The sequence below is a fragment of the Rhinolophus hipposideros genome (assembly GCF_964194185.1).
Source record: "Rhinolophus hipposideros genome assembly, chromosome: 20".
NCBI classification, from domain to species: domain Eukaryota; kingdom Metazoa; phylum Chordata; class Mammalia; order Chiroptera; family Rhinolophidae; genus Rhinolophus; species Rhinolophus hipposideros.
This window is the reverse complement of record NC_138066.1, coordinates 9,714,446-9,785,844: the sequence shown is the minus strand read 5'-3', so window position 1 is coordinate 9,785,844 and position 71,399 is coordinate 9,714,446. Positions and strand designations below refer to the sequence as shown.

The following is a 71,399-nucleotide window of genomic DNA, read 5'->3' as shown; positions in this document are numbered from 1 at the left end:
GGAGAGGCATATCATTCATGCTTTGATAATGCCACCCTCCTTCTCCACCTGTTCTCACCTCCCTTTCTCAGTCTTTCCCTGACCTCTCCCTCCTCGTGTCCCTCCCTTTCTCTTAATTCCATTTCATTCTTTATCCTTGAATTCCTTTTATGGGCCTGACTCTGTCTTGGGTGCTGGGGCAAGGGAGAGGGCAGCAGAAGGAACAAATGCAAGAATCCTGCTCTGGTTTGGGCACAGACTAGTTAAATAACAATGCAAGACATTATATGCCAAAATTCATTCCCATTAGTGCTTTAGAAAATTGTGGGGAGAGAAAGGCTGCAAAGTCTTTCCTAGATGAGGTGGGAACAGAGTTGAGCTAATAATAAATAATTATAACAGCGACTATTTATTGAACACTAATTATGTGCTTGGCATTTTGCATTCCTTCCTCATTTAATCCTGACAACTCTGGGAGGTAGGTATTATCTCCATTTTACAGATGAGGGAACTGAGGCTCAAGGCTTAAGTTAAGTAATTTGCTCAAAGCCACACTGCTGGTACAGGGCAGACGCAGGATAGGCAGCCCAGCTATGAATTGCTGCCTCTCGTGAGGGGTCGGATATGCCTCCATAGAGGGCCTTCCAGACTTGGTTCAAGGAGTAGATGAAGAATCGAGAGCAAGATGGCAGAACAGGAGGTCCCAGCCCTGATACCGCTACAGAAACACTGATTTAACAAGCATCCGTGGGTGAAAATACCTCAAGAGAGCTCCAGAATTCAGTTGTATACGTTGTATATGTACAGCTTTTTGTATGACATACTTTAGTAACGTGGTTAAGAAAAAAACACCAGATGAAGAAGCATTGATGGAAAAGTAACTGCCCAAACTTTCCTCCTCAGAGTTCTCGAAACAGAACTGCCATTCCAGCTACCTGTGAGGCCACGGAGAACAAGGGCTGGCCCAAGGGAGGTGACCTCTGAAACCCCAGTTCCCAGCCTCACCCACAGCAGCAGCCCATTGTGAGGACTGGTTGGGGCTGTCACCAGCCCAGGCGATCCCCTGCCTCCCCATCTTGGGATAGTGAGCCTGTGAGGCAGCAGTCCTAAAACTTCAGCTGTGACCACTTCCCCACCCCAAGAGACCACACACACACACACACACACACACACACACACACACACACACTCACACTGCCACACCTCTGTATCACTCCAGCTTCAGTCCAAACCTTGCCAACTTAGCTTGGATCCCTCCTGCTCCTTCCCCACCCCCAGCCAGGGCCCCCAGACTCACTTTGGCTGGGGCCAGGAAGAGCAGCATCCACCTCTCCACTTGGGTCCTCCGCAGGGCAGATCTGAGCCACCCAGAGGTGTTGGGCAGGCAGCACGTCCTTCTGTTGCTGTCACTGTGACAGCTGCCGCTGAGGCATTTCCTAATGACTGAGCAGGTCAGGAGGACAGTGCCAGGAAGTGAATGTCGCTCAACCCGTTTACGGCCAGGCGGCTCTTGGCATTGCCCAGGGGTTTGGCAGCTGCTGGAGTCACGTGATCTTGATGAGGATGCTAGGAGAGGAGCCCCTGGCCTGAAGAGGAGCCCAGGGATGGGTACTCAGGGCAGGCAGTGGGTCTCACACGGAGGCAGTGACCCAGAGCCCCTTTGACTGAAGCTCCGTAGAGATGGGTCTCCCCATCCCAACACTAAGAAAGTCACGTTCACAATCTTGCACCCTCCTGGACCCATTTCAGTGATACTCCCACACGCCTGCCATGCGCAGGGTGAAAGGGTCAGATCAGCCTCGGAAAGATTATGACACCCAAAGTCGTATACAGACTGGGGCTGTGCTATGTGTACTTGTCATTCAGCAAACACTCAAAGGGGCTCAGAGACTCAAAAAACCAAACACCACTGGGAGAAAGACTGGGGCAGAATAAAACCAATGAGTTAGAAATGCACACCTGAATGGAAACAAGTCCCTGATATCATGTGAAATAGAAGTACATTTCAGAAGAGTCTGTATAATATGATGCTATTTATAGAAATGATAACAACCTATGATCATTTTTATAGAGAAAAATCTGGAAGAAGACACACTAAATTTGACAGTAATCATTTCTGGAGGGACTTTCTAATTTAAATATTCGTGTGATATTTGAATTTCACCGTGAGTGTGTTTCTTTCATGATCAGAAAAAAATAATTAAGAATAAGGTAGGAACAAAGCCAGGATTAAAAATCATTTTGGGGAATTCCCTCCCAGATCTCAAGAAATTGGTTTTCTTCTGAGAAAAAAAGAGATTTCTGGATCCAAGGCACAGCCCAGCATGAGTGTGACCTCATACGGGGACTCAGGATGGCCCCCGACCAACTCTGGCCACCTTGAGGGTGGTGGGGGAGGACAGTCAGGGCAGTGCACCTTGCACCTCGTCCAGGACGTGGAGGTGGCTGGGTACTAACTGTGGTGACAGTCTCTCACTTTCTTCCCCAGGAAGTCCCAGACAGTCCCAGATTTAGCAAATAGAAATGCAGACTACCCACATAAATTTGTATTTCACATAAACAAATAATTTTTTAGTATAAGTATGCTCAACGCAGTATTTGGGACCTAATCATGCTAAAAATTATTCATTGTTTATCTAAAACTCAAATTTCACTGGGCATCCCATTTTATTTTGCCACTCTACTCCCAGAGGGTTCCCCAAATTTCTCTCCTTCCGTTAGCACCAGGTCCCTTTGGCAGTGTGCTTCATGACTCTGCCTAGGGCTTCCTGAAAACGAGTCCCAAATACTCAGCATCAATGCCTTGTGTGTCCCTCGGGTAGGGGACTGAGCCAGGATGGACTGTTTTTAGACTCGGACTAATGTGACATGATTACGGAGTAATATGAAATTCTAGAGGCCCCCAACTCTTTTCCACAGGCTCTGCTATGAAGCTTAATTTTGAAGATTACCTTGAATATGTAAATATTTATCATCATAGCTTGTCATAGTTTTATGTTCCAAAATAAGAATTCCACTTTAAAAATTATATATACATGTGTATGTATATATGTGTCTATGTATTTGTACATATACGCACACAGACAAACTTACCTGAAAGAGTAAATATATCAGCTGTAGAAACTTTAGCTTGACTTTATCAGGTTGGCTCTAGCCAGGTCTTGAGAGAGACATAGGGCCAAGTTTTGACAGTCAGAAGGGAATTAGCAATCAGGAAAAACTGAGAGCACAGGTATATTAGCCAGAAGGTGATACACTACAGGATTTGATAGTAGGGATCTTTGGGAAATTGAGATCAGTACATGAGCGTTCGAAAGTGCTCTGTGTGTGTTTATATGAAGAGAAAATGCCTGTACCTTTGGGTAAGTTACTTAACCCCTTTGTGCTTCAGTTGCTTCAATCAGAAAAATGGGGATAATAATGGAGACCTTTTTGGCCCCATAAAATAAGGCTCTATAGGATTGTGATGATTAAATGACTGGATGCAATAATGTGCCTGGAACCCTGTCTAATTCATTAAGGTCCCCATCAACTTTTTCTTTCTTTCTTTCTTTCCTTCCTTCCTTCCTTCCTTCCTTCCTTCCTTCCTTCCTTCCTTCCTTCTTTCTTTCTTTCTTTCTATTTTTCTTTCCTTCCTTCCTTCCTTCCTTCCTTCCTTCCTTCCTTCCTTCCTTCCTTCCTTCCTTCCTTCCTTCCTTCCTTCCTTCTTATCTCTCTATCTTCATCATCATCATGGCAAAAAGAGAAGGCTAAAGACGGGTAAGAGGACTTGAATACCTCCTCCTTTAAAGGGTCTGGCCAATCTGGTCTTAGCTTAGTGAATAAAGTATCTGTTGCAAATCCTACCACCCATTTTATAGTGTCCTACTATTCTCAGCAGAGGGGATAAATGCAGTCTGATTGGTGGAAGACGAGTTTTCAGCTCAGGGAAGGATGGAATGAGTGGCCGCTGTTCTGGTCAGGCTGCATCAGAGAGTTGTGTCCTGTTCTGGGGCCACATTAGGGGTGGTATAGTTGAGGCACTGAAGCGTGTTCTGGGGAAGAGGACAGCCAGGATGGGTATGGGTCTGGAGACCATTTTGGACCAGTAAGATAAGATTTTCTTTGGAGAGACCTCTCTAAGGGAAGGAGTTTCTTGACGAGGGGAGAACCCAGGCTGAGGCTGGCTCCTGCATGGAATGACTAGCTGGACCAGGATAGAAATCCCCAAATACCAGAACCCTTGGAGAATTGATTAAAGCTACAGATTTTCAGGCCTTGTCTCAGGGCTTAACAGGTCTTGGGAGGGGCCTAGGAAACTACATTCTATATTCATTTTTTCAATTGGATGGATCGATGACTGGATTGATGTGATAATCCAAAAATAGTGCACGCTAATGAGAGAATGTAATTTTTGGATATATGGGTTCTCACCGTAAAATTCTTTTAACTTTTCTGAATGTTTGGGAATTGTCATAAAAAATGCTGAAATAAAATTTTATTTCTTGAATAATACATTCAGATGATTAAAAAATGAAAAAGTGGTAAAAACGTGCAGTGAGGATTACCTCCCCTCCCTGTTCCATATCTGCCCATTTCCTATGAATCCCAACTCACACCCGTCAGAATGGCTACTCTAAAACAAACAAACAAAAAAACAAACACACACAGAAAATGAGTGTTGGTGAGAATGTGCAGAAACCTGAGCTCTTGTGCACTGCTGGTGGTAATGTAAAATGGTGCAACCACTATGGAAAACATCATGATAGCTTCTCAAATAATTAAAAATAGAACTACCATATGAGCCAGCAATTTCCCATGTGGGTACCTACCCAATAGAATTGAAAGCAGGGACTCCAACAGGTATTTGTACACCCATGTTCATAGCAGTACTACTCAAAATAGCCAAAAGGTGAAAGCAATTTGTGTCTATCGACAGATAAATGGATAAAAAAAGTGTGATTTATACATATAATATAATATTATTCAGCCTTAAAAAAGAAGGAAATTCTAACAGATGCTACAATAGGGATGAACTTTGAGGACATTATGCTTCATATAATAAGCCAGTTACAAAAGGACAATTACTATATGGATCCACATATATGACGTACCTAGAGTAGTCAGATTCATAGAGAGAAAAAATGGTGGTTGCGAGGGCGAACAGGGAGTTATTGTTTAATGGTTACAAAGTTTCAGTTTGGGAAAAAGAAAAACGTTCTGGAGATGATGGATGGTAGTGATGGCTATACAATGTGAATGTACTTAACGCCACTGAACTGTACACTTAAAAACGGATAAGATGGTAAATTTTTATCACAATTTTTAAAAAAGGTAACCATTGTCATTAGTGGGTATTCTTGTGAATCTTATTTATCTACAGGGGTGAATACAGACATAGATTCATATTCCCTCTTTGTTTTACCAAAAGGTAGCAGACCACACACTGCGTCTTGCTCATCTTACTTGACACTATATCTAGGAGCTTTCTCATTTATCAGCTTGGTAGATGGTATAAGTGCTGCTCTTCATTCCCAACTCGCATCCCCTGCCCCAGCCCTCCTGCACCAACCTGCCCCACAAAACCCAGCAGCCAGAGTATCTTTACAGGTTTCATCTCATCCTCTCCTCTGAAGACTTTCATGGCTCCCCACTGCCCACACTCCTCAGGCAGCACATGGGGCTCTCACTGCCTTTCCAAAACTTGCTCCAGATATTCCCTTTCCCCTGGTTGTCTCATGCTATGCAGTGTGGTCCCAGTGGTGGCTTTTAGTTCAGATCCCTTGAAGGCCTCAACTTTTGGGCTCTGTGATTTTTTTCCCCTCCATGTTTTTTCTCCCCTTGGATGGAATGCTTTTCCACCTTATCATTCTCTCCCCCCAACATTTCCATCTTTTAAGACCTTAAAGGAGAGAATCCTAACTCTTCTCTGTAACCTCTAGCACAAGGGCCTGGCATCATCAGAGTTCAATAAATCAATGTTTGTTAAATGAATAAGTCTACCTTCTCAAGCCTCGCTTAAGTGTACAAGGCCTGGGGCAAAGGGTGGTACGCAATGGAAGTTTGGGGAACATGGCCATTCTACTTTCTATTCTAAATTCCTTTGGAATGTACATCAAATTTCCTCTTCAAAGTCATAGCGGACTGAGAACTTCTGGTCTGGCTGGAGACAGGAGAATGAGCCCACCACTGGGTTAGAGTCTTACTTGAGGTACTATTATACGTACTAATATTGTCTTTAAAATCGCCAACTCCAGGTGCAGAGATGCTCTGGGACAGGTAGGGGAGGGAAACTAAAGAAGAGAGCACAGAGGTTTGTTCTCAGGGTGGTATATGGAAGGGAAACCTCTCCCCCTTCCTGAAATAAGCCTGTGAAGGATTTACTGACTCTTCATCCCAGAACCGAAAGCCTCTCTGACAGCTGAGTCCTCAATGCTTGGGACAGGTAGGCCAGGGTCAGGGAAAGAGTCAGGAATGAAAAAAGATTTATATTGTTGCTGATATAAAAATAGGACTGCCGTTGAAAAAAACATGGAAAAATTCATAAACGCATAGGCAAAAAATAAAAACATAAGTTCTACACCACCCTACAGATAAGTATCATAAATATTTTGGTGTTTAATCTTACAGCCTCTCTCTCTATAATAATGTATATACTATATATGCTTATGTTAAAATAATTATATAATGCATAATTATAATATATAATTATTTTAAGATAAATGGGATAACATTGTATAAATACTTTTAGGACCTGATTTTTTTTCAGTTGTCATCTTGTGATTCCCCAATAAACATTCTTTTACACCCTGATTTTTAATGGATGTAGTCATTTATTTAATTAATCTATTGGTTGATATTTAAGTTGTTTCCAATTTCTCTATTACAAAAAAATCTGCAATAAGTGTTTTTATTGCAAAATCTTGGTGTTTGTCCTTAAAATAATTATTTGAAATGTAATTGATGAGTCAAAGTATAATATAATTTTAAAGACTCATGATAAATATTATCAAATTTCCTTTCATAACACCTGTACTAATTTAGACTCCTTCTAAGCGGCATATGAAATTACCTCTTATCACCCTTATTTACCTTGCCTGAGTATTATTATAATTTTATTTCCACACACACACAACACAAACAAACTTAAAACCTTCCACTTCCTACTGTCATCACTGTCAATATCCTAGCTCAAGATAACATGAGAATCTTGTTTGGAATGCTAACTTAGCCTTTTAACTTCTCTTCCTCTTTCCACTTTTCTTCCTTTCCCCTGCCCCCCATGGTATGTTTTCCACAGAATAGTCAATTATCTTTTTTAAAAAATGTACATTAGTTTACCTTTGCTTCTGGTCATAACAGAGTGGCTTGTATCAGACTAGGACACATACACACACACGCACACAAACATACACACCTGGTTTAAGGCTTCAGAGAGTAGCCAAAGTGGGCAGAACTTGAGTAAACATGATCCTGTATAAGAAAGAAAACACACTGAGGTGGGGGGGGGGTCTTCTCCACTGCTTTTTCTTAAGGAAATTCCTTTAAGGAATTTGCCGATTTGCTTGGGAGGCATTGAAGCTGAACAGAAAATGGTGGCCTAAAGTTTTGATAATAATCGTAAGGCTCAAAAATTGGAGTTTAGGATCTGACAAGAAAGGGAGATCTGGTCAATATTCTAGGGTTTCACTTGAGACATCTGAGGGACTATGATTTATGAGTAAGGGTAATCCAGAAATAGACTAGCCCACACAAAGCCTGGGACATCTCACTTTCTGATCGGATCAAATTATTTGACCCTACTCTAACTGCCTGAGGAAAAAAATCCCCCAAAACAAAAGCCCCAGAAATTTACACCTCTCCTGGAGAAATAACATTATCTAGAGCCTCTAAAACTTTTAAATTTACCCAGCATCCAGCAATGAACAAAAATTAACAGATATATTAGGAGACACATCCTAAACAGCAAAAACCAAGAGAAAAAAAAACAGACGATAGCCTCAGATCCAAAGGAGGAAAAGATATTGATATTATTATACATGGTCTCTCATACATTCAAGAAAGTAGATGGAGAACTAGTAACAATTTTAAAAAGAACCAAATGGAAATCCTAGAATTGAAAAATACAATTACTGAAATAAAAAAACTCTATAGATAGGTTTAACAGCAGGTTAGTATAATAGGAGAGAAGGTTAGTAAACTGCTAGGTCAGTAGAAAATATTCAGTCTGAAGTATGAAGTGGGGGAAAAATGAAAAATACAGAAAAGAACATAAGAGAATACAGCATGTGGTGTAAAGATCTAAATTACACTTAATTGGAGTCACTTAAGGAAATAGTAAATGGTTCAGAAGCAATAGTTGAAGAGTTACTGATTACAGATTTTATAATATTAATGATATACGTTAATCTACAGATTCAAGAAACTCTACAAGTCTTAAACCAAATAAATAGAAAAAATCCCCACCTAGGCACATTGTTGTAAAGCTTCTAAAAATCAAAGACAAACAGAATTTTTAAAATTTGGCCTAGGGAAAAAACATTACCTTCAGAGGAGTAGTAATAGTAACAGCTCATTTTCAAGATAAATGATGGAATCCGGGAGACAGTGGAAGTCAAGGGTACATGTTTTAATCTTTAAATGACTGAAAGAATATAGCTGCCAATGCAGAATTTTGTACAGAGAAAAATATTCTTCAAAAATGAAGGTGGAACAAATGAAAACAGAGAGAATTCATTGCTAAGAGAGCTGCACTGAAAGAAATACTAAAGGACATTTTTTACACAGAATGAAAATGATCCCAATGGAAGCAAAAAAATGCAGGAATAAATAAATGATAAGAGGTAAATGTGTGAGAAAATACATGAATATTGACAGTATAGAACAAAAATAATATCTTAAGAGTTTAAAAATTAAAATATTTAACAATCACAACCAAAAGACAGAAGAGGGATAAGTGGCGTTGAATTGTAAGATTCTTTCATTATCTGGGAAGTGGTAAATGTATAAATTGTAGTAGACAGATAATTCAAGGATGTATGTTGTAATTTCTTGATAACCATTAAAAGAATAATAAAATAATGTATCATTAAGAAGCTAATGGAAGAAATAGAATAATTTCAAAAATCTAAAAAAAGGTTTTAAATAGGGATATTTCTTAAAAATGTCTTTTACTATTTGCATTTCTTCTGCTATGAACTTATCTGTATCTTTTGCCCAATTTTATACTTAGATTGCTTCCTTTTCTTATTGATTTTAGATGGATAGTAATATACATACATAGAAATATGTGCATGTGAATGAATGTCGCAAGTACTTTCTTGGAGGGATCAGTTTTAAATCTTTATGCCTTGGTCAGAACCCTAAGGGCCTGGTTTGATAACTTGATTTGACGTTAACGAGAAGAGGTCGGTTGAGTCTTATGTTTTGCACCTAGTAGGTAGGAGCTCAACAAATGCCTAATGAACTGAATTGAGGAGGTCAAGGGGCTAAGCAAATATTGGGTGCTACATTATTGTCATTTAGGGAGTACGGAGTTATCTGAACCTGTGACAAGAGTAGCAAATGGTGAGTGTTTAAGGCCAAAGAATGAGCAGAAACAAACTGGACTGGGAAGAACTACAGGAATCTCCAGGAGAAGTTTCAGCCAGCCGCAGACTCGTGTGCTACCTGCGGCTCTGAGTGAGGAGGATGCCTGAAACAGAAATGTGTGATGCAAACCTAATCAAGACCAGCAGGTGGCACTCTAATGACCTCCTATTGCTATCCAGACTCCCAGGGCCAAAACCGGTTTTGAGCGAGATGAGGTGGAGACTGACCAGGGCATGGGGAGCCTCCAAGCCCTAACTTGTAGGCTCTGTGCTTCCTCCAGAGGTGAAATCCCAAAGATCAAGAATCCTGTGGGTTTGTTTTTATTTTTCTATGCTTGTTTTGCCCATGGGTGCCTGTATAGCACCATCTGTTCAGTTCAACTTAGACCAGTATGGCTCAAACTTTGATGAGCAAACAAATTGCCTGAATCTCTTGAGAAAATGTAAATTATGATTCACTAGGACTGGGGTGGGGTCTGAGGTTCTGCATTTCTAACAAGCTCCCTGGTGATGACTCACACTTAGTCATTCTAACATTTAGAACATGCTGCCTGTAAGGTCCCCCATCTCTGTGCAACATGGGAGGTGGGAGAGAAGCCAACCAGGACTCTGCCCTCAAAGAGTTTATAGCTTCCTAGAGTAAACTCCCACTGTAATGTGTACAATACAAGTTAGAGTGTGTCTACTTACTGTGTGACCTTGGGCAAGTTGCATGACTTCTTTGGGTCTCAGTTTCCTCATCTGTAAAACGGGAATAGTAACAGCCTCTACCTTATTTGAAGGTTAAAGCAGGATATTGTATGTAAAGCACTTAGCACAGTACCTGGCACATAGTAAGCCTCAACAAGGCTTGGGGTACACTAAGAAAGTATGGAGCAAGGCAGGGAGCCCTAGCAGGGTGGTAAACTGGTGGGAACAAGAAGTGAGGGGGAATCTTCACGAAGTTGCCATCGTTGGAAAAGAAGGGGGTCAGGGAGGTGAGGACAGAGCCAGGAGGAGGGCGTGTCTCCAGATAAGGTGACAGACCTAAGGGTTGCTTTTGAGGGAGAGTTAATGATGTTGCGGGCTAAGCAGGCTTCCTTCTGGAAACGGATGGGGTGCACAGGAGCAGATTTTCAGGCAGATCAAGCTCTGGCTTTCAGCACACTCCCCCGTTTCACATCTGTAGGTGTTTTAGGGCATTGTGGGAGGAGCTAAGCGGAGCCAAGGATCACCCTGGCCCTGCCCTCATGCAAGGCTTTGCCATAGCCGGCCCAACGTCAGCCTCACTGCTATGGGTTCTCAGCCCTGGTACCTGACTTTACCTGTGTGCTTTAAGAAGGGCGGTGTTTCCATAGCATCTTGAAGGTCTACAAACACTTATTGACTAACTTCCAGTGCTCTGCTGAATGCTCCTGGGGATACAGAGACAAATCCACACAGCCCCTACCCTCACTGGGTGATCCTGAGGAAATAAAACATCACTGTGGGAAAGGAATCATCAATGATGGGCCTCAGTAGCAGTTCTTACAAACAGTGCTTTTCCTATATGGTGAGACTAAATGACACAGGAGACCTGTAGCCTCTGTGGATGTGACAGGTGTTCAGGGTAACTCTTCAGACCAAGTGGTCTGACCTGATACAGCCTGAAGCAGTGGGTCAGAGTTGGAGAGGCAGAAAGGAGGAGAAACACTGCCAACTGCTAAAGTACACACTGGACCGTGTGAAGCCAATTACACATTATCTCGTTTAAGCCTAAACAATATTGTGAGGTCAGTACGGTTTTACCTCCATTTTATACACGGGGAAAATGAGACTCGGAGACGCAAAGCAGCTCGTTCAAGGTTTCACAGCTGGAAGTGGTAGGTGGAGGCTATTTGACTTGGTTTATTCTCTTAAGTACTCCGTATGTGCTGTGCATCTCCTCCCCTTAATAAGTGACAGCTTTCCCCCTTGCCCTTCCCCTCCAAATACAGGGATAGTCATACACGCCTGCAGTGGAAATGGGGACTTTTGAAGGCCTGACTAAAGAGTTAGGACTTAAATTTCTTTTTTCACTTCCCCAGCAGTGAAGTCTTGCTCAACTCCAGCTAAGCAATGAGGCTGGCAGGGTTGCCTCACTTCTAGAAGGCAGGCCCAAGCCTTCTTGGCCCAAACCCACTTCCTGTCCTTGTACCTCGTTTGTCAGAAGATGATTCTCACGCTTCCTGTTGACTTCTACTTTGTTTCAGCCGGTTCAGTGACGTCCCCCCGAGGGCTGCTGTTGATCTGATCAGTGAAGCCTGGGACACAGGACCAGGTACATTGGGACAGTGGGGTTCTGCTCAGAGAGGGTCTGGGGAGGGCCGCCCTGAGACACACCAGAATGGGGGACTCCTGGTGGTCTGAGGACCCTCTCAGACCCCCATGTGACGAGGGACTGTCAAAGACTAAGGTTAGTTTGTGAGGTTGGTTATGCTCCGGTGGGGGTGACACCAGGGGTTTGCTTTGGTGGCTTCCTAAAATCACATTGTCTGCCCATATCCCTCTGAGATTTCATCACCTTGATGTGGTTTTCTATTTCCTGGGCTGCCCAGGTAGCATTGTTCTGGGTTGTAGCAAGTGCTTCTTGGGTTCAGACAGGTTTATCTGGGACTGACTGAGACATAGTTGGTTTGAGGCTTGAAATTGTGCTGAGCTGACCAAGTTAGGGGTTTGTGATTAAGTCCTGACTCCTTGTTTTTCTTGTAGGCAAGTCACTTCCCTTCCCTCTGAACCTGTTTCCTCGTCCACAGGAATGTCAAAATATCTCTGTGTTGTGGGATTTTTGTAATGCTTAAACAGGACAATGCTTGTGAAAGTGTTTTGTAAACTGTAAGATGGTATTCTTCCAGGTTTTATTTCATTTTCTAAATGGAATTAGACTTTTTAAAAATGATAACATCATAGTTGAAAAAAATCCAAACAAGGCAGTGAAACTTTTAACATAATTCCATCCCTGAAGATTATTAGTATTGACACCTTGGTGTATAGACTTCTAGAATTAAACAATTAAAAACAGTTTTTACTGTGGTAAAATACACATAACGAAAAATTTACCATTGTTAAATGTATAGTTCGTCACTGCCATCCATCTCCAGGACTTTTTCATCTTCCCAAAGAGAAATTGTACCTTATTGAACGATAACTTCCCATTCCACTGTCCCCCTGGAACCTGGCAACCACCATTCTACTTTTCTGTCTCTATGAATTTGACTACTCTAGGTACCTCATATATAAGTGGAATTATATAGTACTTGTCTTTTTGTGACTACCTTATTTCACTTAGCATGATGTCGTCAAGGTTGATCTGTGGTATACCATGTGTCAGAATTTCCTTTCTTTTGAAGGCTGAATAACATTTCATTGTATGTAGAGACCACGTTTTGTTTATCCATTCTTCTGTTGATGGACATTTGGGTTGTTTCTACCTTTTGGCTATTATGAATAATGCAGCTATGAACATGGGTGTACAAACATCCGTTTGAATCCTTCGAATTCTTTTGGTTATATACTCACAAGTGGATTTGCTGTATCATATAGTAGTTCTATTTTTAATTTTTTGAGGAGCCTTTATACTGTTTTCCACAGTGGCTGCACCATTTTACATTCTTACTAGCAGCGCACGAATGTTCCCATTTCTCCACATTCTCACCAACACTTGTTATTTTCTCTTCTTTTTTGATAGTTACCATCCTTTGGGTATGCAGTGGTAGCTCATTGTAGTTTTGATTTGCATTTTCCTAATGATTAGTGATGTGGAGCATCTTTTCATGTACTTGTTAGCCATTTGTATATCTTCATTGGCAAAATGGTCTATTTAAGTCCTTTGCCCATTGTTTAATTCACATTGTTTGGGTTTTTCTTGTTGAGTTATAGGAGTTCTTCATATATTCTGGAAATTAACTAGACTTCTAGACTTTTAAATATTTTTATGTCAAACTCTACTTGCTCTCCTGTAACCTTTTTCACTTGATATCTCTTGAGTATCATCTCATGTTAATTTATAAATATCTACCTTGTCTTTCTTAACAGCTGTGTAGTATTCCAGTACATGGGTGTACTATGGTTTATTAAACCAGTCTCCTACCGATGGGTGTTTATGTTGTTGCCAATTTATTGCTATAATTATAAACAATGCTGCAGTAACATCACTGAACATACATTTTTGCATACAATCATTATTTTGTTAGGATAAATCCTTACAAGTTGATTTCTGGGTGAAAAGTCATACATATATTTACAGTTTTAATTCCTTTTTCCAGATTCCTCTAATAAATGTCTTACCACTTTATTATTTTCAATTTCATATCCACTTTTATTAAAACAACACAAAGCTAACAATAAAAATAGTGATTCCCTGGCCCACCTTCCACTTTCTAGTTCTCCCTGTCAGAGACAAACATTTTCAATTATCTTAGTTGTTTCTATTTCCAAATGAAGTACCTAATGTGAGTGTGTTTTTCTATTTTAGTCATTATCTATTGACTTCTTATTATGAAAGGTAAGATATAGCACTCTGGTATCATTCTATCAACATTATTGCTCCCTATCTTCTTCATATGGTTATATCACAAATTTTGGTTAAATCAATATTCATGTTTATGTTATATAAGTAAGTGATGCTATGACTATGTAAGCATTGTTCTCTGAGCTACGTAATATATTATTATTATTACTATTGTTATTGCCTTTCTTTTACCTATTTTCCCCTCTTTGAGTTGATAGTTGCCTGGGTTTTTCATTTCCCTGATTTTTATATACATATCACTGATTCCTTTCCAACAGAGATATTAAAGTTCTCTCAATATGAACAGACATATCAGATAATTTCTCAGTTTCCATCTTCCTTTCTTTCATTTATTCCTCGGACACATCTCCCTGCAGCCTTATCCTACTGCTCCAGTCTGGGCTGGTTGTTCTCTTTTCCTACTGCTCAGTGTTGTCCTGGCATATCCCTACCGTCATCTTAGGAATTCCCTTTTCACTCTCTTATGTAGGCCCTTTCTCTTTTTGATCGCACTTTTTTGTTTGTTTGTTTATACATTTTTTTAAATTGTGGTAAAATATACCTAACAAAGTTTATCATTTTAACCCTTTTTTTAAAGTGCTCAGCTCATTGGCATTGATACATTCATATTGCTGTGCCACCATCACCGCCATCCATCTCTAGAACTTCTTTATCTTCCCAAATGGACCTTTGGACCCATTAAACACTAACTCTGCAGCCCCTGCCTGGCAACACCATTCTACTTTCTGTCTTTATGATTTTGAAGAGAATCATATAGTATCTATCCTTTTGTGGATTCCCACATTTTCTTCTTCATTTACTTCCTTATTTTGGTGGCATACATTTTCTAATACATAGGAAGTAAGTTTTTTGAGTTTTTGACTGTCTGAAAAAAGGGCTGTATTTTATCCTTATACTTATTTAAGGGACTGGCTAGATTTAGAATATTGGATTGGAAATAATTTTCCCTCCTAATTTTAAAGACAATGCTTCATTGTCTTCAAGCTTCTAATTTATTGTTGAGGAGTCCTATGCTATTCGATTCTTGATTTTTGTGACCTGGTTTTATATATATAGAAGATTTTAGGATTCTCTCTTCATCCCCGGGGTTCTGAAATTTCATTGGTAGGTATTTTTTCATTCATGATGCTGTATACTGAGGAGACTCTTTCCATCAGAGTACTCATGTTATTCAATTCTGAAAAAAATTCTTGAATTATTATCTTAAAAATAATTTCTCCCTCTTCATGTTTTCTTGTCTCTGTTTCTGGAACTCCTCTCATTTGGATGTCGGATTTTAGGGTTTATCCTTTCATTTTCTTGTTTTTCATCTCCAATTTGGGAAATCTGTTTTTTATTTTCCTATTGGGGAGATTTTCTCAATTTTATGGTCCTACCCTTCAACTGCTTATTTTTATTTCAACCCTCATTATAAAAAAGATTCTTATTCTTGCTTTTTTTGTAGCCCTATGTTCTTGTTTCATGGATGTAATATCGTTATTTCTCTGAAAATATTAAAGCTTTTTTTTCCAGTTTACTTCTGCTCCCTGCATTATATCTATTATTTTTGAATTTCTTTTGTGTTATTTTGTTCTATCTTTCAAAGTGGAGGCTTTCACAAATGTTTGGAGATTCCTTGTTGAATGTTCATGTTTATGATCAAGGAACCAGATGCTGATTGGAGGGTGTGTGTGTGTGTGTGTGTGTGTGTGTGTGTGTGTGTGTGTGTGTGTTGGCTATTGGGGTAATCAAGTAGGCAGACCAGACCCTGTGGTTGGAGATCTGTCTAGATCAGACGAGTTCTACTGAGAAAAACTCTCTGATCTCCTGCCTAGAGGCTATAAGCCAGGCTGCCAGCATCCTGGAAGGCTATGAGGGGAAGGAAGGTAGGGTCTCATCATTCAACATGTAGCCTTTGAAGAATTCCCCCTTTCCTCTATCCTGCTTCCCTTTCCTTTATAGTGTAGTGACTTAGTTTTGCCCTCTGTGTGCCCAGTGTCCCCAGGTCTGAAGCTTCTCTGTTTTAGTTTCTCCAGAAAAGAAACCTCCTCCTCCTCCTGCTGGAGTGAGAGAGAGGGCTTGTCAATTGCTTGGGCTGTAAAGGTTATGTCTAAGTGCTTTGTAAATACACCATACTTCCTGTTTTCAGCCCCACCCCACCCTGTCTTCTGATGTAGCTGGCGCCTCCAATTCCTGAACCTTTCTGGGGTTCAGAGGCACAACACTGATTGCTTCTGGCTGGCATTGAGTTTCCAGCCTTCTCTGATCCACCCGACCAGCTACCACTTACTTTCCAACTTCCAAGATTCTGTTGACATCTTTTGCCCACTGTTGCCTCCTCTTTTGTACTCTGTCTTAGTGGGTTTCTCCCTTTGAAAATTCTTGTCCTGTCTTTTTTTGTGGTGTTTCAAGAGGAAGTAAAGGTACCTGTATTCAATCCATCATGGTAACTGAGATGGTTATAGTAGCATTTTCATTTCAACCAGCATAGTCTGAGAGCATTGGTTTCCTCACATTTTTATTAGCACTGGGTGTTATTTGTTTTAAACTTTGCTAATTTGATAAGCAAAAAGTGATATCTCTGTCATTTTAATTTACATTTTTAAAAGTTATTAATGATGTGATTGAAGATCTTCTTATGTTTATTAGTCATTTGTATGCCTTCCATTTATTTATATCCATTGCTCATTTTTCTACTGGGGTGGATAATTGTTAAATTTTTGATGTATGTTCTGCTCTGTAAAGAGGTTTAGGCTCAATCCCTTATTTCTTGTATGTGCAGTCTCAGAGCCCAGGCTTCAGAAAATAGCAATTCTTAATAATTGTGTCTAAAATTCTTGGTGATTTTTTTTCCTTCCTTGGATTACAAAAACAATCTGTAGAAATTTGCTGCAGAAAATTTGGAAAAAACAGATCAACACATACACACAAAAGAAAATGTAGATCACCCAGAGATAGTCACCAGTTATAAATATATTCTTACAGACATTTTTTCTGTGTGTTTACTTATAAAAATAAAAGCAGTCATTTTATTTTGTATTCATGCTTTTTACTAAATCATAATTTGTTTTCATATTATTATACATTTGTCCTATGACATCATCATTAGTGGCTACATGCTATTCCATTGTGTGGATATACGATCATTTATTTAGTCAATATCCTATTGATGGATTTTTAGGTCCTTATTGGTTTAAAGTTTTAATTCAAAGTCTTTTGATCATGAACTCATTTAACCTTGTTTCAACCGCATATCTGCTTAGCAATCTTTTTTTTGGAGGGGGAAGGATAAAGGTGAACTTTAATGCTTTTCCGGTTAAATTATTACTAATTCCAAATTAATGAATACAGACTCATGGAGATTTTCTAGCACTGTCTGTCTTTTTTTCTGTGGGAGAGGGGGAGAAGGGTCACTCTTAGATTCTCATTATTTTCCTCCACAACTTTTGATTAGAGTGAACATGATGAGGGGCAAAAGCACCAGGAGGACTCAGGTTTGGAATGATGAGAAAAAAGAAGCAGATCAGGCAGGCATCTGAAGAAATCATCCAAGAAATAGTCGCTTAAAAGAGAGGAAATCTGAAAGAACAAACTGGTCTAAGAGTTGAAGATCTGAATTCTGTCCCGGAGTCTGCCACTGTAGCCTTGGGCGGGTTGCTCAACCTCTCTGGTTTCCTCGTTGTCATTCCTCATCTCAGGTGGATTTCTAAATTCTCTTGTATCTTCTGAGGTTCTATGAATATAGATTTTTTCACACCAACTATGTGATCCTGGACGCGTTTCTTAACCTCTCTGAGACTTGCTTTCCTCATCTGTAAAGTGGGAACACTAATAGCTCCTTCATAATATTGTTGTGACTGGATGTGTGTAAAGTGCTTGTCATAGGGCCTGTCCCATATTAAGTATCCAATAAATGAAAGCTATTTCAATTGCATGCCAATTGTTACGCAAAAAGAAGACAATTATATCATCCCACACTCTGTGTAGGAACTTTGCCTTCTCAAAAGTTGTTTTGAAAGTTCAATCTGCAGCTGGGACAGAAGCCAAGGGACATAGTACACAATCACCAGTAGCCGCAGACCTCCCTCTTCAGTTCATTCTTCTCCAGGGCTTGGACACTGTCCAGATGTCGGTCAAGTAAACAAGCAACTGTTTAACACAGATAAGTAGGATGTATGAATGTTGGTTGACAGGGGAAGCAATAAACCCCACTTTTCATATATAAAATATCCATGAGTGTAACAGAGTAGAACTGACCCCTAGATCATATGAATCACCAATGTAGGGATACTATTAAGAAAAAGCTGACATACTTTCAAGTTGTGATTAATAAGCATGGAGATGGGAGGAAGAAGTTGTGTATATAGCTGAAATTTTGCTCTTAGCTGCCATGCATTTTTGGACAAATTACCCTTTTCTGTAAAAACAGCAGGCTGGTTCTATTTTTGTTCCCCAAAAGATGGTCTGTGTACTATTGGTGGAATGGAAAGTGATGCTACATGGCACAGAGATGAACAGTTGACATTTTAATAGTCATGCATTTATTTTATGGAATACTAGGGGAAAATAACTAGCAATTAATTCCATGATTTCATAGATATGGTTGTTTAGGATAAGGCTAATGTAGGATTGAAGTTCATTTTTTAAAAAGTGAGTCAGTTAAAATAAAAATTGAAAGATGATATGCAGAAATGGAAAATATTGTAAAGGGGTAAATTGGAACATCCGATGTGGTAGGCAGCATAACAGCTCTCCAAAGATGTTTGTGTCCAAATCTGTATCTGTCCAAATCTGTCCAGAACCTGTGTATGTTACCTTTATATAGCTAAAAGGACATTGCAGATGTGATTAAGTATTTTGAGATGGGGAGATTATTCTATCAAGAAAAACTCTCTAATCTCCTGCCTGAAAGACACAAGTCAGACTGTCAGCATTCTGGGAAGCTATCAGGGGAAGGAATCTGGGGTCTCACCACTTAATATGTAGCCTTTGAAGAATTCCCACTCCCTCTATCCTGCTTCCCTTTGTAATTTAGTGCCAGTCTTTTCCTGTGGTGTGCCCAGTGTCCCCAGGTCTGGAGCTTTTCTGGTTTAGTTTTTCCAGAGAATAAACCTATTCCTTCCAGCCTGCTGGGCTGGATTACATGGGTCAGCCCAGTGTAATCAAAAGGGTCTTTATAGGAGGGAGACGGGAGGATCAAAATCTGAGAAGGCAGTGTGATAACATCAGCAGCTCTTGGAATGATGATGCAGCTCTGAGCAAAGGAATGCTGTAGACTCTAGAAGCTGGAAGTGGCTAGAAACTGATTTTTCCCTAAGAGCTTCCAGAAGGAACCAGCCTTGCCAGCACCTTGAGTTTAGCCCTGTCTTATTTTGGACATCTGATCTGTAAGAGAATAAATTTGTGTTGTTTTAAGTCACTAAGCTTGTATTAGGTTAGTGCAAAAGTAATTGCGTTTTTTGCAATTATTTTTAACCTTTTAAACCGTAATGACTTTTGCACCAACCTAATAGTAATTTGTTATGGCAGCCCACAGGAAATGAATACACCAGACCTTACGTGCACTTGACGTTGGTTCATTCTGCAAATTCAGCAATTCCCCATTGTATAGCAAACGAATGTTGGCATGAATAAGATGGTCTTTGGTCACCTACCTCCCACTATCTAGGAGAGGATTGACCCTGCCAAGACATTGGCCAGCAAACTGGCCAAGGAGAGGCAGGGCTTTCAGTGCCTCCAGAAGGGTGTTTTGCATCTAGATGACAAGAAATGAGTAGGTTCAACCTACTCATTTTACAGATGAAGAAACTGAGGATCAGAGAAGAGAAGGAACAAGCAAAATTACCTGTGATGGGGCTGATTCCACAGAGAAGAATAAACTAAGGCAGTGGGAGGGAACAGCAGCAGGCAGAAGCTGACTGGGTTCTCACACCAGGGTGCGGAGCCCTGAGAAGGGGTGGGGAGCCCTGAGAAGGGTGTGGAGCCCTGAGAAGGGGTGGGGCCTGCACCTTTCCTGGGGTGGAGGGTGGATCTTGCCACCTTTGATCACCTTCTCTATCACTGGGCCTCTTGCTTTCACACTGCTTCCTCTAATATCTCTTATCAGGCTTTTAATAACCATCCTGTCAACACACGACTTTAGAAAATCGTTGAAACAGCAACATGCTTGGAGAAAGGGCTCCCTTGCTGTCCCCTGTCCTGACTTCAGCACTTAAGTTAATATCTTCTCTTCTGCCTGGCCTGCTCCCCTCCAAAGGGATGCTTATTTTCTTTTCACAGGAGGGATGTTTCTACTGTGATTATCAGCAAACTTGGATGTTTCATTTCTGCATATCATAATTTATGAGTCAAAATTGGTCTCTGTGGAATGGACATTCCTGAATAAAACCCAGTCTCCTAATTTTGAGCAGAAAATATTTTCCCTATAAAGACCACAAGACCTCCTGGTTGTAATTTTCAAAGTGGATCTCAAGACCTGTGTTGTATTAGATAGGAATTGATGAAAACTAGTGTGAAATTTCCTCCGAGATCCCATGGATTGTCATTTACCATGTTAGGTTGAAATTATAAACGATTAGAGTCTTGTCCCCCTTATTTAGACAATTGTCACCAGACAAGTGACCCCCAGAGAAGCAATCCTTACATTCCGGTTTACCTATGGTTGACATTCCAGGTAGTTCTACCATGCAAAGTCCCAAATATCATGTTGTCAGTTAATAGGTGTTTAGAAGATGTGAAGTTGAAAAAAATTGTAGGGTGGAAACTTTCCATCTGTAGAACCAGCGTATACTATATGTTTACAGGATGGGATACCATCAAATTGGGCTAATTAGGGAGTGACTGCAGAAGGAATTAATTGTGTTTTTTTTTTTAAATGTGCAAGGACCTTATTTAGAAGTATTCCAGGGAGCAGAAACCAGGTGGCAGGATATGGAGGGGGGAGAGTCAACATGAGGGTTCGTTCTCAAAGTAGCTACCACCTGATATAAATAAAATGCATTGGATGGCTCGATGTCCATCTTCCAATAGCCATATAAACAACTGTTCTCTGCTAGAGGAAGGATTTCTCTGTCAGCCTCTGTCTCCCAATGGTGGAAGTTTTGCTCCATTGGGTGTTAACTCCCCTACGCGTCCACGCTACATAAGTGCCTAGGGAGACCCATAGCACCTCGTGTCTCAATAGCAGGGAGTCCAAGACTTGTGCTTGGTGGTGATGAGCCAGAACCAGATCATGCAGAGCCATTTTGATCCTCGATCTGGTTGCTTTTGCCAATACTGTGTCACATTGCTTTAGCTTTTTTTTTTTTTAAAGTCTTGACTCGTGGGGAGTTTGTGATCAATGAAAAACTCCACAACCTTTTGTTTCACATTAATGACTATCGTGTTCAGTATGTGGGCAATTGATTTCCTTTTTGAACTTCAATGCAGCATTCATTTATCTCTTTTAAATTTCATCGTGTTGGTGGTGGCCCCATTGCTTCAGCTGGTCAACATCATTTTGTACCTTGCTTGGTTCTGTCATTCAGAATATGAGGTAATTCTTCCTAGTTCTGAATCATTTCCACTGCCCTCCTGTGGATGTAAAATGGCTTTGAAATTACAGAGAGATGACAAATGCGAAGTGAGGGAAACCTACCAACTCTTCATTCTGTCACTGTCACTTTTGTTAGATTGGGGTTGTTCTACTCATGCTGGGGGTGTGTGCCTACCTTAGTTGAGGTTCTCCCAAAAGCAAAGCTTGAGGCAAGGACTTGAGTGCAGGTAGTTTACTTGGGAGATGGACCCACAAGGCAAGAGTGAGAGTGTCAGGTGAGTGAGCCAGAGAAAGGAGAAGAGTCAATAAAGGCATTTTCTGAGCTCATTACCCTCTGGACAAAGGGGGTTCAATCTTACTGGAGACATTCTGAAGAATCATGTAGAATGGGCCCCAGAACTGTCCTACTGAAGGACAGGAGGCTGGATACTTATCCACCCAATTCTCATCTCCCTTTGGATGCAAGTTACTGTCAGGGGCATTAACTTCCCTACACCTCTAAGGTACACCTGTCTGTTCATGCTGAACAGACTTCTACAGCTTCAGAGCAAGCCCAGGGGCTGGGAAGCGGAGGGACACTGCTGCGGGAACTTAAGCAGGGCCTGGTGACATGCATCAGTGAGCCGAGGGGTACCCCAAGAGTCGGTCACTCAAGGAAACTGACTATGGGTAGGGTAAAGGGAGTGTTTATATGAGATGCCCTGAACTCCCACTGTCCTGCTCTTCAGGCTGATGGTGTCAATTCTGTTCCATCCTTTCACCCTTCTGCATTGGGCAATGCTATATCCAGATACTTGGGGTGGAAACTTCGTGAAGCAGGTCCTTGCCTCAAGCTCTCACACTTTCCCAGGTCAGAACTGCCACTCCATCCTCACCTCCATCCCTTGGGGCTTACAGGTGCCCAGTGTGGTGGTGGGGGGGGAGGTTGTTGGGGATGTTAAAGTTCCATGAGCACCTACTGGTGGGGAGTTGGTGGCTTCAGCTTTGCTCCGTGCAGTCACCAGGCCTATGCACAAGATGGTGGTGACCAAGTTAGGTAAGTATCTCTCCTTGCCCTGGGGAAGCCTGAAGGTTGGTGAGGTTGCCTAACCCATTAGGCTTCACCTGAATTTCAGCAAGTGATCTGTTTATATCAGTTTGGTCCACAGGAAGTACTGCGCCCAGGAAAATCAGAGAAATATTTTGCCTCCCCTCAAACCTAAATCTGGTCTGAGACTATTCTTTAGTTGAAATTGCTATTTGCTTTGGAGATAGGATTGTGTCTTTTGGCCTAAGACAGAGTCTACAATCTTCTGTAAAGAGATTGTAAAATATTTTAGGCTTTGCCACGTAATGATCTCTGTTGCATCTCCATCTCCTCCTCCTCTTCCTCCTTCCCCTTCTCACTTCCCCATCTCCTTCCTCATTTTTTTTTTTTTACAACCAGTTCTGGAGGCTGGAAGTCCAAGATCAGGGTGCCAGCATGGTTGAGTTCTGGTGAAGGCCCTCTTCCAGGTTGCGGACGGCAACTTCTCGTGGACTCACACTGTGGAAGGGCCAGAAGGAATTCTTATGATCTGTGCATAGAATTGGGAACCCTTCTAGTGAAGCTCACTGATAACAAGTATCCATGTCACTCTTGTATCTGCTGGAGTGACTTGGCCAGAAGGCTGGATTTTAAAAAGGTCCTAAAGCCAAGGAAAATAATTTGCAAAGAATTTTGAGGAAATTATCTTGCTTTGTTAAGTTTGGATAGATTTTTATTTCTCTTCAGGTAAATTCCTAAGGAGAGACTGAATCACGGTTGCACATTTTTCAGGGTTTGGTTCACGCAGCTAAACTGCGTACCAGGAAAACTCACACCTAGTGACAGCCGTTGGCACTAGCACTTAGAGGAGAGTGCTGGCTTCTCTGTGCTCGTGTCCGAACTTCGTAGTCTAATGTTTTAAGATCTCATACATTTGTTGGATGAAATATGGAATCTTTGCTGTTCTAAATGTTTTTGATTAGGAGCAAGGTGGAATATGATGTGTTTGTTTGCTCCGTATTTTAAAAACTGTATTGTTAATTGCTTCTTGTTGCTCATTTTTTTTTCATGGGGGAGTTCTATATTAGAGTTCTAAATGCTATAAATGCTTTGATGAAAGAAAGCAGCAGTAGCAGAGGATAGCAATGAAAATATCTCTAACTTGAAAAGCATTTATCGCAAGTTTTTAATTCATTCAGCGAATGTTAAGAGCCTACCTCATGTTAGGTGCTGCCCTAAATGCCTCCCTGAAAAGAAAAGTCCTGGCTAATGTTTTTTTCTTCAGTACTTACCATTGCCTAACAGACTAATGTTTCTTTATTTTGTTTCCCTTCTATTTTCCTTCTTTTCTGTGAGCTCGTTTTGTTGATTGCTCTATCACTGCGGCCTAGAACAGTACAAGGCACTCAATAATATTTGCTGAACGGTCCAATATGTGATCTTTCATTCCTGGTAACTTGGACTCATTGGCTTACCTGGTAAGGGGACTTTGGCTGAAATTGCCTGATCCAATCAGCTCAGGTTGGTTAGAAACATTCCATTTCTTTTAAGCCCTGTCATTTCATTAGAGTGGTTTGGGAGTAGGTAAAACTGGTGCCACCCTGTCTGAGTAAAGGTATCTGAACAGAGATATTGCTTTTGTCCAGAGATAGTCACACTGTTTACGTAGGTGTGATGTCAACAGACCTTAGGGTTGCCAGGTGTGAACCAAATTAGTAATTAACAGTATCATGTCATCCTTTCCTGTGGAGGTAGCTGTCACTCTGGGGTGTGCGTAGTAACAGTTGAGGGTCTGGGTGGGGTCAGGGCTGACAGTGAAAATGGAAGCTTGGGTTCCGAACGGAAGCAGGTTCTGAAGCCAGGAAGACAGCCAAGAGGCTGTAAACAGTTCCAAAGCGGGAGGAAGTCCACACTTCAGGTAGGCTGCTGGGGAAGAAACTGCAGCAGGTCTAAGAGCTTCATGGGAGCATGGCAGGATATCAGGTTCCATCAGTAAGGAAAAAAAGGTCAAGCAGAGACTCTTTAAACCTCAGTTTACCCCATGGATGAGGATGAGGGCTCTTCCGTTCTGAGAACCTGCAACCAGGCCAGGACCCTGATGGGAAGGTCTGTTACAGCCTCAACCTAAATTGTCCTCATATTTCTCACCTGCAAGAGCCACTTTTCAGCAAGCTGCAGCTGGAAACCTGCAGGGGGTGAAGTACCCTGCTGGCAAGTGGTGCTAGGGCCAGAAGCAGGCTCCATTTTCAGACAGACATAATAGAAAAGGAAAGGAACAGCAAGGAGGCTTGGAACCTAAAATACCTCATAGCAACTTCATCACACTCGATTCTTGCCTTTCTGTTGACTTCTAGCCAATTGGAATTTGAAATTTAGGGGACAAATTCTGACAGAAGAGCTGGATTGGGAGCCTGAGTTGCTTTGGGTAGTTAGTTGGTGAGCACTGTTTGTTCAAGAAGCAACGGAGGATGCAATAAAGACAACAAATGGAACTTTCTTTTCCCTTAGAGTAGGTACAGGGATATCCTAGGCTGGCCAGTTCATGGCTGGCTGGGCCAAGTCGGGGACCATCAGAGTGGGCATTTTTTTTTTTATTGGGAAAGGGGAACAGGACTTTATTGGGGAACAGTGTGTACTTCCAGGATGTTTTTCCAAGTCAAGTTGTTGTCCTTTCAATCTTAGTTGTGGAGGGTGCCGTTCAGCAACCTTGTGGTTGAGAGGAAGCGCTCCCACCAACTGAGCCATCCAGGAGCTCAGCGGCAGCTCAGCTCAAGGTGCCGTGTTTAATCTTAGTTGCAGGGGGCAGAGCCCACCATCCCTTGCAGGACTCGAGGAATTGAACTGGCAACCTTGTGGTTGAGAGCCCACTGGCCCATGTGGGAATCCAACCGGCAGCCTTCAGAGTTAGCAGCATGGAGCTCTAACCACCTGAGCCACTGGGCTGGCCGGCCCCGGGCATTTTTAAAATCAAACATGAACTGGTTACCATTCCTTATCCGGAAAGGAAAATTTATCATCAGGTGAAGGCTATGGCATTCTGTAGACCACCTAGCAAGTCATTCAACCAACCAATATTTATTGAATGCCCACTCTATGCCAGGCACTGTGGTAGAGAGTAAGATAAACTTCTCTATTTAAGGCATTTGCACATAGCATTTTTAAATTCTTACTTTCACATCTCTGTTGCATTTTACATAGTAGCCCTTTACATGTTACTCGGTGATAATTGTGGGTTCAGTTCCAGACCATCACAATAAAACGTGTCGTAATCTTTTTGGTGGTGGATGGTCTTGCCTTCAATTCATAAAAAATGTAACATCTGTGAAATGCAATAAAGCAAAGCACAACAAAAGGAGGAATGACTGTATTTTAAGGGCATTGACAATATTACAGAGAAAAAGAATTCCATGATCATTTAGCCCTATTTTCACCCAGGGAACAGCCCCTGCTGTACCTTATCTTCTTACTCTGGTTATGTTTCCTTACAGCATTTGTCATGACCTCACAGAAATCAACACGTCTGTTTGCTTATTGTCTGTCTTCCTCATTAGAATATAATGAGGGATGGAATAGGGGGTGTGGTATGCCTTTTATAGTTGTATGGTTGAATCCCTAAGGCCTAGGACAGAGCAAGCACTTAACTCACAGCTGAAAAATGAAAGATTTTCCTCTCTCTATAAAACCACTTCTCACCTCAAGGTTCAAGTGAGTAATTTTTTAAATTAAAAAAAAACTATTATTATTATTAATATTTTTTATTACAAAAGTAAAAGATGTTGTTTTAGGGATTGTAGGTGCTATAGAGTGAGTTTAAGATCTGGGCTAGAGAAAAGTCATAATTCCCATGACCCAAATCCCAGTTCTTTCGCCACCGAGCTTTATTTAAGTTTAGCCTTTCATACCAGTGAAAATCCTCTCTGTATGGTAATTTTTCTTAGAATTTGGGGCATTTCCAGAAAGTGCTATCAGCCTTCCATTTGAAGTTATAGCCACCAAACCATTGACTCATTCTTTCACTTTCATTAAAGCATATTACACAAGTGTTTGCTAAGTGCCTGTTGCTGGGGGATATTAAGACAATCAACATTGTACGTGTGCTCAGTGAGCTTCAGTTTTTTTGGGAGCTCAGACACCTCCATTACCAAAAGGCTGTGTTCAGTTAAGTCTCCTGTGAAGATGCATAGCTCTTCTTGAGCTCAGAGGAAGGAACACTCACTTTGGGGCTTTAGGTATCAGGGTAGGCTTCCTGGAGGAGGTAGCATAAAAGTGAGACTTCGGAAGGCAGGGAGAAAGGCAGGCTGGACAAGCTAAGGGAACAGCTGTAGTGCACAGGGCAGTGGGAGTCAATAAAAGGCCCAGAGAAGAAGGGACCTGTCCATTTGGGGCATGCAGTGGAGAGTCTGGTCAGACCCAGATGGGTGAACTAAAAGAAGTAGACTGTAGAAGTGGGTTGGAGTTGCTTTGGGAGGGCGTTGAATGTTGGATGTTCTAGTTTGTACTTTACCACAAAGGCTGCCAACAGGATGCCAAAACAAGTTTTGGAGCCAGTGATGGTCTGAACGCAGTGGGATTTTAGAAAGATTACATATTTTGATGGCTGTGTGGACTGCTGGGTTGGAACAAGAAGAAATTAGAGGGAGAGAAGTTTGGGAAGGCGGGGCAGGTAAATAGGAGACTTTGGACTGGGGAGGAGCTTCAGGGGGAAAATACTGGGAAATGGACTCATGTGAGAGTCTTTCGGGTTTGGTGACCATACAAGTGAAGTAAAAGCTGGGGAAGGGGATAATCAAGGGTGGTTTGATGAAGCCTTCGTACGTAGGGGAGTGATGACACTATTGGCAGAAACATGAAGATTGTTTTGGAAATTTCAGCTGGGGCAAAATGAGGATCTATTTGGGGTTTAGACATGAAGAGCTGGAGGTGGTGGTGGGACATCTGGTGGCTGTATCCAGCCGGTCATCAGTAACCAGGCAGCCATTAGGAGTCCCTTGCCCAGCCTGATCTATGTCCCTAAAGCTTAGCAGAAAATACTGCCCCCCAAATACAGAGAAATTAGGCTGAATCAAACCTTTGATTTTGAGGTGTCTGCTTATCTGATTCAACAGAGCGTTACCTATGCCCCATCTGCTCAGAGTTTTCATGGCAGGCCCATGTGTATCGCGCCACCTTTTGTGAATGTGATGCGGCTGGAGTCCAGTATCCTCATTAGGTGAAGTCCAGACCTCTCCTAAGGCAGCTGGTCCACTCCTGCCTCCCCCAGCGGTGGAGCCTGGCCTCTGTTTCCTGAGTCTCAGAATTTGTGGCAGGAAAGATGCTGGACTGTGACATTGACTCCTTTGGCTCTCTCCAAGAAAGACCTTGTACTGGGACCCAGCACACCCCTTCCTAATTAATGGTTTATGAAGGCAGAGGATGGGGCAACCACCACTCACCTTTCCTACCTTCACAGAGCTGAGTTTGTAACTTCTATCTCTCTTAGAGGCTGCCACAGTCTTCATTTCCACTTTATTTTCCCTGGATGGGCATACTGGAAGCAGGGAGTAGGGCAAAGGTTGTTGAGAAAGCTCAACCAACACAGAGGAAAGAGATTATTAGTACAGGGCTTTGATACGTCTGAGAGCTTTGCCAAGCAAAGCCCATTCATTAAGATGGGGCTAACACACCAGTCCTGACAAACACCAGTTCAGGCTGGGTGGGAGGGGTGGTGGCTTGGAAGATGACACCAACATTTTCTGCAGGGCCTGGTCTGCCATTAGGTGACTCAGTGTGTTTCCCAGGACTTCAGCCAAGAGGCAGGGACAAGAGTTGCAGCCTTTCTTTATTTTTTCCTCTTGGGATGGGACTGTTCTGTCTTGGCACTAGGCCCACAGGAAGCCCTCTCTGCCTAATTACCTCTCTGTCTGTGAGCTCATTGCCCAGAGCACAACTTTAGGCAGGGAAGTAGAGCCCCAGAGCCTAAAGAGATTCCATGATGTCCCAAGTCACCAGGCTTGGACTAAGACCTACTTGGGTTTAAACTCCAATTTCTCTGGGCCTCAGTTTTCCAACATATAAAATGAAGGTAATAATTTCAGCCTCACAAGCCACTTGTGAGATCGAGGGAGGTAATGTATGTAAAGCACTTAGCACAATACTCTAGTCCAATAACTGGTAGTTATTATTAATAGTCCCCCTTCTTGAGTGGCAGTATGGTGGTTGTTAACAGTGTAGTGTCTGGAGTCAGACAATCCACAGTAGGTGGGTTTGAATCTTGAGTCCTCTTTTTCCCCCCTCATTGAGTGACCTTGGGCAACTTCATCTTGCTGAATCTCAGTTTTCTCATTTATAAAAACGGGAATAATAACAGTACCTATCTGGCAAGGTCACTGTGTGGACTGAATGACACAAACCAAGCATTTAGCACAATTTCCAATACATACAAATGGGACAACAGAAGTGAACTACGTCCTCTTATTATTATTGTGATCTTTTCAACCCTATGTCCTTCAGAGTCTAGATCAAGGTGCAATCCTTAATCACTTCTCTCATCTTCATTGATTTGGAAACCTCTTACAATCCATCTTGTGTTGTTCCTGTTTATGACCATGCCCTCAAAAGTATAACTGGACCTCCTAGGCTCACCCTGCTCTCACCTGGAGGCCCGTATCACACATCATTATTGTGTCCAAAAACCCACAAATCCAATTCCAAGAGCACTGATGTTAGAGAGAATTCCATTGCCCATTACACAGCAAAAGTTCCTAGAACTGTTTTAAAAACAGCTGTTTCTTCAAGTTTCCTCTCCCTAAGCAGTTGCCCATCCCCATTTCTCCGCTTTCTGAGCTAGCCCCCTGCCCCCTTCCCTTTCCAAGTCCCCTAGGGGGAGTATGTTTAATATGTAAAATGGATTCCGTTCCTTGGGGGCCCAGGGAGATGAACATAAACCCACACCCACACATTTATATAAATGCATATATGCTTAGATATGTAAAGTGTATTGTCAACTAGGGCCAAACCCTCTGCACATTAGAAAGTGACCAATGTATGGACAGTTCCACGTGGGGCCTCTGGTCCCCACTTGTCCTCTCTGATGGGGTACCTTGTCCCCACCTCTAATTAAGCTGAAAGGAGTCGGCTTCAAGTGGCCCAACGAAGTCCTGGAGGGGCACGGGTCGCACTTTCCCGGATGTCTCCTTTAGGCTTCGCCGGAATTGCTGTTCTGGAGGAAACTGTTTTCAAAGTTTCAACAACAGCGCATTGGATTGTCGGTCTGGTCCTCCCTGCCACCCCCATCAACTCCTGCTGCCAGGGGATCGTGCCACCTCTGCCTGCATGTTACTCTCTGAGGCCCACGACCTCGCCCCCTTCCTTTTGGCTTGGGCTTCCAGGTCTCGGCTGCTCCCACCTCCTGTCTTAACTTCCAACCGGCCACAGCCAACTGCCCTCCACCGCCGGCGCCAGCACCTCGCCCCCCGCCCCCCCACGGGAGGCCAGAGCCTGGAAACTGCTCTCTCGGACTCTGTCCCCACATATATAAATGTGTATATTTATATCCCCTTGGTGCCCTCAACGAATCCATTCATTCAACAAATATTTGAGCCCCCACTTTGTGTTAGGACCAAGCTATCTGTTGGAATAAGAAAAACGTAAGACGTTCTAGCTCGCATGGAACCTGCATTTTACAGAGGAACACAAGATATATAATTTCAGCTATAGGAAATGTCCTAAAAACAACATCGGTCTTCGTGAGAGAGGGAGGAGGGCTGGAATATCCCCGGTATTCCATTCGGAGGTTGGGGGCGGACTCGGCGGTGAAATCTGAGCCGAGATTCCTGGTACACACGAGAGCCCTGAAACAGACACTTGAAGGACCTTGACGGCTGAAACACCGGGAGGCAGGTTCTCATCCGTCGTAGTTACACCTTCACGCAGCGCACAGCGTTTGGGGTCCCCGCAAGGCCACTTTCGCGCACGCCGCGGCGCTCGGGACGCCCGCGAGGAGGCCGCAGGCAGCCTGACGTCAGCGAGCCGGCCGGCCCCGCCCCCTGTGACGCCATCCTTCCCCGCAGCCCCGCCCCCCGCTCGCGCGCATGCTCTGAACCTCGCCCCCGTGCGTCACAGAATGGCCTCGGACACCCAGGCAAGCCCTGACGTGTCGGGGAGGAGCCGGGCGCGGAGGTGCGGGGAGCGGAGCTCAGGACTGCGGAGTGGAGCAGAGCCGAGCGGCTGGGCGGGCCTGGCCAGGCCAGCGGAGCGGAGACGTCGGTCGGGTGGGGGCGAACATGCGTTTTTGACACATTGGAGGTGAGCCTGCGGTGCGGGGCGCTCCCGAGGGTGCCGGGCCGAGCCGGCGGCGGCGAGGCCTGTCCCTAGGGAGCCTGCCGGGCCGGGGGGCTGCCTGAGGCCCCGCTGGGTCGAGCAGGGCCCGGGTTTTGGGGCGACCAGTCCGGGGCCAACTGTCCCAACCGCTCTAACTGCTCCCTCGCCGCCCTGGTCCGACGCGTGGCCCACCAGGGGCCCCTGCAGGAGAGCGAGCGCGGCGGCCTCCGGAGGATGTGCCGGCGTCCGAGGGTGGGGTGAGGGGTGGCGTGGACGGAGGCCGGGACGTGGCACCTGGGGCCAGGGCGCTGGTGGCGCGGAGAGGGGTCCAGTTTGCGGTGGCAGCGGCGCGCCCAGCCTCCCCGCTGCCCCCACCCCGCCCCTTCTGCCCTAAACCCCTTCAGCTGGGAGGGTGGCTTGGCGCCGGGTAGAATTGGAGCTCTCTCGGCGTCCCTCCTGCTGGGGGCGAGCGCGGAAGCGGCCCGCGTCGGACTCGGGCGGCGTTCTCGCGATTCTCCGTGCCGAGCTGCTCGTCACTCCTTTTGGAGTTCAGAGAAGTGTCGCCAGACGGGTGTGGGTTGCTGGTGCGCGCCTCTTTTTGTCTGGTAAGCAACGAAGTAACCCTGTAAGTTTTGCAAAGCAAGCGAAGCTGCTTTCACGACCGATAATTACGTTTTACGTCCATAGCGCCTTCACGCATTTGAGAACACTCTTGCTCCCTGTTGAACCTCATCACCCCGTGGTTGTGCCCGATCCTGTTATCGCCGTTTGACGGATGGGGAAATTGAGCCTGGGTAGGGTGGGGGGGATTAAGGGATGTCTACTGTGGATTCTACCAAGTGATGGGTGGATTCACTTGGTTGAGAAGTTTCGTCTCTAGGCCCGGAGTTAAACGGTTTGTTTTTGTGGGATTTTTATGCCCCTCTCAGGTGGAAAACAAAGCAGAAAATTTGACTTGCCAAAAATAGACTAGAAGCTAGTAGAAGACTTGACTCATATTTTTGGGCAGACTCTGCTACTCCGTTATAAGAAAAATCCTACCCTGAAACTTGTTCACGGGTTGCTGGCTCATTATCTTGTCTGATAAATTGTTGTTGTTGTTCATCCACTTAGGAACTAGGGTAATGGCTTTGCTGATCACGAAGTCGGTGGTGTAAAATGTAGCATTGTCAGGGGTTGAAGAGAAGTAAAGGAGAACTGAGTAAGGTATCTCCACTGAATTTCTATTAAAGTTATTATTTAAAATTGGAGATCATGAGGCATAGAGAAAACCTTTCGCTAGCTACGGTTAGAGTTTGACCTGGTTCAGATAGACGTTGCTAAATCTTAGGAAGCTGTTCTTTTTTAGCTCTGTTTTGACTCTTACTTAAATAAACTGAAGTTCGGTAAGGAACACTTAAAAATATGTAGAAACTTCAGTAAAAGCTTAGATCGTGCTTTCATGACATTTGCAAAACTTATTTTTATTCTCATTTTAAACCCCACTGAGATAAATTTGGTTACTTAGAGCTTAAAATTACTTCTGACATAAGTTTCTGAGCACTTACTTCATAAGGTAGAAAAAGGAAGTTTGATAGGACCAAAAGGGAGACCATATTTATGGACCTTGAAAAGTTAAAAATTGTGTAAATATCACCTTTGAGAGAAGTAGAATAATTTTGGTAAAAAGACATGTATTACAGTGAGGTCCAAAACAACTTCCAATCTCATTTGAGCATTCTACAACTACTAACAAGACAATATCATATAAAATGGATTTTCTTGCAGAGTAGTATCCTTGTAAATGCAGCATTTTGGACAGGTTGTTTTATATCCAAATGACTTGATTTGTCAATTGCTAGATATCTGAAGGTCATACAGTATGATAATACTCTATGTAAAAGTTGTCATACTTTTGAGATTCATACTCCATCCATGAGACATAATATTGAAGGAAGATTTTGGGTAGCAGAGGAGAGTACATAATTATCTGCTTTCATTTCAGCTTCAGAAGATTGTAGATGTATCATTAAAGCATTTTTTTTAGAAGTATAGTTTTCTATATTGGCTTTCTGTAGTCTTAATATCTCTAGTTACACAGTTTCAAATAACACAGTGAACACATCCTCCCACTGTAACTTGAAGCAAACTGAACAGACTGTCTTTGCAGCCCCTGAAAAGGTCTTTTGAATATATGCAGCGGTAGCAAATTTTTGTCATTTGTGAAAAATTCAATTTTTGGAAAGGGTAAGTCTGATGAATAAAATTGGAGTGATGAAGCTGGATAATACCTGTTAGGAAGCAGTAAAAATGAGGTGGGATCACAAAGAACTTCTTTGTTTAGTTTTTAATCTGGCTCTTCAAGGCTATTCCAAAAAAGGTTTAAATGTTTTCAGTAATGGTGGTATCACTGGAATATGCAGGTAGCTTCCGGAAGTGATTAATTTTAAGGGATCATTTGTATGATATAAATTCTGAAGCACATTTATTTTGTGGTCATACTTCAAAAATTCACTACTGAACTACCAGTTTTTTATAATTTAATGAAATTTATGCTGCATTTGCTATGTGCCAGGCTCTGTACTAAGTACTTTACAAATATTAACTCACTGAATCTTGGTAACAATCCTATTTTAATTATTATCCTCATTTTACAGGTGAGGAAATGGGGCACTGATTGGTTAAGTATGGTTAAGTAACTTGCCCAAGGTCAACTAGCAAGCAGAGGAGTCTGATTCAAGCCCAGGCAGTTTGGCTCCAGGGTGTGGACTCTTAGACTGCTGTGCTGTGCTGCTCCTACCCCATGTTTGCTGTTTAAATGTTTTTAATTGGCTTATTCTGGAAAAGATGATGGTCGTTTTAGTAAAAGGTTTCTGGCATAGATTATATAATACTGTTGGAGGGGCCAGTAAGCAAGTTGTAAAAATAGCCTGTTAATTAGAAAACTTGTAGTCAACATTCAGTTCACACAAGATTCAGCAAGAAAATAGAGACGTGTGTGTGGGAAAACAACACACCACATATTAAAATGATTTTGCTAGAATTAGTTGACACTGAACTAAGTCGTTGGATAAGAAGGAGGATACGAGGCATAGAACTAGATTCGCATAGAACTAGATTCTCGAGAAGTTTTACATCAAAGGCTATTATTTAAAACCTGAGTCTTCAGGGGACACCGATGGAAAAGTTGGTAGTTGTGTTAGGAATATGGCCCTGTTCAAGCATCAAAAATCAGGGACAAATGGCTGCTTCTGTTGCACACAGAGAGGTGTAAACAGTATGATTCCTCAGGGAAAGCTACTTAGCTAAGCGCTCTTCAAAATAATAACTGCTGGTAGGTCCTCTGCTGCTGTATAAATGGGTTAATAACAAACATCAGCCTCACACAGAAAAGCTTCTCAACTGGGCATGTGAATTTATAACATTTATAGGTAAAAATAGATAAAAACAACCCTAACTCTATTTGTAGAAGGATTGGCTCCATATTCAAATATATATTCAAATAAATGTTAGATGCCAAGGAAGGCATCTGATAGTCATTATGACTTCCCGTAAGGACACTGGCCCACGGACCACACAATCACCAATATCATCAAATGCTGAAACATCATCAAGTACTTAAAACTTAAAAGAAAAAGCACCCTGCCATGAATAAAATGTTGAAATACTGAAGTAGCACCACTCGACTCTAGGAAGGTATGCATGTAATCTAGAACAGATCCAAAGCATGACAACAGAAATATTTAAGGGACCAAGATGGCTGCCAAGTGAATATAAGCTAAGAAGACAAATATTCACTTTGAGAAGACCAAGGCTGAGTGGTATTATCATCAAAGTTTACAAAATTAGGGCATAAAAAAAGAATACAAACTTGTTCACCAAATTCTATAACCTTTCAAGGGAACAACACACAAAACTTACGGTAAATTAAGACCCAAAATAGGAAATTCACTGATGGCTATAAAATTATGGAACTTCCCTCAGTTGCATACAATAATATAAAATCCGTACATTAAAAAATTTTGACTTGAAATCTTTAATTTAAAAATGTTTTGGGTAAGGGTCAGGACTTTTATACTGGCAGTTTGATTTCTCTAGCGTTTCTGCTGCTTTTTTTCTTCCTGACACCAGAGTGATGTGCTTTCTCCACAGCCTCACTTCCCAGTCACGCGATCTGTTCTATGGGATCCCTCATTTCTCCTGGAGCCATCCGTGTGGCTGAGACTGATGAACTAGGCTTCATCATGGGGCCTCTTCTTTGCAATCCTGTGTTAGAGCCACTGTTTTCCTGCACCCTGTGCTGTCCAGGTCTCGTCTTTCTTCTTTTGTAACTGTCTCAGGAAGTGTGTGGGAGGTAACCCTCCTGAGTTTTTGCGTGAGGAAAAAGTTCTCTCATTTACTGTTTTCTGTTTCCTCTCAGTTAGTTAATCGGATCTTAGGATTTTCTTATTCATGCTACCGGGTTTTCTCATTTGTCTGATGGTTCTTGGTTGTCTATTCATATTTAAGACTGAAGGGTTGGATTTTGATTATTTTAGATGGCAAGTGTGCAGTGATGACTCCAAGACTCTCCCGAGTAAGTCCCATCAGCTCCCTATTCTTTGATATTCTTTGATGTGGGGCCTGTATTGTTCTTTGATGTGGTGCTTTATAAGTGACTAAATATGGCTTGGCATTCATCAAATGGATAATTTTGTATAGCCGAGAACGATAGGTTTTATAATCTTGATTTAATACATGGAGGTGCGTTGTGAGGTAGAAATAAACTACCCACAAATCTTTTTGCTTCATTCCTGAAATAGGAATTTAGATATTAATAAAGGAGAGTAGTACTTTGATAGTAAGAGGGAATAATGAAAGAGAAGTCAATTAAAATATTTGTTGAATTTCTACTGTGTTCCTCGTTTCTGGTGATGCTGAAAGGATTTATAAATAAGAAAGACACAGGTTCTGCCCTCAAGGAACTAGCTGGAAAGATTTATCCTTTCACTTTTCTTCATATGTTTCTTGTTTAAGATAAAGTAACAACCAGACTTTGCTTCTGGTGTCATTCTGATCTTCATAACATTTTGCAAAACCGTAATTTACTGGATTGTGTATTTGAGCTGCACATTGATAACGTGGTTGCCAATTTTTATATACAGCAAATGTATCTATCCAAATTTGAGGACTATAGCTTCTTTATGGCTGGATTCAAATATAATAAATCTTTTTTTTGGCATTTTGGGGAAAGACCTTGCATAGAGCATTCAAGGGACAGAGTGATTGTTTCCTCACCCTTCAGTGCTCTCTCGTGTCCTGTAATTGTATCCTCATCTGAGTTGTTAATAGGAAATATGTCCCTCCCCTCAAGGATACTTAGGAAATAACTCTCAGGAGTTATTGATACCACATGGTGATGCCTTTGGATATTCTTCTGGAATACAAATACCTCTTGCTGCTAGATTAGCCTCATCCTATTCACACCTTACTACAAATTAAATTACAGTTACAAATAAGATAATTCCTACATCTGGGAAAATGAAGTGGGAACTGGGAATCTTGACGAATAAGATTATTAAATTAATCAGTAGTATTTACTAATCAGAAACATACTTGAGGAAATATAAGTCTAGTCCAAACTCTCGGATGAAAAAACTTGAGACTTTTAAGAGATTAAGAGGGCAGGCTAGGTGGCTCAGCTGGTTGGAGCGCTGTGCTCCTCACACCGAGCTTGTGACTGGCTCGGCCGGGTAGAGCGCAGTGCTCATAACACCAACATGGGCCAGGGCGTCGCATCCTCCACAACTAGACTGGGAACAATGGCTTGACTCGGAGTTGGGGCAGGAGTGGGCGGGAAAGAGAGATTAAGCAGATTGCTTGAGAATTTAATGGCAGAATTGGAACCCTAGAACCCAGGCTCAAACAGCACCCCAACTCTTTGTGGGGATTACATTTTAATGTGCTTTCATGCTATGAAGTATCTCCAAGAGTAGAATAATACAGACAAAAGTGTGCGAGTGTAGGAGTTACCAGATTAGAGGATTTGGTGCACTAAATACATATCCAGTACTTAACAGAATCTGACACATAGTAGGTGCTCAGTAAACATTTGCAAGCATTCTGTACCTTGTCTGAGCAAGGTGTTATGCTTGGTGCCATAAAGGGATGCAAAGTATGTCAAGGAGCCATCTCTTTTCAAAGAATTCTTAGTCTGGTAATTTAGGATAATTGGAAGATCGACTAACAGGTTGCAAAAGTAATAATAGATGGTGTGGTCAGAAGAGACTTGACTAAAACAGAAAAATTGCAGTAGGCCACGAAGGAATTAAACTAAGTGTATATAGTTACATGTTCATTTTATTCAACCAGAAACCACTCTGTACCTCCTTGGTATACCCACCCTGAAATTGGAGTTCTGTGTTTGTTCTTGCCTGTGACTTTTTGCTAAACCTTCTTTAGTGGATTGTGCTAGATGAGCTCTAAGTTTTCTACAACTCCAAGTTTTTACTAATTTACTTTTAAAGCTGGTCTTGAATTCTTGCTGCCAAGTATAGGTGAGGTTGAATCAATTTTGCTTTAATTTAGTAAATTTTATTGAGTATCTGCTGTTGAGCAAGCAATGTGCTGAGGTAGGAATAAGTAATAACATACAGCCTAATAGGTAACATAGAGGAGTAAGCCAGATGCATTACTATGTGGTAGATATATTCATGAAAGCATGTGTGGAGTATAGAGTATAGGAGATTTTAATGTTATCTGGGTGAGGGCAGGAAAATCTTTCTGGAAAAGAGGACAGCTAGGTTTTAAAGGATAAATAGGAGCTTTCCAAATGCACAGGGAAGAACCATTCCGGATAGAGAAAACATCCAGACCTGAAACAGAATGGTGTGTTAAGATAATTTGAAACAATAGTGCTGGAATATAAAGTGGGATGCTTGGGGAGGGGGTTGTAGGAGGTAAGACTCCTACGGAACTTTGCTTCTTGAGGTTGGGCATGAAGCCAGAGCGAGCTCGGTGTCTTTGGTATTTTATCTGGCCTTGACAAACGGGAGCTTAGGTAGTCGGTCCAAATGCAAGGTTAATTAAAGAGATATTTTTCTTCCTCTGTGAATGCCTTGGGAGAAGAACCAAGATGAAAGAACATTGAAGTTGGAGGAATAGTGGATTTAATGGATGAAACTTTGGGCTTAAAAGATCATTAACAGGATGGTTTTAGAAATATAATAATAGTAAATTATTGGGATTGTGGTACTTGATCTCCTAGTAGGGTCACCAGGCATAAAATGTTTCAAGCAGGTGTTTTAAAGCAAGTGTACAACAGAGAAGGACATGCAGAAGCATCAGCTCTGACAATAAGCTTGTTTCTGTTACTTCATTCCCAGATCAGTTGGCTATAAGCCAACTGCTGGAGCCTTATTGGCAGGATGATTCTGCGGGGCCAATTCACCAAAATCTAGTGCTGTCACCAAAAGTGCTTTATACCAAAGGACTTGGTTGATCTTTTTTCCTATCATGACCTCATCCACAGTATTGGTGGTTCCTAAGAGTGGGGCAGTGAAGTGATTTATGTGCCTGAGTTACAATAAAGAGTTAACCACTCGTAGAATCTTTCATGTTTAATTGCCTCCAAAATGCTGCAGATTTGGTGTTATTCCAGATTGTATACTGTACTTAGATTCCATGTTCTGTATTAATTTATAAATTTGTCTTTAATGTTTCACAGGCTTTCTTGATCATGGATGGTGAAGATACACCAGATTTTTCAACTTTAAAGGAGGAAACTGCTTATTGGAAGGAACTTTCCTTAAAGTATAAACAAAGGTAATGTTGAAAAGCATCCTAAAATTAGGGGAGGGCATTTGGAATACACCATTTCTAACATCTGCATGTTTTTTTTTAACATGAAGTTAAAATTAGAGTTTCAAATTTAGGATTGGGATTCTAGTAATAGTCATAACATTGCTTGTATTTACATAATACAAAATGCCATAACTTACTCAAATTATTAAACAAGTAAGAGAACTTAGTGTCATTTGTGATTTCTTCCGGTGGTTAACCTTTTTTTGTGTGTATTACTCGACGTGGCCATCTTTGGCCTGCTGCATGTGCGCTGCCTTCCTCCTTGTTTCAGGCTTGGAGATTCTGATAGACTCTGGAGGGCTCCATACAGCAGGCTGGACTTTCTGCAGCATAACCAGTGTCTGCAGCCAGAAGGGTTTTGAGGGAGGGAGAAGAGTGTTAGCGGTATGGAGCATTTTATAAAGTCTCACTTAATTGGGAAAACCTTTTGAGCGCTAAAGCTTAATCTTAAATTTCTTTTGAAAGTGGAATCTTTCTAAAATATATACATACATTTTCCTACTTTGGTTAACAGAATTTACTAAGCCTTATCTAATCTTTTATTTAGCTATTTCATTGTTATGGCTGAAGCCAGTTATTATATTGTTCCAGTGGATATAAAGGTGTGTGTCTACGGCAGGGGTTCTTAATCTTTTTTTGTGCCATAGACGCCTAAATAGGCTGGAGAAGCCTATGGACCCCTTCTCAGAATAACATTTTTAAATGCATAAAATTAAATAATAGAATTACAAAGGAACAGATTATATGGAGAAACACTTACCTAAATATTAAACTGACTTGTCCATTAATATGTGCTTCTTTATTAACCCATTAAAGAAGGAAGACCTAGGGGCGAGTATATAAAATGTGAGTCCTTTTGGGGTCTATAACTCATTTTCAGTGAGCCCCAAATATGGAGTAAGAGATGCAAAACAGATTGTCTTTATTGTATATTTTATTATAGCATAGCATTCAGGCAAAAATTTTTGAACTGATACATAATCATATTCAATATGATCGTTATGCTTCCTACTATAATTCACCTTTCTCACTTTGTTTCTGATTAGCTTCCAGGAAGCTCGGGATGAGCTAGTTGAATTCCAGGAAGGAAGCAGAGAATTAGAAGCAGAGTTGGAGGCACAGTTAGTACAGGCTGAACAAAGAAATAGAGACTTGCAAGCTGATAACCAAAGATTGAAATATGAAGTGGAAGCACTAAAGGTAATTGTGGCAGTAGAAGCTGGTATCTAATGTATTGTATTAAAATGAGAAATACGTTTTTTCAGGGGGAGTCTTAAGAGCAGCAGGCAACAACAACAAAAAAACAATAAAAAGGCTTAAAGTGAATTTTTGACATGAACTGTTTTCTTTCATGGAACCATGGAAAAGGTGGTTTAGAGTTTAGGAGTTCACGTAGAAACTCTGTAGCTGTCAGTTTTTTACCTATAATGTTCTTAGCTTATAATATTATATTGTAGTTCCTATAATTTTCAAAAGCTGTGCCTTATTATTTGTTTTGACAGATTACCTCATTCTGTGGCACTTAGAAATTATATTGGTTTGAAATACACACATTTATTTCATTATTCATTGTCCCTTTAGTTTTGGAGTTTAGTTTGGATTTTAAATGTCCTTCTAAAAAGGAATTTTCAGGATGAAAAGATTTAACCCCTTTTGCCACTCTTCATCACCTGCCTTAGCCAAAAGCTTGGAGAGTTTCCATGTTTGGGGAAGGTCGGGGAGGGCGTGTAAGGAGTAGGGAATTTGAACTCTGTCAGTCTACTTTGTGTTTACCCTGGACTGCATTCATCCTGAGAACCCACAGGTTCCCGCAAACATTTGCGGTTTTTGAGGCAACGGTTTCATTATTTTACTTCTTTTCAGAGAGATCATTAGATTTCTTTCTGAGAGGAGAATGGTTGACTATTTAAATTTTATACGAGTGAAGGCACTTAGAATGAACGTGTCATTGTTTTTAAATATTGTAAAAACGAGAAGGGATACCATCAACTCAGATTATGGGTGAATTCCTTGGATTTTTTTTAATGCGGGTTGAAAACTTGATTAAAGAAAACTATATATTAATGATGCATACTTTTCTCCCTATACCCACACCTTCAGGAGAAACTAGAACATCAATATGCGCAGAGCTACAAGCAGGTCTCAGTATTAGAAGATGATTTAAGTCAGACGCGGGCCATTAAGGAGCAGTTGCATAAGTACGTGAGAGAGCTGGAGCAGGCCAATGATGACCTGGAGCGAGCAAAAAGGTAAGTGAATGATGTGCAGTTTGTTAGAAGTACCAAAGTTGACAATCAGTGATTAAAATACATGTCTTCAGGTTCAACCTACCACCTAGATCTTAGTTCCAGAACATTTCCTGTTGGTATTTCACGTCACCTGAAACGCATTGCACTGAAACTAACCCAAACCCGTAATCTCCCTGGATATGCCCTTCCAAGCTTTTCTTTCCATTTTTCTTTTTCTCTTCTGATTTCATGTACCATTGTTGGTCCTGCTGGTGTTTTCATTAAAACATGTCTCATTCATTCCTCTATCTTTCCCTCTATGGCCCCAATACCACCACACCTTTTGTAGGTCCTCACATCTTATCCCTGAATTCTGCAGTTACTTCCTAGCTGATCTGTCTTTACATTTTTACTCCTTTCTGTTCTCTTCTGAAGTATTTTTTGTTTTGTTTTTTTAAATTAAATTTATTGGGGTGACATTGGTTAATAACATTATATGTTTCAATTGTACAATTCTATAATACATCTTCTGTATATTGCATTGTGTGTTTACCACCCAAAATCTAGTCTCCCTTTGTCACCATATATTTGACACTCTTACTTTCTTCATCCTAGCCCCACTCCTCCCTTCTCTGGTGACCTCCATACTGTTGTCTGTGTCTGTGTATTCTCTTCTCTTTTAATGCTGACTAATGAATTTTCTCAAAATACTGCTTTCATAATGATTTTGCTGAACAACCTATAATGGCTTGCTATTACTGTTGTCAGGCTTTCATATATCTGTGAAATTAGTTGTTTTCTTAACTGTTCCAAACTTAATTCCTATTATTTTATTCCTATTACTTTATTGTCTGACATTTCTTTCCTTAATATTTGAGTGACTCTTAAATGCATGACGTGATGCTAGAGTTGAGGATACAAAGATAAGCTAATTAACGCCCTGGGGTGTTACAGGTGTGGACAGTCCATGTGATAAATACTCCAGTAGAAAGAATACACAGGCTGCTCCAGAGCACAGAGAGGGGAGCAGCTAAAGTACCCTGGTGGGGTTGGGAAAGCTGAGTCTTCAAGGAGAAATAGAAGTGAACCAGGTGAAGAGAGAAATACAAAGACAGAGAGGCAGGAAAGTGTGTGAGGTATTAATATTTCATTTTGATAGAAGTGTATAGAGACAGTACAAGATGAGACCGGAAGGTGGTTGGGACCAGGTTGTGAAGAACCTTGTGTGCAATGTTTGAAAGTCATTTTGTAGACAATGGGGGGCTCTTTAAGAATTTTTTAAACAAAGGAGTAATATCAGATTGTGATTTAAGAAGATAATACTGAGGAATTGGATTAGACAGGAGTTGATGTGAAGACTAGGAGTAATCCAGATGATAGATGAAGAATTAAGCCAGGGGCAGAAGATGGAGGAGAGCAAATGGAGCTGAGAGACAAAAATTTTGGCTGTTGACAGGACTTGATAAAATTGGACATGGCATTGTAAGTTCTAACTTGAGGTTAGGGAATTTATATCTGTAGCACAGAGCACGTAGTGGGAAGGGGGACACATAGTAGGTACATGTTAGTGTTTGTTGAATAAACGAGTAAGATGAAAAATGCAGGAAGAAGTAGGTTGGTAGGAAGAAATTAAACGGAGTGGGACCCAGGACTTTGTGTTTTAAACAAATTCTTAGTTATTTTTTACATACTCTAAAACTATTGAAAAGTTTTCTGATGGCGGTTGGTTGGCTCAGTTGGTTAGAGCGCAGTGCTCATAACACCACCGTCGCCGGTTCGATTCCCACATGGGCCAGTGAGCTGCACCCTCCACAACTAGGGTGAAAACAGCGATTTGACTTGGATCTGATGGGTCCTGGAAAAACACACTGTTCCCCAATAAAAATTAAAAGAAAAAAAAATAAAATAAAAAACCAGGTCTTAACTGGAGGTGGGCGCCAAAATTAAAAAAAAAAAATGTTTTCTTCCTGAAAATGTGTAAACTTGATTGTATTGTATTTAAAATCCAGTGGGGAGATAATAAATTGTATAATAAGTAGCCTTCCTTTACGGAACTTGAAGGAATTTAGATGGGAATTTAAGAGTAAAGGATATAGTTAATGGCCCCAAATGATAGTAGAAACACTAAATGCCACCAGAGGTCAGAGGAGGTGAGATCATTCTCTTTCAACTGGGCTGGGCTTTCTAGGTCAGGAAATGGCTTGAGATAAACTGACAGTTTCCTTTTGTATTAGCTGTTTGCATGTTGTTTATTTAATTCATGGATTCTACTTTTTTTTTTTTTTTCTAGGGCAACAATAGTTTCTCTGGAAGATTTTGAACAAAGGCTAAATCAGGCTATTGAGCGAAATGCATTTTTAGAAAGTGAACTTGATGAAAAGGAATCTTTGTTGGTCTCTGTACAGAGATTAAAGGATGAAGCAAGAGGTAAAATTATAACCTAAACTTGACTGTTTACAGCCAGAGTTTTAAGCTAGCTTTAGGATCAACATTTTAAAACTGTAAATTTATATACTTTTGTCAGACACTGCTAAATTCTTTTAATCTGTTAACTTACTTAGATACCTATATTATTATCCCTTGGTATTACTATCCCTATTTTATAGGTCAGAAAACTGAGGTACAGAGAGTTTGCATTTTGTCCAAAGTCTTAGGCTGTTTTCCAGAGCCTAACCACTACCAGTGTGCATACACTCCTTGGTTAGTTGGGCTTTTTCCTTTTTGCTTCTACCTGAATAATTTTGTGTTATGTACATAATAACATTACATATGTGCACGTTATACATATAGTGAACATATACTTTCCTTTAAAATTCTCCTTTCCTCTTTTTTTCTTTATGCATGGTGGAATGCAAAATATTACAAAGAAGAAAATAAAAATCATTGCCAATTTATTTATCTTGAGAGAACCCACTAACAATTTGGTGTGTTTCTTTCCACTCTTTCCTATGAGTATATATAAACACACCTACCGTGATTCCCCAAAAATAAGACCTAACTGGACCATCAGTTCTAATGCATCTTTTGGAGCAAAAATTAATACAAGACACAGTGTTATGTTATGTTATGTTATATTATATTAAAGACCCGGTCCTATATTATATTAACATAAGACAGGGTCTTATATTAATTTTTGCTCCAAAAGACGCATTAGAGCTGATGGTCCAGCTAGGTCTTATTTTCGGGGTCATACGGTATACATTTTTTCCTTTGTATTATTGGGACTGTACTATATATACATGTACATTTTTTCTATTCTGTTTTTCACTCCTGAATGTAGTGAATATAATCCATGCCATTAAAAAATCTTCTAAAATAAGTTTTGATAAGTGTTGTATAATATTCTATGTATGTTTTATTTGATGGGTCCTTTTTTATTATTTGTGGTTAATTTTTTGCTATAAATAGTTCTGTGAATAGCATCCTTGTACTTAATATTTAGGAAAATCTTTGATAATTTCTTTAGAATAGAGTCTTAGAAGTGGAAAAGGCTGTATACGTCTTTAGTGGTGATAGAAAGCACACTGCTAAATTACTTTTTAGATAAATTGGTACTTTACACTCCTTGTCACAGGGATTGAGTGTCCTCCTCACACTGTTAAGTAGCATTGTGAATAATAAAAGTAGATTTAAAATTATTTAAAAATCCATTTGAAAGTTGAAAATTGGTATCATTGTGGTTATTATTTTTGACTATTGCAAAAGTTTATTTAACAAAAACGTTCAATATGAAAATGTACATGACCCAATTTTTATATTGTAGTAAAACAGGTGCTATGGAGAGGGGACATATGGAAGCAGTTCATTTCTCTGGTGAACAAAGCCATTCTTTATACTTGCTTCAAAGCTTCTAACGTGATGCTACTATTTCCTTGAAATACCACCTTTTCAGTATTGTTCTGTTGCCCAGTAGTTGCCATCTCCACAGGTTCATCTGTCACAAGATTGATAAAGGGACCAAATCCCCGCAATATTCCTTGGACATGTCTGCCACCATTTAATTTCAATTATAACTTCTTGCCCATAAATTGTTTCAAGTTGGGAGAGTGAACTTTGCTTATGTGCCTACTCAAAGGCACCATGCTCGAGCTCAAAGATACCTCCAAATGGAATTCGTGGCCTCCCTCACGCTCTTGTGGTAGACCCCCGCGTTTTGTTATCATTGTTTTTTAATTTGTAGTTCTTTAAACTACTTGTGAAACTTTTTGTCAGATGTTTAAAATTTGTTTTCTCATGTGTTTCCTTTTTTTTTTGAACAACTTCATTTGAAGAACTCATAATTTATATAGTGTGTAAAAATAACACTATATTTAAACTTTCAAAAATGCATAACATAAAATTTACCATCTTACCCAGTTTTTAGTGTACAGCGCCGTAGTGTTAATTATATTCATGTTGTGCAACAGATCTCTAGAATGTTTTTATCTTGCAAAATTGAAAGTACAGTATACCCATTGAATAGTAACTACCCATTCCCCACTTCCCCCAGCCCCTGGCAACCACAATTCTACTTTCTGTTGCTATGAATGTGACTACTTTGGATACCATCTATAAGTGAAATCATAATATTTGTCTTTTTGTGACTGGCTTATTTCACTTAGCATAATGTCCCTAAGGTTCATCCATGTTGTAGCGTGGACTATGCCTCTATTTAAGGCTGAATAATATTCCATTATATGTATATAACACATTTTCTTGATCATCTATATGACGATGGACACTTGGGTTGCTTCCACCTCTTAGCCATTGTGAATAATGCTGCAATGAACACAGGTGTGCAGATATCTCTTTGAGATCCTGCTTTGACTTCTTTTGGATATGTGCCCAGAAGTGGCATAACTTTGTATCCTTTTTTAACATAAGCAAGTATTTTGTGGGCCGGTTGCATAATTGGAAAAGAAAACATTAATTTTGGGTTGAAAATTCAATTTTGAAAGCAAGAAAAATATTTGCAACTATTCTACTTCCTTTCTAAAACAAAATATTCATAGTGACAATGAAAAATAACCACTTTAACAAGATAAAAATATACTTCATTGATTTTGCAATACTCAAACTACATCATGTTAAAATAAAAGCTAATAAGTTGATATTGAATATTTATTTTTGTGTCATATGTTCACTGAGTTCTACTTTGGATTCTGCCCTATTTCTTTTTGCATATGGCATAGATCACTGTTGTCTTAGGTTATAGCACCTTTTGGTTATAGCATTTTAAAAATTCTAAAAGATCATTTTGACAGTAGAGTTGTCATTTTTATTCCCCTAGAATAAAAATTGTTAAATAGGAAGTTCATTTTTGAGAAATAGTAATTTAGGAAGAATGTCTTTATGGCATTTCAGGTGTGACTTTGCTTGATATATTTGCTTCCTCTGGTGAGTTTACTACCTTTTAACCTATTACAGATTTAAGACAAGAACTAGCAGTTCGGGAAAGACAACAGGAAGTAACCAGAAAGTCGGCTCCCAGTTCTCCAACTCTAGACTGTGAAAAGATGGATTCTGCTGTCCAAGCATCACTTTCTTTGCCAGCTACTCCTGTTGGCAAAGGAACAGAGAACAGTTTTCCTTCACCAAAAGGTTTGCAGTGTCTTCTCTTTTTAAACCTGTAGTAGATTATCAACTTAAGTGTGTTTGCCGATGATGCAGGGGTTGCTGAAGTTGAAGCAGTAATTTTAGCTTGAAAGTTGTTTAAATCTAGCACTGTGTGAAGAAGAAGGAATTGTCTTCTAGGCCACTCAGACATAGGAAACAATGAGATCATGGCTACATTTAAGACAAGAGCAGCTTAACATACTGAGATTTAAAAAAGTTAAAGGTTTTTAAGGAATGTTTATTTTTAAAAATAAAAATAAAAAAGAGCTGATCTCTATGAAATGGTGTGTCTTTAATTGAATTGTATTGATATAATGCCTGTTTCCAAAAAGCACTTAATACAACTTACCATAAAAATACAGATTTAATAATAATTTAATAATACCTAAAGTACAAAATTTGAGGAAAAATGAGATCCATAAATCTCTGCCAAGGAAAGTATAGCAGTTTATTTATATCACATTGGGCACCTGTTCTACGCCGTGCATTATTCTAGATGCTAGGAGTATAGCAGTTACTAAGACAAAGCAGTTACTAAGTACTAAGCAGTTACTAAGGGATAGTTACTATCCCTACCTCCCATGAGATTACATTTTAGAGGACAGGACTATCGACAGCAGCACAACAAAAGCATTTTATGTGCTGATTAGCACTTAATCAAAACAAAAAATCATAGCTAACATTGAGTACTTACCATAATAGGCATTTTTAAAGTATATTTGCTAATTTAAACTTTACAACAATTTTATGAGTTAAGTGTTATTATTAGTTCCCTTTTACATACAGGTAACTTACTCAAGGTCACACAGTTATTAAATGGCAGAGATGGATTTGTATCTAGCAGTTTCGCTCAAGAGCTCTTAACCATTATCCTATATTACCTCAAAAATAAATTGAAGAAATGTGCACAATTGAAAACTTTTGCTGAGGGGCATGGAAGAAGACGTAAATAAATATGCTAAACACCATGAGTCTGAATGGGAAGACTTAATACTGCAGTATTCATTCTTCCCAAATCAATAATCTAAATTTTTAATAAAAATTCTAACAGGATTTTTCAAGTTGGCAAGTTGATTTTAAAGTTAGTCTGGAAGAGTAAATATGCCTGAATAGCCAATAAAAATATGAAATAGGTTAGTAACAAGAAGAGGCTTTGCCCTTCAAGATACCAAAAGGATAGTTTAACACTATAATAACTAAAGCAGCATCTTTCTGGTGGAATGGACTAATAATTGAATGGAACTTGAAATATATAGGGAATTTAGTGTGTGGTTTTAGTGCCGTTTCAGATGAGATAATTCTTTCTCACTAAGTGTTATTAAAACAATTGGATATCCATCTGAAGGGAAAAAAATTCAGATATCTGATGAGTTAAATGATCTAAGTGTTAAAAAGAAAATTAGGAAACCATTAGGAGAAAACATGGGGAACATTTTTATAATATTGAGGTGAAGAAGCCAAAGGCTTTCTCCCCAAAACACAAAGTTTAAAAGATAAATGTCACATTGAGAAGTACAACATATACTATGGTGACTATATAAAGGGTGACTATCTACAATGTATAGGGCACAATGTACAATGTGCCCTTGCCAATTGATTAAATAAAAGACAACCTAGTAGAAAAAAGTGCAGAGGATAAAGACATGATATCCAGAAGGAGAGATGGAAATGACTAGTTATTAAGGAAATAAAAATTAAAACAAAATGACTATCAAATTGGCAAAAAAAAAGATAATGTCTAATATTATCAAGGATACCACCATATAAATTGCTGATATTGACATAACCTTTTTAGAGAGTATTGCCAAATACCTGTTAAGGTGAAAAAAATGGGTATATCCTCTGACTCAGCAGTTCTATTTTTAAGAATCTTTTCTTCAGAAATACTCCTAGATGTTTTAAAGATATGCTATATGTCCTTTTAGCATTATTTGTAATGATGAAAAATTGGATATAATCTAAATATCCATCAATTAAAAATAAATACATACATAAATAAATATCCATCAATTAGAGAATGGTTAAACATATTTATGGTATCTCCACTTTATACTTTTTATCCATAGTTTGGTATAATATGTATATTGATTGTTCACGTTGAGTGTGTACTGCTTTGTAATAACAGTGAACCCAAACGTAAAGAGAATTGCATGCGTAATCACTTGTGTTTTATTTTCCTCTAGCTATACCAAACGGTTTTGGTACCAGTCCACTAACTCCTTCAGCTAGGATATCAGCACTAAACATCGTGGGGGATCTCTTACGGAAAGTAGGGGTAAGCATTCAATTATTTATGACGAGGTGTTTCAACTGCCAAGGTATTGAATTATTTCTTAGTTTGAAGTGAGGAAAGAAAAAAGGATACCTTCCTGGGCTAAAGGCTGTAATTAAGCTGAGAAGCAAAAGCATCCAGTGACCAGCTGAGACTGGTCCAGATAAATACCTCCAGGGTGGGGGCTTGCCGGGGTCTCTGCAGAAGGTCCTGTGTGCTGAGCTCTTAGCTTCCCACTGGACATTCTTTGTGTCCCCCACTGCTGTTTCTAAAACACCACAATTCCTCCATTTTTCTTCTAAAATACTTCCTGTTGTATGTCTAATACCGCCCTCTAATCCTGTTCTTTGCTGCTGTCTTCTTTGATCCTCCTGGTGATCCCTGAGCCTTTTCTTTGTAGGACTTGAGCATTGGCTCCTGGCATAACTTTCTACTTGCAGTTGGGCCTGTCTTACTGCTCCTTGGCCACCTCAACTTCAGTGCCATCTCCTTGGCTCTAACCTTGTATTCCAGAATAGTTTGGCTTTTGAAATATTAAACTTGTTTTTCTGCTTGTTCAGTTTTTTTCTCTGTATAACACTCTTTGACCTTATCAAGAGAGCTCCTTTTTTTTTTTTAAAGTGATCCCTTGTTTTCTACTTTGTCACTACTCCTCCATGGTCCCACTTAACTCTGTTACTGTTGGTCATAGTCTTTTTGGCCATGGAGGAGACCTGCAGTCTGGATCAGTCAAGAGATTGGATGTCTCCTTTCGTTCATGTAGAGCAGGGGTGTCCAAACTGTGGCCCGCGGGCCAACTGCGCCCGCAATTCATTGTTAATTGGCCCACAGCAAATTCCCAAAATACATTTAGTTTACTTAAATAAACCAGGTGAGGCAATTCGTACTTCACCTCGAGTGAGTGGCCCGGCTGTTTGTGTATTTTACTGCATATGGCCCTTGGTGAAAACTGTTGAAAAAAGTTTGGACACCCCTGATCTAGAGCATGGAAACAATTATATAACGGTGTGGATTTAAGCCACTATAACATTAGCATTTCTAGCATTAGTCAGTTTACTTGTTTCGCTCTGTGACTTGAACCTCTCTCTTCAGTAATCTACCCTTAAAACTTCCCTCTGTCCACCACCACTTCACTTAATTTTTTGAGATAATTTTCTGAAAAAAGTATTTGCATTATACTTTATACGTAGAAGAAATGAGAGGCCAAGATACAAAGTCCTATGTTTATCTTTTCTGACTCATAAAATTATTTTTAACCACCAGATTAACTCTAAATCTGCATTTAAAAGTTACTATAAAATATAATGTGCACAAGTCATTCATACAGTACATACTTTTTCCTCACTCTTAAGATAACCATTTTGTATCCCATTTGTTCTAAGTGTTATGGTGTTTACATCTATAACTTGAAATGTTGTGTTTATTTTTCTGTATCTTGACTTACCAACTTTAAGCAAAAAGATGAGGAATTTAACTTACAGCCTCCCAATTTTTTATTTTTTGTTCTTGTTAGTTCTTGTTGTAATTGTAAATACAAATCCTCTATTTCTGAATTTACTATATCTTAATTCTTTATTGTGTGTGTCTGTCTCTGTCTCTTCTTGAACTCTCCATTGGTTGGTTCTGAGAATTGAAAATTAGTCAATAGCATCTATAATATTATGTCCATGTACATATTACTATGTAATTCTAGAGGAGGAACTGGCCTTTGGGATCATTTTATTTGTGCTATTCAACAGATGGTTCAAGGATTTTGTTCTTTACCATTTACTCAAAATCATACCGTTTTTTTCATATTTGTGTCAGAGCTGACGTGTGTGTCTTTTTCTTTTTTCCTAGCATTTCTAATTACCCTTTTTCCTTGTGGATGGAAGAAATACACTCTTTCTTCGGAATATCTCATAGCTTCCGCTTCTTGTTCACTCTTTACTGGAAGCTCTGATGTACATCTAGGGCTGCTGTGCCGCTGTCACCCTTGAATTTCTTATATACTCTAGGATTAGTTCTGCCCATTTCTGGACCCCAACTTGTCATCTTTCTTTGTTCTTGTTCGTTTTGCTTTACTACCTTATGTAATTTATTCAGAAATGGTGCATGAAAGTTGAACTTGGAGTCCTTGCATGGTTTACCTATTTAGCTGACAGTCTGACTTCCAAGATGTCATCAGAACTTTTGGTCTGCTGGTGTCTGCCACTCCTGCATGCTTTTATGAATATTTTATTTTCTATTTCTTCGCACTACTTTGTCCACTGACTTGAACTACTTGGAAGCCTCATCCTCACTCTTGCATCTTCTTCCACTGAGAAATCAAGGCCAGCTGATTAAAATTTTGGTTTTTTTTCTTTTATTACTTTTCTATTATTACCCCTGTTTATAGCCATTTTTCCTTTTTATTTCAGTGGTCGAAGTGTCATATTCCTGCCATGGCTAATTTTGTTCTTCTGTGCTTTGGATCCCATTCCTTCCAGCCTTCTCATCTTCATGTCTCCTGCATCTTCTCCATTTTTTTACTCCCTATATGTTAATATTTATGTATTACATATTATATACACACTTTTTTTTTTTACCTTATAAAGCAAACATAAAAGCAGCTATTCTTTCCTTTTACTCTAAATTTCTCTTTAGCCATCATCCTATTTCTTTCTTCCCTTCACAACTAAGTTTTTTGAAAGCATGTCTGCATTTATTGTTAGCACTTTGGACTGCATGCACACTCCCGACACATCCTGTTAGGGGCTCTGTTCCCTGTTCACTTCACTAAAATTGCTCATTGATGATCTTAGCGCTGTCAAATCCAATGGACTCTTTTCTGTCCTAATTTTACTTGAAACATTCAACACTGACTTTTTTTTTTCTTCTGGAATACCTTCTTTCCTCTGCTTCTTTGATGCTGTGTCATGTCTGCTTCCCACCTTCCTACCCATTCCTCTTTGTCATTTTGTTGGGTCTTCATCTGCCCACCCTTTCATTGTTGTTTTTATTCATTGCTCTGTCCTTAGATTTCTGATCTTCTTATTCACAACCATGGTTTTGTCAACTATCTGGTGTAGGTATCTTCTAAATCTTGATTTCTAGGCCACTCTTTTCCCTCGAGTGCCAGACCTAGTACTTGTACTTGGGTGTCTGTCTCCCCGATGTCTCAGACACAGCTTGTGCCTGCTCTATGATAGGTGCTTAGTACATATTTGAATAAATGAATGAGTGTCTGGAATATAGGAAATTAATGGCTCTCAGTTTTTACTGTGTATTTGTATATTTAACATGTTGCTGAAATGCTTACTTCAAGCTTATCCTACAAGGTCGTTACCTTTTTTCTTTCTGTTGTTATTTTACTAGGTTGTTTACTAAGTACTTTTGTTATTATAGGAAAGGAGAAGAGAAAGAAGTTTGTTTTTGTTGCTGTTTCTTAACAGCTCTGATTGAAATTATTGGGGGAGGATTCTCAGTGAATATATTATTTGTGGATACTTTATGCATTCCTAATCTCTTGATGTCATGGATAATAAGAATGGACTATTTTTTTGTCTCCTTTTTTTGGTGGGGAGAGGGGTCAAAAGTGTTCATGGGAGAGGGAGAATTGGTGGTATGTGTGTGTGATGGAAATAGATGAGGAACTCCTGTTCTTTTCACCTCATCTGTTTGTAGAACCTGGCACTGGCCACGTGTCATGGTGACAGGTGCTAAGAAGGGCACCCAATTTAGAGGTAAATGCTAAAGGGCTGGTGTCATTTTCAGGTGAATTATTTAATTATAGACAAAGGGTATCAGTTAGACATTTACATTGTGTTCTCAGAAATAGAATAGCTTTTAACTTCATGTGAGATGTTGTAAATGCTCTCTTATTCATTCCGATGCAGCAGAAATAACTAAACTGAAGTTCTATGGAAATAAGAGCTGCTTTAAAAAAAATTCTCAAGTGATGTTTTTGCATTCTTTATAGTGCTTGCTCCGAAAATACACCCACACATAGCCACACCTACCCCTAATTAGCCAACTAACAGTCCACAATTCAGAAAGAAATAATGGGGGGGTCAAAAGATCTGGGATCCATCTCTGATTGTGCCGCATTTTTCTTAGTTGCGGGTGAGGATTACATATGTATCCCTCAGTAATACTGAGAGGAATACGTAAAATATTCTGAGCTCATTAGAAAGGGAGTCAGCATAAACATTTTCTCTTTCTGTTAGAAAGGTGATTGATTATGGCTTAAGTAACCACCATCAACTGAAAGAATAAGGTTTGAGTCTTGAAATAGAAATGGTTTGAAATGCAAATTTTTATGTGCAGCTACTGTTTTGACAACCAGATCATTCCTTCTTCCTTTTGTAGGCTTTAGAATCCAAGTTAGCAGCTTGCAGGAATTTCGCAAAGGACCAAGCATCACGAAAATCCTATATTTCAGGGAATGTTAACTGTGGGGTGATGAACAGCAACGGCACAAAGTTCTCTAGATCAGGACATACGTCTTTCTTCGACAAAGGGTAAGTTTTGGAAATTTTAAATAATCGAGTAGTAAAGTTGTACATTATTAAGTGAGCTTATTCAAGCTTTCAAAAGGTAAACTCAGTTTGATAAATCTATGTGAAGCCTGTCATCATTCAAATCTCAGGGCGCATGAAATTTGTTGTTGCCGTCTAGTCCCCATGGAGTCTGTTGCCCTGAGAACTCAGACTCTGAAGCTCTGTCTTGGGAAGCAGACTCGTGACAGGCAGCAGTGCTAGGCCCTGGGGATTAAAGATGCCTGTGATGTTCTCAAGGTACTTCCTGGCTAGTAGACTTTCCTGGCAAGTATTTTTAAGCATAGAAGAGAACATTATAATCAAGTATATGTGCAAACTCGGCAACAAACCTGTCTGAAGATTTTAGAAAAATATAAAACCACTGGTTCAAATATAGTTTAGGAGACACAAGTTTTGTGTGATGTGAAGATGGTGTTTGGGGAATTGAAAATTTTAAAAAAAATTGACTTAAGATTGAAGCAGTGATACATCCTTAATGCAAAAAGATTTCAGGTGATACAGAAGTTTGTAAAGGAAAAAGTAAATGTTTTCTTTTCACACTATTTTTGCATCCTTACATTTATTCTCAGGCATGGAAAATCTTTCATGTATCTTCTATATGCTTTTAAAAATCAATGGGATTATACCTTAAAAATTGTTCTGCAACGTGCCTATTGTGACTTAATATTGCCACTCTCTTTTCATGTCAGTACATACGATTCTACCTCAATTTTAAAAAAATAAAACATTGCATGGCTATGCTCTTCTATGGGTGTGCCTTAATTTAGATAACTAGTGAACAAGACCTGTGGTCTTGCGGATGCTGACAGTGTTACCTAAGGTGGCTGTTACTGGAACAGCAGCTGAGGCACCATGGTCTCTTGCCACTGTCTCTGCTTTCAGTCATAGAGGCTGTTCATTCCTGTGCTGTGAAAGGAACACAGATAACAACTCTAGAAATGTTCACAATTTCTTGTATAGGTTCTGCTTTCCTCAATAACTATGGCACATTTATGGAGGACGCGAGTTGGTACACAGTGCACTCTAGAAAGCTTCCTGCTGCCCACCCTTGTAGAGTGGAGTGTTCTGGTTTCTCTCCCATTAGAGAATTCTACCTTGAAGTATACGTGTTTCATTAAGGAGCGCATTCTAAAATGTCAGTGTATGAATCAGAACTTTATTCTAACCATTGGGGTTCCTCAGGGGGAGTAAGTATAAAATTAATTTTCCTCAGGTTTAGGAGTTTCAGGCAACCTTGAGGATTGCTCATTTTTATACTGTAATGGTAAATGCAATAAATAGATAGGAATTTGACATTAGAGTTGCCATTTACCCCAAACAATACAGGGACAGTCTAGGGGTAGTCTTCCTGAGTGTTGGAAACAGTGCCTGATTATTTTTTCCTGCAACTTGTAGTTACCTGCAATAGTAGTTATTAGTCTTTATCTGGAATCATATTTCTTGCCTTGGGCACCTTCCGACGTGAGAGGAGGCACAAACCAGAAATGGACAGGTCAGACAGATGGCTTTGCATTTGTAGGGAGTCCAGGAAACAGTCACGATGAGGCAGGGGGAACGTGGTCAGTTCAGGCTCGCTGCTCCTGTCTGCCTTCGAGACTGGCTTCCACTTGACCCGACCCAGAGCATCGGGGCACCAGGGGGCACCAGGGCAGTCATAGCCCAGAGGTGAAACCATCCTGAGAGGAGGGGGATTCAGAGTAACCTGGAACCAGCAGTGGGCCTTGGGCGCTGTCAGGGAGACCCCTGTCCCCGAGGGGCGTCCTGGGTGCAGTTGTAGGCTGTGTTTCCTGAGCTGAACCTCGAGGTAGTTGTGCTTCCCAGTGGAAACAGTTCCAGGTGATATTTAGTTTTGGCTTAAATAGTACAATTTTTTAATTGTACTGTTTCTGTTAAGAATTAAATATGCTTTTGTGGGCTGGTCTTTCCTCAAGTGTTTAGTTTATATGATAAATGGATTGTATATACACACTCAAATATTACCCTTCTGCTTGAGTTATATTTGTCTAGTTACCATATTCCTGAGAGTAACTCTTCCATGGGGTTTGCTGCGTCCTTACTTTCTTGCTGTTTTGCTTTGATTCTGACTTCCGGCTGGCCTGCCTGGCTTTTTGCCTCTGGCGTTTCTTCCTGCAAACCTACTTACTAGATAAAAACCATGATGGCATGTACCAGCTGCAAAAGGAAGGGGGGAATATCCCAAGTCCCAGCTCCATTATTAAATTTGGCAGGTTAAGAGTAGAAATGCCAGTTCTTTTAGAAGCATAGCTTGTAGTTTCACCATGAAAAAATAGTTTGTTTAAAAAAGTCTTTGGCTCTAGAATGTGCCTGCCTCACCTCTCACTCCTAAAAACAGTGTAGATAGCACTGTCACTATAGGTTTACTAGTGCTCCTAGAGACTTTTAGGAGCGTTGTTTTTGGGAAAGAGTCAGTTTGTGTGCGGGTGCATATGTGTGAATGTACATATATATGTACCTAGCCCTCCCACCACACTCAAAATCTTCAGAGGCAATGAGGCCTTAATACCTAGAACAACATACCTTATCATATATTACTTTATGGGATTTGAAAATATTCTATAAGTTCTGGTTATTTGAAGGCTTCCTGGAATCAGGATTTTATCTAGTCTGTGATCACCTCTGCTAGTTTCTAAAATATGACTTGCTGGGCCTGCTTCTCAGGTGTTGCTCTGTTTCCTCCAACCACTACTAGGCCTTCATGTTACTCATCTAAAAGGATACACATTCATGTGCAATATAGTCACTTCAGTTCTCTCCAAAACATTCTTTTTCTTCACAGCTGTTTAGTTTCTTATGTATCACTCTTTTGTAAGCCAGCCTGATTTTTGAGCTGCATGTAGGTAGGTAGGCAGAGTCTAATTTTAGGGCACAATGTGTAAATAGTACTTGTATTGCTGTTTAATGTTTTTTCCTTTTTTTTATTAGGCAAGAAAAAGTCATATTTCCCACGTTGTTCATGGGTAACTGAATTTGTTTGCTGTGCTCTTTTTCATTCTTTCTCAGTGTGGTGGAAAATACATTAACAAACTGGTTTTACTAACTGCATGGGGCTGACTCTGCTTTAACCAACTTACTACCCATGAGTGAGCTTTCAAGTTCCTGTTTGACTTGACTGTTTCAGCTGTGCAAAATAAAAACAAATGAATTGTAGTGGTCCTGGGCAGTTGTGCATAGCAGGCCTGCCTGGTGGTGCTGCTGGTGTAGGGTCAAGAGCTGTAGTGATGATTTTAGGAGTCTGGGGAGGTCAAGGGTCACAGGCAGGCCCTGGGATCACATTTGACTGTCTGTGGGACTGGGATTCTTGTTATCCATGTACTTGTTTTCTTAAAGCGGGCACTGATTACGGAGCCTTGCGGTGCGGGGATTCTCCCCTCTGCTTTAGCTCTTGTTTCCCAAAGTACATTGGAATAGTAGATGGGGATGTGTATAGATCGGATCTGCCTTACTTTTCAGGAAGGTACATTTCAGTTTGCAGAGCCTGGGCCGAGGGCTGTAGCTGCTCTGAGCTTCCATTTACCCATTTTAGGGAGACGGGGGTCTGGAGTATGTCTGTCTGCCTGTTCTCCTGAATTAGCTCTAGTCCACTCTCGTCCTTTTTTTACTGCCTTCTCATGTAAATCCTTTGGTACTTTGATGGATTTAGTGTCCACACTTTATCTCTGTTGTGTTCAATTTATGGTCCTGCTTCTTTGCCCCTTTTCACTTCTGTTGCCATTTTACAACTGATCTTAGTTCCTTTTCTCAGCTGGATTCTCTATTTTTCAGACTCTTTAAGTAGATTTTGGTGGTAAGGCCATGAAATTTCATAGTTTCTGGAACCTTTTTTACATAGAGAATTCCCAGATCTGTATTTCCATCCCTTCCATTCTCTCTCGTCAGTCCTGTGTTGTCCACTAGGACATTTCCCTGCAGCTCTTTAGCTGCTCCCTGAAACCAATTGTAGTGAGAATGGAGGTGTTTCTTCTCTTGGAAACCTCTTCCCATTGCACAACTTTGCAGGTCCCAGAAGGGACCTTACCAGACTGACAGTCCTGCCTCTAGGGTCAGCTTTCTCCTCCCTCTTTCTGGTCTTTTACTTCCCACATCTTGAAGAAGAGAGGTGCTAGGTGAGACCCTAGCAGTTGAAATTACTTAGGTTTTTTTTATTTTTAATTTTTTATTGGGGAATATTGGGGAACAGTGTGTTTCTCCAGGGCCCATCAGCTCCAAGTCGTTGTCCTTCAGTGTAGTTGTGGAGGGCGCAGCTCAGCTCCAAGTCCCGTCATCATTTGCAATCTTAGTTGCACAGGGCACAGCCCATGTGGGGATTGAACCAGCAACCTTGTCGCTGAGAGCTCGTGCTCTAACTAAGCATGTGGCCGCCCACTGGCAGCTCAGCAGCAGCTCGTTGTCTTCAATGTAGTTGTGGAGAGCGCAGCTCACTGGCCCATGTGGAAATCGAACTGGTAACCCAGCTGTTAAGAGCTCACGCTCTAACCAGCTGAGCCATCGGGCTTCCCATCTGCCGAATTTTGTGGGCTGTCTGTAGTACAGCTGCCCTGCCCTGCTCCGTGAGGCCAGGAATGTGATGTTCACATGTTTAAAGCTGAGGTTTGTGAGGCCTGCCTAGTTCTCCCTGAGGTTTTAGCAGAAGGAGGCGTTGAGACTCTGGGACGAGTCAGACAAATGACAGACGGGGCTTATGTGAGGGCTGCAGTGGCAGCAGGCTGTGGCTCCTGCCCTCCGAGGTGGCACAGGCATCTAGCCTTGGCAGAATAGGGAGGGATGATTTGAAGGTTTCAAATGTGATGAGGCTCAAATATCAGCCCCCCAAAGGAAAGGGAATATGTGGGGTGTGCTTCACTGAGGCAGGAAAATGTACAGCGGGGAGAAATTACATGCGTCAGAGCCCCTCCTATAGCTCTTGGCCTATCTGTGGGTAGCTTGGTTTCAGACTCGAGATCTATGAGGTTAGTTTCTTCAAAGTAGTCGGGCCATTTGTCAAGTCTCGCTGCATGCCTGCGTCTCTGAGATAGCACTCACCTCTTCAGTGTACGAACCAGTTATCTTTGTGGGGCATGCGCGTCTGCATTTTGTGTAAGAGAACTTCTCTCCATGAGTCTATGCTACACTCCCTGGGCCCTCTGATGAGTGAGTTGGGGGGACAGAGGTGGCCAGGAGTGGTGCAGTGTGGCCCCTTGCAGCTGGCTGCATCTCCCAAATAGCTAGTGGGACAGATTTTCCCAGGAAGTTCTTCAGAATGGAAAGGCTGAAGTGGCTTCCTGAGAGAGGTTCCAGGTCGTGTACTCACTTCCTCATTGCTTCCCGTGGCTGCGCTGCCAGGTGGGTGGGGTGGGGTGGGCTGCTCCTCATCACTGGCCGTGGGTGCTGGGTCCTGCTGTAGGCCCTTGCGCTGGGCTGGGCTGCTTGCTCAGGAGTCTGCGCAGAAGCCTACCCATCCAGCTTTGCTTGCTTAACAAAGTTACTTTCCCCCCCTCAGTAAGATACTCATGTATATTGTAGGGGATTTAGAAAACAAAAAGTGTAACGTAGTAAATCAAATTTTCCCATAAGCCAGAGGGAAGAAAAGTAACTACTGTTACATTTTCCTTCTGTAATGTGTATGACTTTATATACGTGTGTGTATGTGTATGTGTATCCCTGCACATTCCGGATTTAGCCACATAGATAGTAATGTCTGTCTGTATAAGGGGCTGAAGTCTAGAATCTACTACTTACTTTTTTTTCTTCACTTCATTGAACATACACAGTTTGTAACCTTCTTTTTCTACCTAGCATTAATTACATTCTGAATATTTTTACATGCTGTTAAAGCCTGTGGAATGTGTTCTTAATGGTTGTATATGTTTCATCGTTTAGTTGTACCAGTATTTAGTTAGTTAGTTCCCTATTGGCAGACATGTAGACCTGCTCTGTGGGGGAAAATCCGAGCTGTGGCTGCAGCGGCCAGTGTGATGATGGTGCCGAGAAGGGAGCATTTAGTGTCATCACCCAGCACCACTGAATTCTCAAGTCTAAACAGCTGACACTTTCTAGGCAGCCAGTCTCCCTGGCCATCAGGATTGTACTGTGGGCCAGGAAGAGGAATAGTTTGAGAGAGCAAATGAATTTCCTGCTGTGTGTCGATTGGTTTTAAATGACAGTCTCTCTTTCTCTTTTTCCTCCCCTTCTCTGCCCTGGTCACCCCACAGGGCAGTAAACGGCTTTGACCCAGCGCCTCCTCCTCCTGGTCTGGGCTCCTCACGCCCGTCGTCCGCTCCGGGTATGCTGCCTCTCAGTGTGTGAGTGCCCAGTCTCCAGGTGGGGGCTTGCCCTCCTCCAACAGCCCAGGACACCCACGCCTCACCCTTCGGTGCCTGGGCCCAGCTCGTGCCCCTCTGGCTGCCTCTCCGTGGCTGGCAGAGGGCAGGCTGCATGCCGTGGTGGCTGCTGGGCCGCTGCCCAGCCCCAGGACTCTGCGCGATATCAATACCGGCTATTTTCTCTTTTCGCCGTAGTGCCGTTGGTTTCACATGATTGCACTTTTGTGGGTCACAAGGTGATACGTGTATTACTTGGTCACTGGATGCAGAAGTACCCATTCATCACACCTGCCTCCTAGCCCTTACCCTGCTGTACTGATAGGATTTAGTTGTATTTAGGACACTGCAAATCTTCTAGAAGTTCTCCCACAAATCAGGTCGACGTGTGCCCTCCTGAGCTGCCACGCAGGCATCGTCAGTGCCCATGATCATGTGTCGCCCAAGTCCACCCCACACAGTTTGGGCCTGTTGCTGGCAAAGAGTCAGGAAGCTCACTGGATTAGGGAACGTTTTCTGCACCTTCTGGTTTCACTGTGGCAGTTAGGATTCCCCTGACTCGCCCCCAGAGCAGCGGAATGCCCGTCTGAGCCCCAGATGGCAGGAGCCTCGGGGGCCTGGCTCCACACAGGGCTCGTCTCTGTGTCTTCTCCTCCGTGGGCCTCAGACGAGGGGTGGAGGCTGCGGCAACCTCCTCGCCAGCTTTCTGGTCCTTCAGTTAAATGACATCTTCATCTTTTTTGGTTTGTCTTCTGAGGGCCTGTCCAGTTTTGTTAGGAAGGGTGGAGTGGCCTGATTTTAGGGCCTGGCTGGTGCCGGCTCCGGGGGGTGGGGGGGGGAGCAGATTGACCGTAAATGGCTGTCCCTGTACATCCTCTGATTACTCTCATGCTGCATTTACTGTTTACATTTGTGTTCTTGTACATAGGTTTGTAAACATTCTTGCCTAAGATATTTGTATATAACTTGGGCTTTGTAGCTTTTATTTATTCAGACCGCATATGGCATGTTAATGACTTATGATGGTGTCCTACTCTGGGCAGCTGTATAGGATCATCATGTGGTTTAAAAGAAAAGAAAATACTTCCCCTCAGAAAAATCTTTTAATGTGGAAACAATAAATTTCACAAAAAAAAAGTATCAAGTTTGCTTTTTTGGGTTCCTGCCGAAAAGCTGGAGTGACAAAGCCAGATGCAGATGTCACTCCTGCTCTGACATGGGACATGTAGGTGGGCAGCAGCTGTGCGATGGGACAAAGACAATTCAGGCGTCCTCACGAGATACCTAACACACCGTGTGGACGTTGTCATGCTGATTCTCAGTGCTGGTTTCTCTTCACTGCGATTTCCGGGAGCAGCCTGAGAACCTCCAGGCCCCTTGTGCAAGTCTGGAAGGACCGGAACTTTGAGGGAGGCAGCTTGTTAGGTCATGGGGTAACCATGATGGATCCAGGAGCTGGTTCTCCAGCTGTGCTACCTTTCGTGTTGGTATTCTGGGATTAGAGGTTACTCGGGTCTGGGCTTCTCTTCTCATTTCTCAGATTGACGTTGGCAAGTGGGAGAAAGTGCCAGGTGTTTGGTAGCAAGACAATGACTGGACTTGAGAAACATGTAAACAGAGTCTGTATGACTGTGTCAGGTTCTGAACACTGCTTATAACAAAGATCAGAAACAGTATAGTGTATAGTTTTTAAACTTTTAAGTAAGTGAATCAAATGCCTAAGCAAATAAGAAACTAAGTAGTATACATTTTCAGAACTTTCTTCTGTCTGTTAATACATGGCAGGAATAGCTTCTATTAGTCATTCCTAGAAATGTTGTAAGCTGACACTGAGATGCTTGCAGCGGTGTGTGTGTTGTGCCCCCTTGTGCTGGCTCGAGCAGTTGAAAAGAAAACTTCAAGTCCTCACTGAGGGACAGCAACTGCCAGCTTCTTTCCCAACCATCACTGGAAAGAGTGGATTAGATCAGAGGCTTAAACACTTAGCAGACCTCTCTGTTTATGCAGGAACCCTCAGTCTAACACATAATGAGTAGAGCTACTCCGGTTAAAGCAGGGATGAGTTCTGAGTCCTTATCCCTGGCTCCCCGGTGATTTCTCAGCTCCTTTCCAGCTGAACACCGTTGGGATCATCTCATCCAGATGGTTCTGTTAATTGTTTTTCAGTCAGATGATGGCAGGGGGAGAGTCCCTGGCTGCAGGGGCCCACGTGTCATTCATAGGACATCACCACTGTTTTGGGTCCAGGGGACCATGGGCCAGGTCCATGAAAGGACCCATGGTATGGGGTCCTTTCAAAAGCCCAGAAGTATTCTACTGGGCTTATTTCCAGTCCCTTCAGGAGGAGACCCCCACATATTTTTGTTTTCTTTTATAGCTGCAGCAGCCCTTGACATATGGCCCCATGAGGAAGCTGGTTGGTTCCCCTGGCCTCATTTTTAGCTTTCTGTTTGGATTATTTGGTTCAAGATGCTTCTTTGTACTTGCTTAGATAGGGCATTTGCTACCTGGCATGAAAGCTACCATACATACTGTTTGCCCATCTAGCTAAAGACTGCGTGCCAGCCACCGGCCTCTGAGTTGGTTTCCTTCCTAGGGCTGCCCAATGCCCCACTCTGCCTGGCTCTCACTGAAACCTTCAGGACTGATCCCTCCCCGGAGCTGGGCCCACATGGTGGTCTCCGCTGCATGGAGGGGGCGAGTCTTCTAGATGATGAGGCCTCTTACCTCCAGATATTTTCATCTCCCCGTGATCCAGTCCCATCCCTTGCTCCTGAAATGTCTTCCAGCATTGGAAGAGCCAGTGCTCCACTTCCTTTCAGCCCAGAGTGGTCAGAAACTGTACCCCACCGCCTCAGTTAGGAGCCAGTTGGGATGTTGAATCACAAGTGAGGCACGTAAGAAGTAGATAAAGGTAACCTGAGAGTAGGATGAGCTGGTGTTACCTCAGTTCACGGGAAGGTGGACCCAGAGTGGGAGTGACTGGCCTGAACTCAGCTCATTCACAGAAAAGCCAGGACTGGAAATGAGCTCAGTGTCCTTTTCTGCTGTACTCGCCACCTTTGCAAACATGAGGCCCTGCTGGCCTTTGTGCCTCAGGAGATGAGCTGATTTTGAACGCTTGGAAATGACGAGCTGTGGGGCTGGCACAAGGTTTGCAGCAGGAGGAATATGGTTCATCTACCCCTTCTCTTCCAGTCCTGTGCTTGTTGAATGTTGATTGTGCTCCTCTTAGTTGTCCCAGAGGTGCCATTGGCATCTTCTGAGAGCCAAGATGGAAGCTGGCACCTCTGGGGAAGGCCTGGTGTCCTGGGGTGGAGCCACAGCTGAAGGCACCATCCTATAGCCGGGTCCATCCTGCCTGGCTACAACTGAACAGCCAGGCGGCTGCTGGTGGGGATGGGCCAGAAAGGGGGCTGGGTCCGAGCCGTCAGTTGTTTTTGCTGTTTGCCTAGAAGAGGCTAAGATTAGCCTTTTCCTCATTCCAGCTTTTACTTCAAGGATTGTTTTTCTCCCTCCATTTGCCCTAAAGGTTGAAACAAATGGAGAAAACTGGCTTGACCTTTAAATTTAGACATGTTACTTCATTCTTTCCTAAAAATGCAAGCTGGGGAGGCAGCATCTTTGTAAATCATCCTCCTATGACTTAAAGCATCTTATCTGGAAACTGGTCCTATGACTATTAAAAATATGATCTCTAGGGATACAGTAGCCCCATTTTAAATGTTAAGAAAAAAGTCTTGAGTAAATATTAATAAAACCGATTTCCTTTATAAGATAGCACCTGTGAAGAGGCAAGTGGGAAACAGAACAAAGCTGATAGTGCTGGTTTTGGGGGACCAAATGGGTTTGTGCCGTGTGGGTTATGATTTGGAGTCATGCTGTGTCCTGCTGTATGTCTGCACCCATAGGAGTCGTGTGAGTGTTTCTTGTCCACTCTGAAGACTTCACCAAGGGAAACATGCAGACAGAACAAACATTTAACTTGTTCATTCGTGTGGTGTTTGTATCAAACACCACAGGTATCAAATTGGACTGCTGCCCCATTAAAATAGAGATCCTGCCTAGATCATGATTTGCAGGTTTAGGCCTGGGGGGCGCTGGGCTGGCAGGCGTGGCAGGGGGTTTTCTGGCACGCACGTGGGTAAACAGATGACTGATGTCCGAATTAGCTCAGAGCTCTACTGCTCCCTGTCAGGAGCTGGAGCTAAGAAACACTTTTTTTGGTTTAAAAAAATGGTTGTTTTAACTAGGAAAAACAATTACCAAATCCCACTGTTATCTAGAATTTAGGGGAATAGGTACTTTTACATTATTGGTGTCACTAACTTTTACATTTTTGGTGTCACTAAATTATTCTTTGTAAGTCTTGAATCAATCTAACAATGTGATAAGCTATACAACTTTTCTCTTTCTACTTTTGGGATAATATTTGTGTAGTAAGAACAAAGTCAGTCAGTCTCAGTAGTGATAAGTGTCTAATAGGGGGCATGGTCAGGATGACTTATCAGCTGAATAGGACACCGTAGAGCCATTGAAACCTGTGTGTGGACGTGTGGACATGGGAATGCAAATGACTCTGGGAAAAGGACACAAAATAGATGAACATGCTAATTGAAGCTTTATTAAAAAATCAGAATTGAAATTAAAAAGATACAAATCGTTTACTACTTTGTGGTTCTAATTTTTTTCTATCAAGTTGCCCAAATTCATGTTTTAAAAATTGACTGAAGTAATGAGACTGATTTTTTGTTGTTGTTGTTGTTACCCGAGTTTGCCTGAAGAGCTGTGCTGAGAATCTCCGAGATTTGTTAGCACAAGGCTCCCTGACTACTGGGTGAGCAGCTCAGTCACGCTCGGGGAAATTTTAAAATTCAGCTTCTCTGAGGCTCCACCCCAGCACCAGCCTAGTGAGGAGAGTACTGTATTTCCGAGACTCCCAAATACCAGCAATTATAAGACACACCTTTATTTTGTGAACCAGTAGGAAAAATGTGCTGATTAGAACTATGAAAATGCTTATCATTTAGACTTTTTGTATTTATTGAAAGAGCTCTTTTAGATTTCTTTAGACAGATTTTCATTACATCACAATTCATATACAAAAAGGAAAATGTGAGATTTCTTAAAACTTCACATTTGTGATTCTGACTTTCTGAACCATGTTTTGACCCAGAGCTGTCCTCATGTTTTCCCAAGCAATGTCATCCTCTGTGGCACGGTGAGCGTTAGTGATGCAGCGTTTCTGAAAAGCATATTCTGTTGTTGTTGTTCCAGAATTTTGTTCTAAGTGGCTGATATCCATTCTGTATGATCTGATGCTGGGCTTTACTGACCTCACCGGGAGGCGGGCCGTGACAACCACATCACAGCTGCCACCTACTGGCGGCATTGTGAGAGGCATGTGTTTATACAAGTGAGAACACGGGTGTCTCAGAACCTATGCCCTATGGGTCTTTGAAGGAGGCCTCGCTCTGCTTGGATGTTTGTCTCAGACCCCGAATTGAATAGTCAGATTATGTCACTTTGCATCTCGAATGGGATTTCGTGACACGCTGTCAGCAGGGATAGAATCCGTTATTGGGCTACTTTGAAAAAATAGACCTTAGTGTTGTAATGAATCAAACGTGAATTTCTAGTCTCGGTAAGGGTTGAAGGACATGGTCACACTTTTTGCATATGGTACATAGGCACTGTAAGTACAGTTAACATTGTTTTTGAAAACTGGCATCATGTCAATATACCCTTATTGAGAGTTCCATGACAAGCGTTATGAGACACTTCACGATTTGCTAGGTTCTCAAATGACACGAGTCTACACAAGGAAGTGGACTGCTGTCTGGACCTGACAGCTGGCACAGGACATAGCATTCTAGCAAATGCTCAGAATTTGGTATAGAGTTTGTCCCTTCCAGAGTGATTGGGAAGCTTTGTGGACAGGAACTCCTCTTGGGGTTCAGCCACAGGCTTCACTCAGACCTGCCTGGAACTAGGGGGAGGAGCCATCCTTTCCACTTTCTAAAGATTTCAGCCTATGGCCTGTTTTGGCTGTTTTTTTTTTAAGGGGGGGTGCGGGTGGGAAAGGAAGTGGTTGTTCCTCCTAGAATTTGACTACTTTGAGCTCTTTTCTTTCCCAATCTTGACACAAACACATCTGTGTCCTAGCAACATTGGTTTCAGCAGGTAGGGGTCATGGGGTCAGTGTACCCAGAGCCAAAGGGCGGACTTACCGTGAGAACAATTTTGTCTTCTGGCTCACACTTCATCTTTGCTAAGGTTTCCAAGGATGGAGAAAATTGGTGACAGAAAGGAAATGTGACAGGGCTCTAGAGTCTTCCTGACGTCAAGGTTTCAGAAGTATTCCCTCAAGCCAGTCTGGCTAGGAATAATAGGTGTGTTATCCCTACTGAAGCAATTTAAAATAATTCCCTGGAGTGTATGCATTAAAAAAAGCAGTGCCTGTGATGTGGCAAGGGCAGACAGCATTTAGTTAGCATGGCAGCTCTGAGTTAACACCCTCCCCGCCCCCGAGTCTCATCGCATTTGAACTTTATCTCAACAAAGGATAAGGCTTTCCCAAGTCTTGACTGAATTCCTCATGATGAAACCACTCTTGCTGGGTGGAAGCTTGCCCGCCTCTCTGAGTCTGACACTCAAAGCCCAGCTCCCATAAACTGTCTTCCTTGTGCTTTAAATGCCCAACAAAGGCTTTATGAACCCCTTTCCTCAGACTACAAAGTGGCGGTTTGTTTAGTAAAGAAAGGTTCTTTCTAGTTAGCATCTCTGGAATCAGGAACTGGAATCAGTCCATGTAGATTACGCGTTTCTCCTGATAGGCTGAGTAGTAGGGTGACAGTGACGTTAACACCAGCTAAACTAGCTAGGTGGGAAATAGCCTTACTTTTGGAGAAAAATCAGCCTCTGAATTCCACAAACACCTAGAGTAAGATACTGAATGCAAGCGTGAGAAGACCTATGAAACACAGTAACTGCAACTCAACTTTTTTCTTCCATACCGTGTTTCCCCGAAAATAAGACTTAGCCCGACAATTAGCTCTAATGCGTCTTTTGGAGCAAAAATTAATGAAGCTGTTAGGAGGGTTTCGGTCATGAACCATCATCTTATATAAGACCATGTATATTATATTATATTATATTATATTATATTATATTATATTATATTATACATCATTTTATATAAGACCGGGTCTTATATTAATTTTTGCTCCAAAAGACGCAAGAGAGCTGATTGTCCGGCTAGGTCTTATTTTTGGGGAAACACAGTAGTAACACAGCAGAAAAGGAGCACTTTTGTCCACTTTTTACATCCCCAATACTGCCAAGAAGCCTGAGCATATATCTCATACCACCAGAACCAGCCTAACCTAATATGGAATAAAAACCCAGCATTCTCTACACGATTTTGTGCTCCTGTTTCTTCTTTCCAGCCTGTCTGAATTGGCCCACACTGGAGGGACCTTTGGGTCTTACCACTGAATCCTCCCCAAATCATTTTCAGTGCCTACCCTGCCTAAAAATGCTGTCTGAAACTTCTTGGGTCTCTTCAAATACTCTAATCCAGTAAATAGCTCAATTGGCTTGTGACCGAAACCCTCCTAATGGCTTCATTCTGCAGCCCTGAATTGCGTCCTTTACCATTAATAGTCGGGTCTGGAGACCCAGTGGTCCTTTCCTTCCCAGTGCATCCATCTACAGAGAGGCCACTGGTGAGAATAAGATTTGTAGCCAAGACTGCCTAGAGAGTCAGCCTGTCACCTGACACTTTCTGGGAGCACAGCACCCTCAGAAAAAGTGGGCCTGACTGTCAGCATTTGAAGTCTGTGTAGCTCCCAGATCACAGATGGGAAATCGAGAACAGAAGGTGAGAAGACAGATTCCATGTTCACATGATTATTCTTGTTTATTGAGGTCTGTTTATTCTTAACGGGTGCTTTTTCCTCCAAGTAAATAGAGCAGGAGGCGTAAATATCTATAATGAATAAATTTATTGTCTTACAAAAATCATTGTCTAGAAATATGGGAATACAAGAAAAGATATTTGCAGTCAGGTGTCTGGTGGTCAACAGCCAGTACAATTCAATTCATAAAGGGGTAAAACCAAAGATTCCAAACCCACACGACAAATTCTTCCTAACAGATGTTAAAGCTTTTAACCCAAAAGGTTTGTGTTTTCAAGCACGTTGCAGAGGATCAGGGATTTATAATTAACACTGATTCATTGTCACTGAATGTTTATAATACCATTTTGACTAGAGAGGTACATGATATGAAGCACAGTCAAAACTTAATACATTAAATTGTTACAGAGGCAAATAATATATTTAACATTGTCTTAGTACTGTAGTGTCTAAGGCACTTTCTGTAATGTCAGTTTGCTTAACTATCAACCAAAACCAGAATGCTAAATGTTCACTGTAACACTGTCCAAGGGGAAAGGATAAGGAAAAATGAAAAAGGATTCACATCCACTGGCATGTCAGCATTCAGGCAGATGGCATCTGTTCTCGAGGTTCTGTAAACCTCATCGACAAACTTGGAACAAGTCTCGGACACAAAACCAATCTTCCCATTTTGGGCTCAAAGCAGCGGCTGAATTTGCAAGGTCAGAATGAAAGCCTGGCTGGCGAGCGAGGGAGGGCCTTCCAGTAACTCGTGCTTAGGAGCCGCAGCTGCTCGCTCCTGGAGTGAGGCGTCGGACACCATCCGAAAGTCAGCGTGCTGTGACTGCTGCCACCCAGGGCCTCAGCTGCATCGTGGCCACTATCCTTTCTATGCACAGACCAGCCCTGGCCAAGGACAGTTCACATGAAGAGATGCGGGGACACCACCAACTCGAGGGAGATGGGCATGGTAACCCCAAATGGATGCTGCTTCCCCCAATCCAACCCACCCCTCCTAATCTTTCCAACGCCCCTTTCACAGTTTGCTCACTGAGATAGTGTTGATCATTATTCGAAGAAAATGAGAGATACAAGTGCAGTTTAGTTCCACAATGTTCTAAGAGACTTGATGTGGCCGAGGAGTCGGGGGCCACATGAACACAGAGCTAAGTTACCTGTCTGTACGACAGAGAGCATGCAGAGCGAACGGGCCACCGCGGGCTGCCCCAATAACCCAGCGACTGGCAACAGGGTCTGGAGTTTGTTTGAAAAAGGGTTCTCTTCTTAACATGTATTATAAAATGGTCTCTTGATGAATATATGGAAAATAGATGCAGTGATGAAACAATCTGTTTAATATGTGCATGTTTTGTGTATATATATAAAAAGGGGAGCAATTGTACCTAAATCTGAAGAAGCAGGATACAGTGTGTGTAGGCTGGAGAGCCTTAAGACACAGTTGATCTTTCAGTAAGGAATCCTGTAGCTTGCCAATTTCCTAGATCTGGAGGAGGCCCAAGCGGGCTGGCGCCGGGTGAGTTCCTGCGTGTCCCACGGTGTCGCCTCCACTGGCTTCCTGTGACTCTACTCTGACGGGGGTGGCTGCGTCTCATTGACATCACTGGTCTTACTTTCGGTGTCATCATCTGACAGCTCCAGAGAAGCCCCTTCGATGTGCAGCTGGCGCCGGCCAGATCGGCTCGAAGAGAAGCTGATTGGGCCGCCTCGCCTGGGGAGAGCAGAAGGTAGACACACGTGGGCAAATACACAAAATCGTGTGGCTGTCAAGTTGTTCAGTCTTGAAACTTGCACCCCTTCCTCAGGACACAGGACCTGGGGTGGGTGGGCACGATCAGGAAAGGCTCTGGGCTTTTCCACCTCTCCCACACCCCCGCCGATGGGGTACCGTCCTGGCCAACAGTGTGTACGAGAGGAGGGGATGCCTGGTCCAGCTTGGCTGGCTGTGACAGAAACAGTGAGGAGGGAGATGGACTCAGGCGACGCTCTCCCTGCTACCTCGGGCCAGCATGTCTGTAACGGGCGGACAGTAAATACTTTATTTAGGCTTTGTGGGCCAGTGAGGTCTCTCTTGCACATTCTTATTTTTAACTTTTTTCCTAATCCTTTATAAATGTAAAACCCATTCTTAGCTCACTGGCCGTACAAAGCAGGGCACGTCAGAATTTGGCCACGGGCCACAGTTTGTCAACACCTGTACTAACCTCTTCTCGGGGCCCTCGTGCGTATCAAACTAACGGGAGGACAGCTCACGGCGCCAGGTCCGGCGGGGAGCTCCTGCCCTGCTTTTTAATAGAGGCTGCGACCTTTCCTCCCGGTGGACGTCGGAGCGTGGACAGACACCTGACCTGGCTCTCAGGCCGTGCTGTGTATTCAGATGGTCCACCAGTAAGTGGCCTGTTCCTTTCCTCCTCAAGGACTAGTGAAGGTCAGGAATCCTGAATGGATCCGCGGGAAGTGATTTAAGAGCAAGATGCGTAGCTGTACGTGAACCTGAGTAAATCACCTCCGAGAAGCCAACCCCTAAGCCTACATGTTGCGCTGTTTGCGGGCCGCGCCGCGCACACGCCCCGGCGGCTCACCTCAGCCGGTTCTTCAGAGTGCTGACCTCGCGGCTCAGGCCCTCGTTGGCCTCCGTGGCGTCATCCAGTTCCCGCTGGAGCTTACGCCGAGAGGCGTTGGCACGCGTCGCTTCCTCTTCCGCTTCCTCCAGCTGCCGCTTCAGCTGCTTCATCCTGGCGTTGGCCTTCTCCATCTGGGGGAGTCACACGGAGCAAGTCATAGCAAACTGACGAGTCCAAACTCAGTGTCGCCACGTCCTGAGTGTGTGAGCACAGCTCTGCCCTGTCAGCCGTGTGAGCACACGTCCACGCGTGTGTGCACTTACACACAAGACTGGACGCTGGTCTAAAGCCTTCTGATTGGCCTGCTATTCTCAGCAAAGGAAGTGTCTACAGAGCAAATATGCTAAAGGAAATCTTTAAAAACTGAGAACCCTATTTTCCATCTCTGAGTTTTTTTGCAGAAAATGACAGCGTTTAGTATCCTCACGAGTTGACTGTATGGGATTGTGAAAGGGAATTTGCCATTTCTGCAAAATACAGAAGAGCCAGCGGTGTGGACGCTCTCCAACCCCGGGAGATGGCATATTCATCATTACACCTCCTTTCAATATGGGCGCTTCAGACGTCATGTTCTGATTCAAGTCCAACCCACTCTGGAAGACCTGACGTGACCATTCTCTCCTGAGCCACACAGAGACTGGCCCAGGGTCCTGCGCGTCCAGCTCACGCCCACTCAGAACTGCCCTGAGTACTATTAGGCCCTGAGAGTGGGGCTGGCAAGGGAAGGCCGGGGTGCCTGACTGGAGCAGGGGAAGACAAGGGCAGGATTTGGGCCAAAGGCACAGAATCCTCAGCTCCGTCTACCTGTCCTCCCAGTGTCTGCAGCGCTAGTCTCAGCACAGTGAGGAGTGAGGTGGAGAGAGAGCACCGCTACCCAACCTGTGCTCTGTGCAGACCTGCCCACAGTGCCACTAGACCATCCCCTGGATGCAGACACCCCTCCCTCCCTCCCGCCAGTATACAGTGACTGCCAACTGCGCATGCCTAGGAACTAGTCGGCATTCAAGAGATGGCAGCGAGTGAAGCCAACTGACCACGCGGCAGAAGTCTCTGCACTCCCGAAGTGTACATTCTAGTGGAGGCAACGTGGTAGCTAAGATTCAGTCCAGGCCTCGCACGTCAAAGCCCTCCCACTGTGCTCTCACCACCCCTCACCTGCTCTTTATACTGGTCTGCGTGTCGACGTTCATCTTCAACCTGCATGAAGATT

General features: G+C 41.9%; 3 protein-coding genes and 1 pseudogene across 15 annotated transcripts in view; 1 reads left to right on the top strand and 3 right to left on the bottom strand.

Moving 5' to 3' along the window:
* Nucleotides 1-1,447, bottom strand: part of RNF222 (ring finger protein 222) — a 6,865-nt gene extending 5,418 nt beyond the window's left edge. Inside the window, exon 1 of the mRNA XM_081028191.1 lies at nt 1,277-1,447. The gene's annotated coding sequence lies outside the window, so the exon portion shown is untranslated. The remainder of the gene's footprint in view (nt 1-1,276) is intronic.
* Nucleotides 1,448-30,688: 29,241 nt separating this feature from the next.
* On the top strand, nt 30,689-60,775 carry NDEL1 (nudE neurodevelopment protein 1 like 1). Of its 4 annotated transcripts, none has more exons than XM_081028959.1 (10): nt 30,689-30,878; nt 38,578-38,675; nt 39,761-39,914; nt 40,815-40,963; nt 43,233-43,369; nt 46,349-46,522; nt 48,721-48,812; nt 53,139-53,290; nt 56,273-56,307; nt 59,539-60,774. In XM_081028959.1, the coding sequence occupies exons 2-10, from the start codon at nt 38,590-38,592 to the stop codon at nt 59,544-59,546; spliced, it is 987 nt and encodes a 328-aa protein (XP_080885085.1). In that variant the 5' UTR covers nt 30,689-30,878; nt 38,578-38,589; the 3' UTR covers nt 59,547-60,774. The 4 variants fall into 4 exon arrangements, with proteins under 4 accessions (XP_080885085.1, XP_080885083.1, XP_080885086.1 ...); XM_081028960.1 differs by having other exon boundaries at nt 30,867-31,498; nt 59,539-60,775; XM_081028957.1 differs by lacking the exon at nt 56,273-56,307 and having other exon boundaries at nt 59,539-60,775.
* Nucleotides 44,773-45,024, bottom strand: LOC308489240 (small nuclear ribonucleoprotein G-like; annotated as a pseudogene). The gene has a single exon. The product of its transcript is annotated as a small nuclear ribonucleoprotein G-like (transcript).
* Nucleotides 60,776-67,633: 6,858 nt separating the features above from the next.
* Nucleotides 67,634-71,399, bottom strand: part of MYH10 (myosin heavy chain 10) — a 127,210-nt gene continuing 123,444 nt past the window's right edge. For all 9 annotated transcript variants that reach the window (XM_081028953.1, XM_081028955.1, XM_081028951.1 and 6 more), the window contains 3 exons: nt 71,345-71,399; nt 70,148-70,320; nt 67,634-69,276 (listed from right to left, as the gene is read on the bottom strand). The exon at nt 71,345-71,399 is cut by the window's right edge and continues 54 nt beyond it. In XM_081028953.1, coding sequence (XP_080885079.1) covers nt 69,132-69,276; nt 70,148-70,320; nt 71,345-71,399 — 373 coding nt within the window. In that variant the 3' untranslated portion in view covers nt 67,634-69,131. The remainder of the gene's footprint in view (nt 69,277-70,147; nt 70,321-71,344) is intronic.

Excerpts from the sequence above, each read along its gene's own strand:
- NDEL1 (XM_081028957.1), top strand. The coding sequence starts at position 38,590 with ATGGATGGTGAAGATACACCAGATTTTTCAACTTTAAAGGAGGAAACT. Across the intron at positions 39,915-40,814 it reads ATGAAGTGGAAGCACTAAAG|GAGAAACTAGAACATCAATA; the intron begins GTAATTGTGGCA and ends CCACACCTTCAG. Across the intron at positions 43,370-46,348 it reads ATTAAAGGATGAAGCAAGAG|ATTTAAGACAAGAACTAGCA; the intron begins GTAAAATTATAA and ends AACCTATTACAG.